At 51.8% G+C, this 65,983-nt stretch overlaps 1 protein-coding gene across 4 annotated transcripts; it reads right to left on the reverse strand.

Annotated features, from left to right (window-relative positions):
* Positions 1 to 25,952: 25,952 nt before the first annotated feature.
* Positions 25,953 to 53,644, reverse strand: RBBP6 (RB binding protein 6, ubiquitin ligase). 4 transcript variants are annotated; one of them, XM_084216721.1, is made up of 18 exons: positions 53,446 to 53,644; positions 48,281 to 48,380; positions 46,369 to 46,407; positions 45,693 to 45,729; positions 41,057 to 41,101; positions 38,594 to 38,682; positions 38,378 to 38,474; positions 37,700 to 37,839; positions 36,657 to 36,829; positions 35,710 to 35,813; positions 34,902 to 35,266; positions 33,981 to 34,074; positions 33,822 to 33,900; positions 33,687 to 33,732; positions 32,200 to 32,562; positions 31,753 to 31,854; positions 28,612 to 30,357; positions 25,953 to 27,932 (listed from the first exon to the last, which is right to left on the reverse strand). In XM_084216721.1, exons 1-18 carry the CDS (start codon positions 53,609 to 53,611, stop codon positions 26,333 to 26,335), a joined length of 5,385 nt encoding a protein of 1,794 aa, XP_084072847.1. In that variant the 5' UTR covers positions 53,612 to 53,644; the 3' UTR covers positions 25,953 to 26,332. The 4 variants fall into 4 exon arrangements, with proteins under 4 accessions (XP_084072847.1, XP_084072848.1, XP_084072849.1 ...); XM_084216722.1 differs by lacking the exon at positions 46,369 to 46,407; XM_084216723.1 differs by lacking the exon at positions 31,753 to 31,854.
* Between the last annotated feature and the right edge of the window lie 12,339 nt (positions 53,645 to 65,983).

The following is a 65,983-nucleotide window of genomic DNA, read 5'->3' on the forward strand; positions in this document are numbered from 1 at the left end:
GCTCGTGGCCCCACAATGCTCCCTCCTCACGCTGGCACTGCTGTCCTGCCCTGGTGGGAGTTTGCACGGCTCTGCAGCACTCTGGTCACACATGGCGTTAGAAACCAGAAATCATGGGAGCAGCTCCTCAAGGGCAAACAGGGGCCTGCACTCAGGCAGCTGCCAGGGCTGGACCTGTGCAGTTACACTTTCACCACTCGGCAAACATGCCCTCCTGGGCACTGATCCCCAAATATCCTCTCCCAGCAACAGCAGCCACCACCTGCACCCTGCCAGCTGGGCACACACACACGTCCTCCCGTCGCCACATCCCCATTCACTTTTTAATTAGGATTTTCCTATCATCAGAGCAAGGGAATGAACTGCAGGAGGCAGAGAAATGCACTGCCTGAAAACAGTTAAAGAGGAGCTGGCGCCATTTCAGCGTTCCCATCCCCTCCGCCCTTCCCCTTCAGCTGCAGTTTGCTCTCAAGGCAAAGGAAGCCGACATGTTAGAAAATAGTTTCTGCCTCATGTCTGGGGAAAACAGAGCTGGGGCTGTCTGAGGAGAAGCTCGGGCCTGGGGACGTGGAGAATTTGCCATCAATAACTCGCAGCCGCTTGCTCCATTCAGCATCGTCACACTGAGCGGAGCCGCTGCCACCACAAAACAGATTGTTTTCAAAATTGCTCTTGACTTAAATAATCTAAATGAGCTGATTTGACAGACAAGGGAAAACAGTCTCCTTGTCAATGTGGTGGCTCTGTGTTCCTCTGCAAGGAGGCTCCTTTCTTTTTCATTGTAGACGCTTTATTTAAGGATTTAAAAATAGCCCAGGCAACGGCAAGAGGTGGCAACATAAAGGTACTGAACAGGCGGCACTTCCTGATAAAACAATTCTTGCTCCAGAGCCTGTCAGTGCAGTCAGCCGGGCTGTGTGTTAGAGCGAACATCTGGGGCTCTGAGGATCCTTAATTAGGAGAAAAACCCACAAATTACATAACTGGAAGTTGGTAGCAGAAAGTGTTGGGCTTGCCTTCCAATCAGCCCTGAAAGCAGCTGGAAACAGATCTGGAAAGGAGGAGCAGCACCCCGCGCTGAGGCTGGGGCTTGCACAGTAGGATTTGTGTCACAGGCTGCAGCAGCAGCAAACAGCCGTGGGGTCTGTGCCCGGGAGAACATTCCCTGCCTTTCCTCTGGGCCCCGTGCCTTGGCAGCACTCAGAGCAGGGCAGAGCAGGCACTTGGGGTTATTAAATGAGGATTTAATCCTGCCCTTTAAATCAGCAAAAAAATTATCAAAGATGAAGGATTTCCCTGTGTTTTAAAGCCAGTCCAACTTGCATTCCCTGAGCTGCCTGTGGGCAGGCTGCCAACTGCAAAATGGAATCGCTGAGCCTGGATTTCGCTCTGCATCCAGCCAATTACGGCAGCCTCGCGTCCCCGTGCTCGGGAGTGGTGCAGTACAAGAGACTGACAAGATCCAATCTTTATTTATTTACCAGGGCTGCATTGCACTTCCAAAGGGAATCACAGTGCTGGGCTTACTGCAGCCCTCCCCAGCTCCCGTGCTCCGCACTGCTCAGGTGCCAGTGAGCATGGCCCAGTCCAAACCCCTGGGGGGGCTGCTGGGGGTGGCCCCAGCCCCAAAGGTTCCCCTCGAGATGCTGCCACAGCAGTGGGTCCAGCCCTGGGGCATCACCTGCCCTGTGGGTGGCTCGGCCAATTTGCCCACGTGAGGTCTGCTGGCTCTGCACGTGCTGGACTCCCTTCCGCAGCCATGGCTCTTTCTAGCTTGTTTCTAGGTTTCTACTAATCAAAAATACAATTTCAAAAAATAGTGGGACATTTTTGGGGAGCCCACAGAGCTACAAACCACCAGCCAGAAGATAGAGATGATGCGTGCAGGTAGAAGTGTTTCCTCTCCTGTTTGCGCCCCCCAGTCTCAGCTGTTTGCGATGGCCTCACGCAAACACTGCTGTTCACAGAGGAAACAGCTTCCCCTGCCTTCAGTCCAGCCACCCCCACGGCAGAGCTCACCCGTCCTCCGGGACTGATGTCGGCTGGTGAATTGGTGAGAGAGACGTGAGCCGCTTCTCCAGAGGAAATGCCAACGCCCCGGGAGAGGAGCGGGAGCGCCCGGAGCCCGGGAGGGGCCGGTTCCGAGGGGCTGGGCTCGGACTGCGGCCGGACAGAGCCCACCGGCCCCGGGATGCACTCCCTGCTCCGGGCCGGGCAGCGCCCACCGGCCCCGGGCTGCACCCCCTGCTCCGTGCCCTGTCCTGCACCGAGTCCGACAGCACCGAGCTCTTCCGAATCAATGCTCACCAATCGCCTCACCCACACCTGCCCTTTCTCAGCACAGAGCCACATCCACAGATTTCACCTGTTTCCTTTGCACTTCTCACTGAAACGGCACAAACAATCCCTGCTCTGTCGCAGACCAGCTCTTTTTGTGCCAGCAATATGCTCGGGTTTAGGCTTCAGAGAGCGATCAGTCTGCTGCGTTTCCTAATTACGGAGAATAAAATGGGGCCAGGACACACTTTATCGAGCAGCACCACAGACCACAGCAAGAGCTCTGGCACTTTTTACCTCCTGGGACTGTCTCCAGGTGGGGAAGTGTCCTCGTGCAAAGTCATGTCAGTGCTGCCAGGGTGGCTCCTCCGGCCACTGTCGTGCCTGAGCCACAGCTGGCACCTGCCCTGCTCTTTCTGTGGGACCCTGAACTCCTGAGCTCCTCATTCTCCCATTGCCCCAGCACTCCCTGAGCTCCCAGTTCTCCCAGTGGTCCCAGTTGCAGGCACGGTAGTGGTTACATCTCACCACAACCATGCAGTGAATCACTGAGGAGAGTGTCTGAGGTCGAGCACTATGAGACGTCCTTCCAGTGAGACCCTGGAGACCAGCTCCTCATGCCCACCCTGGCTGCAGCCCTGCTTGGCACCCTCAGCCTGAGTGATGTGGCCCAAGGCTGAAGGGATTCCAGTCCCACCTCCCCCCAGAGCAGCAGGGCAGGACAAACTGCCGGATGAACCGCCCTCAGCTGCTGCCCCAGGACGGGCTGCCCAGCTCCTGCTGCCCTCCCAGACGCCTGTTCCAGGGGACAGCTTCTCCTGGAGACTCTTGTTCTGGCCAAGGCCGACACACAGCTGCTGCTTCTGCCCTTAATGAAGTATTCCCTGTTCTCCTGCTCTCCTCTCATCTTCTCCTGCCTCACTCCATGCTCTGAGGGTTGTAGGGATGTCCTGGGGAGCACCAGGGCCTCAGCAATGGCGCTTCACAGCCCCCCTTTTTTGTCCCCTCCTGGCTGTGTCCCTGTGCCCTGGGGAAGATCCACAGGGACCCGAGTGCCTGCAAATCAGAGTCCCCACAAACCCTCAATAATACACCTGTGGATGCATGCACAGCTGAGCAGATGTGTAACCCCATCCCTTCTTCAGAGCCTTGAACTCCCTGGGAGGATGGATATTACAATTAATGGATTGCACCGTCCAGCAAGCCGGCTCTGCCCTGCCTCTGGCACGGCTGGCAGTCACAGAGGAGACAGCCAGCGAGCTGAGCAGGATCCCAGCTTTGTGCTTCCAGCTCACTCCAAGCACTTTCCTCTGCCGGGGGCTGGATTCTCGACTCCTATCTCGGTTCAGCAGGTCTGGCTGCCCCGAGCCTCGAGGACAGGGCTGTGCTGAAAACGGCACATCTGACCGTGCGAGGAGGTGTCAGCTGTGCTGGGGAGGGGGACAGGAGGAAAACGCCTGCCCTCGCTTGCTCCTGCCCGTCCTGCTGCCCTCTGCCAGGCGCTGTGGCCACACCGGCTCCGCTGAGGCAGCGCGGCTGGGGGAGGAGGAGGGCGAGGAAACGCAGCGTTCTCACCCGGATTGAATCCCATGGATTTCTGAGCAGCTAGCGCACCGATAAAACAAAGGCTGCTTTGAAATGGATGCCTGGCCTGGCCGGCTGCCAGCGCCAGGCGGGAGACAAAGGCTGGGAGCACAAATGCAGCGCTGGAAGCGGCGAGCCGAGGATGCTCTGCGGCAGGGAGAGCGCGTCGCCATGGAGACACGGCGGCCGGAGCGGGGAGGAAAGCGCCGCGCCGGGAGGGACGGGAGCCCCGGGAGCCACGGGAGCCCTGGAGCTGAGAGGCACTGCAGGGCGAGCGCCCTGAGCCCTGCAGAGGGGCTGGGCCGGGAGCTGCCTCTGTGTCACCCAGGCCTGGGACCTGACCTGACGAGCGGCATGAATGGCATCTGCCAAGCAGCCAGTGAAAATGGGGAGGGGATCCATGGAGGAATTCTCTTTACCCCTATTTCATCGATGCAAAAGCTGTCTGGGGGAAATATTGTGAGAATGAGTTCATGCAAGGGGCACAAACCCCTGGGCTGGGCTGGGCAGTGGCACAGAGCGAAGCATTCCACACATCCCCAGGGTCACAGACCGCCTGCAGAAGGGTGTGACAGCCCTGTGCAGAGCTGTGTCCTGCAAGGCTGCTGGTGGTGAGCACGATTTGTGTGCCTGATGGTGGGGCAGGGTCATTTACCCTCAGGGAGCAGGAGCTGCTCCTGGGCCCTGTCCCAGGGCTCTCCGGTCCTGCCAGGACGCAGCTGAGGCAGCAGCCAGGGAACTCCTGGGCTGCCCAGCGTGGGCTGGAAGGACGCCCTGCCCTCACCTCGCCCTGCCCACGGCCCACCTCAGGCAGGAGCTCGTGCCAGGGCAGTCTGCTGCGGCGAGGGGCATGGCAGGGCCAGCCTGAGCTCACAGGCAGCTCCATGGCAGCAGCCACCACCAGAGCCCCCCTGACAGCTGTGTCCCGGGCAGGACTGAGCCCTGCATGGCACCACACCCTGTGCAGACCCCTGGGGACGCCCCTCCACCTCTGGAAGGGAGCAGGAGAATCTGTCCCACATGCCTTCCATACAGCCCAAAGCCCCTGTGGCTGTGCAGAGCACAGAGGGAGGGGGAAGCAAACCCTCATTTCTTAAGCCAAGGGAGACACTCAGGTGCTGCCACAGTGAGGGCTGTGCAAACAGCCAGAAAGACAGATTAGACACAGCAGAGCTCACTGTCAGCACACACAAATAACGAATGCAGGCTAAGAATCCCTAGGGAGGCACTTTTCTAATAAGTGACATTTAGATCTAGAGCTTTAACAACTCGTCCCAAGCCATCACATTCTGAGTTAGGGAACGGGAACCCATAACCTGCCCCCTCAGCTCTGGGGAGGGTCAGGGAGGCAGAAATACAGCTGTAAGGAAGGTGATGGGGACATTTTCTGTGCTGCAGATTGACCACCAGAATTCCTTGTCGGCTTTACCGCTGATAAAAATCACCAGTGAGTTTCCTGTTTTCACTGCTGAACTGTGACTGCTCCCCCAGCCAGCCCCACGCTCTGTCGGATCCTGCCCCACGGGCTCTGCAGCACAGGGAGGAGCAGGAACAAAACCCAGCAAAGTGTCTGCACAGCAGAGCTGTACTGAAACCCTCCTGGCGGGCTGGCATCCTCAGGGGGGTGTTTTTCCATGAAAGTTAAGCCCTGCTTCCTCTGCTGAGTGCTGGGGGTCCCCACCCATTCCAGGGGGTGGCTGTGGCAGCCACAGAGCCCTGTCCCCACCAAATCAATTACCCAACACCTGCTCCTGCCCTCCCAGCAGCAGCTTGTGATCAGCCATCCCTGGGTCTCACTTGTTCTTGTGAGCAACTAAAACTTAATTTATCTTATTTTAATTAAAGCCAAAAAAATGCAGTAGCCTTTGATTTCTCTCTTTGCTTTGCAGGGGGAAAAAAAACCCAGAAGGATAAAGGGAGAGGCAAGAGAGAAAAGGCTTTGAGACAAACACACACCAGCTCTGTTGGCTTTTATTTTATGTGTAGCCCTTTCCTTAAAAGAAATAATTACGTTTCAAAACCTCCTTTCCCCGTTCTGAGCACTGCCTCTTTCCACATTAATGCTATTTGCATGCGCCATCTCCTCCCACCCTTCAATAATTTAAACCTTCATTTTTTATTCACTCAGTTGTCAGATTCATTTACATATCATATCTCTATATTTAACACTGACTTAGCTCCCCTGGTTTTTTAACAGGAAATAGATTTCCCTTCTAATTTAGCCCCGTCTGGGGCAGGGCTGGCTGGGGGTGCAGTGGGGTTGGAGGGGTGCTGAGGTCCTTTGGTGGCTGCAGCAGTGCTTGCAGGGGCTCAGCAGCCCCATGGCCAAGCCCTCACCTCCATCAGCTGCAGGGAGCTCGGAGTGTGGCCTCCCCTTCTCCTCCTCCTCCTCCTCCCACGCCCATGGAGAGAGCTCAGCCCCGTTCCCTGCCGTGGCCAGGGGAGCACGCTGGCAGGGGATGGCTCCAGGCTTCCCCTCCAGTCCTTGCTGTGATTTGCCAGCCCTGCCTGCACTACCAGAGCCAGGCAAAGGGTGAGAGTGCTGTCAGCCCTGGCTGTGGGGCTGCAGCCCCTCTGGGCTGGGGTGTCCTGTGCACAGGTGTCCCTCAGCCCCCTCTGCCCTAAACCTGCTCAGGAACCGAGGGAAATCACCCAGCAAAGCTTCAGCTGACGCTGGAGCCGCTCCACACAGCAGCACCTGGCCCCTCCGTGTGTCAGGGGCTGTGCCAGGCAGGGTCAGCCCCTCCTGAGCCCTGGGAGCGGCTCTGCCCAGCAGCCACCAGAGCGAGGGGACAGCAGGGACACGGAGTGCGGCTGCAGGACAGCAGGGCCTGAGAGCAGGCGTGCAGCAGCTGCAGGACAGCAGGGCCTGAGAGCAGGCGTGCAGCAGCTGCAGGACAGCAGGGCCTGAGAGCAGGCGTGCAGCTGCTGCAGGACAGCAGGGTCTGAGAGCAGGCGTGCAGCTGCTGCAGGACAGCAGGGTCTGAGAGCAGGCGTGCAGCAGCTGCAGGACAGCAGGGCCTGAGAGCAGGCGTGCAGCAGCTGCAGGACAGCAGGGCCTGAGAGCAGGCGTGCAGCTGCTGCAGGACAGCAGGGTCTGAGAGCAGGCGTGCAGCTGCTGCAGGACAGCAGGGCCTGAGAGCAGGCATGCAGCAGCGCCTGGCAGCGTGTGCAGGGAGCAGCTGCAAACACCCCTGCAGCACCGGGCTGGAGGAGCTTGTGCCAGTGTCTGCCCTGTCCCACGGTGCTCGCTGTGGGAGTGAAGGGTTACAGAGCGCCACACGGGTGGGCTTGAGGCCCAGGGAAAAGAAATGGCATGAAAGGCAATGTGGGTGAGAGAATGTGGAGCAGAGAGGGGTACATCACAGGGCCAGGCACTGAGGAGGGGCTCAGATCCCCCCCTCTCGTTTTCCACATTACTAGAAAAAGCAGTGAACTGATCTCAGACAAATGAGCCCTCTGGACCCAATTGTTCAAGTTAATGAGCTCCTCTTGCAGCACTTTCCCTGCACGGAGACTCCCAGCACCTTCTCTTCGCCGCAGTTCCTAACGAGCAGAGCCCCCCCGTGCACCCCAATGACCCACCCTGAGGAGGGGGCGACCCCCGGGGGCAGGCACAGAGCCCGGAGCCCCGGCCCTGCCCCAGGGACCGGCAGCAGCCTCAGCCGGAGCCGCCCCGGTCCTCCCCCGTCCGGGGAGGGGTTTGCCCGGGAGGGGGGAGCTCTGCCGGGGATGCTCCAGGGCCGAGTGATGGTTTTAAAGCCCCGAGGGGTTGGTGGCAGCTGCCCCCTGGGTGGGCACCGATGGCTCATCTGGCACATTCTCAGCCAGCCCAGCACATTTTGCCTCTCCCAGTCTGCCAGCATCACCCTCCAGCTGAACTGGAGTTTGCCAGGTTCAAAATAAACTCTTGCTTCAGGAGGAAATCGCCTTCCTTGCTCCCAGGAACACGTTTGCAGTCCTGGATGGAGATTTCCGAGGGGTTTTAGTGCCCCGTTAGAATTGTCCCTCTCACCTGTCCTTGCCCGGTGGGAGGGGCAGCAGGACGGGCTCCGGCACCAGCTCCCCACTATAATGCTTAAATTAACAGGGAAGTTTTGGTAAATTGAAGAATAATTTTCTCTTGGGAACCGATCATTAAATTACAGCATACTAATGAAAATTTACAGCATCTGGAGAGAGGGTGGAGGGAGGGGCAGGGGGAGCGGTTTGTCGGTGTTTTCCCTTTTTTTCCTGGCTGCAGCCAGAAGCGGGAGCTGCCACGGCCCTGCCAGAGGAGACGGACACATCCAGGGGGTTTGGAGGATGGCACCGAGCATGGGGGAAGGTGCAGGGAGGCCAGAGCTGCCCCTGAGACCCCGAGAGGGGCGGCGGCAGGGGATGAGCCCCTCCATCTCCCGGCTGCCCGGCTCTGGGGGGCTCTGCGGGCAGAGGGGGTCGCTGCCCCCCGTGCCCCTCTCCCCGCTCCATCGCCCTGGCAACGCCGCGCTGCAGCCGCCGGGCTGGGCAGGGAGCAGCTCGGCCGTGTTTTCCCAGCCCAACGCAATTTCCTCAGAGCCGTGAGGCTCAACAGCTCCGGGAGGGCAGAGGGGGAGCTGCCTTTGGGGAGGGGGCGCTGCGCAGGGCTGTGTCTGGGGTGCTCGGAGTGAGGAAATGCAGATTTTTTTATTGCTTTGACCGTACCTAATTTAAATATTCAAACTGCTCTGGAATTCATTGCATTATACATGAATTTCCCAGGCATCATTTTTGTAAATCTTGAAAGGCATTAATGTTTTTTTCACTCCCTTCAAAACCTTGGCTAACTCTAAATTTATTTGGTTTTAAATTTTTAGAAATCCAGATCAATCGTGTCCAAAATCACCTTGAGGATGTCACCTACACTGCTGGGTGATCCCGGTGTTAGTGAGGGACACGTGGTGATGCGTCAGTGTTTTGTGGCAGTGTTTGGGTCAGCCCGGCAGGGTGAGAGATCCCTGAGCTCCCTCCCACGAGCCTTTCCCGGCCCTATAAAGCTCTCTGGGGAGCCAGCAAGAGGCTGCAAGGGAAGCAGGGACCCGTGCAGCCCTGTCTGCCACCTCTCCCTAGTTAGCTCACTCCTCATTATCCTTCCCTACCCTTTTAATTTCTCTCTAAACTCAACCAGCTATTGCTGTTCAAACTGAAATAATTAATTGGAACAAAATTGCCACTGTAGGAGAAAAGAATGATTAAACCCATCCAGCGGACAATGGGGCAATCACAGCCTAAGCAGCTAATTACAGGGATGCGGGATAATAACAGAGCCCTGGGCAAGCTGTGGGGCTGGATGAGCCGGAGGAGGCTCTGGGCTCCGCTCAGCTCCAGGGTTAGCGCCTGCTCCGGAGCGGAGACGGGAGTGGAAGGCCCTTGGGGAGGAATTCCCCCGGCGGGCTCGGGCAGCAGGAGCGCGGGGCGCAGACCCCGCACGGCCCCCTACATCCCCCCACAGACCCCACAGACCCCACACAGATCCCACAGCCCCTTCACTGCCCCGCACAGCCCCTCACTGCCCTGAGACACTGCGGCTGCACTACACACGGGTGGGCACACAGTGTCCCTGTAGCACACACGGGTGGGCACACAGGGTCCCTGTAGCACACACGGGTGGGCACACAGGGTCCCTGTAGCACACACGGGTGGGCACACAGTGTCTCTGTAGCACACACGGGTGGGCACACAGGGTCCCTGTAGCACACACGGGTGGGCACACAGTGTCTCTGTAGCACACACAGGTGGGCACACAGTGTCCCTGTAGCACACACGGGTGGGCACACAGGGTCCCTGTAGCACACACGGGTGGGCACACAGGGTCCCTGTAGCACACACGGGTGGGCACACAGTGTCTCTGTAGCACACACAGGTGGGCACACAGTGTCCCTGTAGCACACACAGGTGGGCACACAGTGTCCCTGTAGCACGCACAGGTGGGCACACAGGGTCCCTGTAGCACACACAGTGTCCCTGTAGCACACACAGGTGGGCACACACAGTCCCTGCAGCAAACACAGGGCTCCGTGTGCCACAGCTGTGTACAGTCCGTGTACAGCCACCCTGGCTCCTTCCCTGCCCTCCCCGCACACATTAAAGCAACATTTAACTCCCGGTCAGGGGCCTGGGATTTTCCTTAATAAAGACATTTTTCATCTCCCCAGCTCGGCGAGGGCGAGCTCGCGGCGGTGTGAAATTGGCAGCGGTCACGGTGTGCACGGTGCTTCCCCAGGTAGGGCACAGGGAGCTCCTGCTGCCCAGAGCACATAAATCTCAGACAGCTCGGCGTCTCTGCAGCAGCAGCTCCTTTTCTGAGGGACTTTTGACTGTGGCTGGAGCTTCTAGCAGCTCAAAGGGCTGCTGGATGCACTCAGAGGGGTTCTGATGCTGGGGAAGCCAGGACTGCCCCTCAGCCCTTGTTCTGCTCTTCCTGCCACAGGGATAACTTGGTGATGGGGAAATTGCAGCTCAGGGTCTGTGAGAGCAGTGGGAGGACAGGGCAGCTCCCACCACCAACACAGTGGTTTGTGTGACTGCCAGGCCTAAGTGGCGTGGAAGACACAAACCGTCAAAATCACACTCATGACAAGGGGGGGAAAACGGCCAGAGCAAACCCAGGGCACATGCAAGCACAGAGCAACCATGTGGAAGAGTGAGCAGCTGCCTTACTGTTCCCAGTCTTCTGGCACCGCAGGGTGGGACACTCGTCCTGGCACTTAGAGAGGGACAGCTCTTCTCTGACCTTTATGGAGACAAAAGACAGAGAGGGTTCAGCTCCCCTGCAGGCGGGAGCAGCGCTCTGGGGGCCGGGGCAGGGACAAGGACGGGATCATCCCCCCTGGAAACCCAGCAGAGCTGGGCTCTGCAGGCAGCCCCACGTCTGCCAGGCTCTGGGGATGCTGGGCTGGGACCCCACGCTGCCCAGGCCCTGCTGCCGGCTATGGCACAGGGAGGACAGAGGTGAGAGGCTGAAGCCCTGACACTGAGTAAATGTGCCTGGCAAGCTGAGGAGGCTTTTGCCAAAAACAAAGGTTTTCTATGAATATTTTCACATCTGCAAACGCTGTGCTCTGTCTCCACCCTGCAGACTGACAGCAGTTATCAGGATCCCACCTGGGACGGGGTCCAGCCCTCCTGTGCCCCTGTGGGTGCTGCACCCTGGGTGAGGCACCACGCTCAGCACAGGGCAGACTCTGCACTCTGAGCTTGTCAAAGAAAATGGGATGAGTTACAGGAACACCTTTGTGGATCCACTTTTCAGAAGTTCAGTGAGAACAGACGAGTCTCTGCAATGTAAGTGTAATCCACCCCTGCAGTGCTAAACACGAGGTGCAGGCTGGCATCCTGTGGTCCCTCTGGCATTGCCCATTCCCCTGGACCAGCTGCCCAGCCAGAGGCAGCTCCCTGCAGCTCCCTGGCGTGCAAAATGCAACGTCAGGAATTGTATCTCCCCTTGAATGCTCTCAAGAGAAGGACTGAGACCAACTGCAGGTCTTGCTGCCTGCTCCCCTTCCAGCCACCTCCACCTGAGAACAAACAGCCACGGCACAGGCCCGCAGCCCCGCCGTGCACAGCCCAATTAATCACGCTGCTCAGGAAAATGTATTGGCATAATTAATAACACAAGGCATCTCTATTGGCCTCTGCAGAGCAGCAAATCACGAGGCAGCAACACTTGGACGTGTTGACCTGGGTATCATAAATAATCCATCAAACCATCCCTGCCCGCTCGGGTCTGGGGAGACACGGGAGATACAAAAAAGATAATTAAACAAAAGCAAGATGGACTGTACTGGTGCCCCATTAATCACTCCCAATGCTGTGGGGATGGGACTCCCAGTTTTGCCCTTTTCTCACAGGTTTTGGTATGTTATGGGCCTGGAAGGGGATGCTCTTCAGAGAGGTCCCCAGACACCTTAATGACATTCCAGAGATCCTCAGAGAAATTCCAGTGACTTTCTCTTTCATTGCTATTGTCAGCTGGTGAGAGACTGACGTGTGTTCAGTGGGAACCCTTCGAGGGGCAGGATCAGGTGAGGGATGAGGATGCAGCTGGCTATTAAATGAAACTGGATTTAGCATCCCATTAGGGAGATTTGGCAGCAGCAAGGAAAAGGTTTGCTGAAAGAGACAAAAATATTTTCAGTGGAGAAAGGGAATCCTCTGGTCAAAACAAAACAAAACAAAACAAAACAAAACAAAACAAATGAGTTTGTTTTACTCAGCTGTGAGGGCGAAGAGGCTTCGAGGGAGCTCAGGAGCTGGGCCCCAAGGCTGTACCTGGGCTTAGGGGCTTCCGTTGAAGCTTCACCTACTAAATTAGTTTAATCATGTCTGTCATTAGTCATCTTTGTTGAGTCCTCATTTGGAGGCCATTTAAAGGGGATTAGAGGAAATCTCTGCTCTTTATTCCCCTACAGTAGTGATTAACTCTCTGGACTCACACAGCATTTTCATATTGATGGAAATGAACTCATAACCACAAAATCCAATGCCTCCACCATGGAGCAGGACTCAGAGCCTGTGCTGGGGGAGGAATTGCTGGGATGACACCTGGGTTGCTCATCGGTACCCAGGGCTGAGGATGAGAGGCTGGGAGGAGCCGCAGGGCAGTTCAGCCCTCCAAATGCAGTTCAGCACTGCTGCTGGGTAAGGTCTGGCACCTTGGGAGGGGAGCACCAGGTTCCTGGAAAAAGTTTAATTCAGGATAGACCTGGCTGCAGGTACTCCAAAATAATCAAACTCCTCCAAAATACACAGAGGAAAGCTTTGGCTGGAGATGCAATTGCTGTTGTTCCAACAAGTGGGAAGTCCTGTAGAGGAATCCTCTCCCCGAGGAGCGACTCGGCTCCCCAGAGGCGCCCGCCGGCACGCAGGGCACTGAATAAACATTTCCTAATCCAAACCAATTCAAAACCACCTGTTGGGCCGTGCCCGCAGCTGGCGCTCCCCAGGGCGCTCCGTGCCGGGCGGGCCGGCTCCGCTCGCTGCCAGCACCACCCTTTCCTGCCTGGCGAAGCCAGCCCGGCCCTGCCCGCACCGGAGCGACCCCGGAGCCCGGCATCCCTGACCTGAGCCTGCCGCATCCCTCCTGCCTCCCCCGCCATCCGAACAAACGCCGCTGTCACACACAGCGCAGTAACATCCTTTACAGAACCGCTGCCGGCAGGTGCCTTCGCCCTTGGGCCGCTCGCCAGGACGCCCCAGGCAGGACCCGCCGGTCCCAGCGGAGCTGCGGCGGCATCCCCGGCGGCACGGCAATCCCGGCGGCACGGCAATCCCGGGGCACGGCAATCCCGGCGGCACGGCAATCCCGGGGCACGGCAATCCCGGGGCACGGCAATCCCGGGGCACGGCAATCCCGGCGGCACGGCGATGCCTCCCTCCTGCACACAGAACGCGGCGGCAGCCCGGAGCACAGAGGGACCCTTGTTCCGAAAGCTCATTCATCTTTCCCGGAGCCTTTGGGTTAATTGGAAAGGTTACTCACCCGTCAGCGCCCAGGGATCCCGACGGGAGCGCTCCTCCTGCGCGCCGCAGCCTTGGCGGGGAGGAGAGAGGAGAAATGAGAGCGGCGGGAGCGCAGCGCGCCCGCACCTCTGCCCGGGGCCGGGAGCACCCCGGGGCCCGGCCGGACCCGCCGCACCGAGAGACCCCCGGCGTCTCCCCCCGTGCCGGGCCCGGCACTGACCTGGCCGGGGCTCCGCTCCCGCGGCGGGCGCAGCGCGGGCCGCGGGCCGCACGGTGCGGGGCTCGGCCCCCGGCAGCCCCCGGCGCCCCGCGCCGTCCGCCATCGCCCTCGCCATCGCCGTCCCGCCGCTGCGGCCGCTCACGGAACGAATCCTAAATCAAAACGACGCCCGTGCGGCGCTGGAGCCGCTTCCTCGGCTTGGGCACGGCTCCGGATTTGGTTTTAGCATCTACTGAGCCAAGTCCTCGGTGCATTCTGTGCTAAATAACTAAGGTTAATTTGATTTGATGCACCGCTTCATTACCATAAACAGCTCACAGTGTGTCAGTCCTCTGTAATTATGGTTCCTTACAGCCGGCATCTTGCTCATTTTCCATCAGCGCTGGAGCTTCCCTGTGATCCCCTCCCAGCCAAGCCCTCCTGCCTGAACTCCCCCCAACAGTAATTAGGTGTCATTTATTCTGCAGTTGACAGTTACACTCATTTGCAAAAATAGGGGCAAGGATATAAAATTTACTTTTCACGGCAGCCACACTTGCCTCTGGTGGCTGGGACGAAGCTGTGCGTGCAGGGGGCCGGCGGAGAGAGGGGATGCTCCGAGGGGAAGGTGCTCTGCCTAGGGTGTGCCACGGCAGGGAGCCCCAGCAGCGACGGGTCAGGCTCAGCAGTGCCCAGAGAGAGGCAGAGGGCAAGATGTGATGCCAGTCACTGCCCAGGAGGGATTTCTGCCCCTGCTTCTGCTGCCAGGGAGGGAACTGCTCTGCCACCACCACCAGCACGAGAGCGGGTGCAGATCACAGCCCAGACAGAGCAAACTGAACTCACAAAGCCACCGGTCCCCACCTTGGCCCCTTGGGCACCCGTGCCTTTGCCAAGGTGGGCACTGCCACCCTCCTCCTCCTTAGCTGCATCTTCCCGTGGGAGTGCAGGAACAGCTGGGACAGGGATGAGGACGGGCACTCCAGGCTGTCCCTGTGCTGCTGGAGCAGGGACTGGGGCTGCCCATGCTGATCTGTCCTCCAGGACTGTTTCCTCATCGTCTCCCACTTAGTTCCATCCTTGGGCTGGAGGTGCCACGCTGGAGACATTTGCCATCAATTTTGATTGACAAATGTCTCCAGTGTTTGGAATGTCCCTTATCTGCAGCTACAGAAACAGGGCCATGCTGGCCCATCCCACAGCAAAGCAGCTGCTGGGACAAATCCCCCGCTCCATGTGTTCAGAACCGAACGCTGCTGCAACCCGGGACAAACCTGGGAACTGACCAGGGAGCAGCAGAGAGGAATCCAGAAGCATCCCACGGCGGCTGCGGGTAGGGCTGCAGAGGCCACGACCAGCCTGGCACACGATGGCAAAGAGCCCAAAGGACACAGCAGCACGCTGCCCTGCTCCCTGCCAGCCCTGCAGAGCGACACAGCGCAGGGTGAGGATGGCCAGGACAGGAGGGGAATACCCACTATGGAGGAGGAATACCTGGTAAGTGACAGGAACACCCAGTGTGCCCCAGGAGCAGCCAAAACCTGAGCAGAATAGCCAGCACACCAGAAGAACACCCAACGCAGAAGCAGGACAGCCAGTACACAGATGAATCCACCAGGACATCTGCCTGGAAGAGCTGCTGGTGGCTGTGGACCTGACCCTGGGGGTTCCTGTGAAGCCCCCAGGCAGGTCACCCTCCCCTGCTGCCCTGGCACTGCTGAGGTTCCCACCCAGCTGAGCCCCCAGCAGGACACTCGACACACAGGCTCTGCTCCCCACAGAGCAAACACAGAGCTCAGGGGTGCCCTGCTCCCCACAGAGCAAACACAGAGCTCAGGGGTGCCCTGCTCCCCACAGAGCAAACACAGAGCTCAGGGGTGCCCTGCTCCCCACAGAGCAAACAGCTCAGCCGTGCCAGTCACACTCCCTGAGCATTTCTGGCCCTTTAACTGCAATATCCCTGAGCTGGAGCGATGGTGTTTGCGCAGACAGCGGCTCTGCTGCGGCCCTGGGCTCTGACAATATAAAATAGACATTGTTAAAAGCCACTTAAACCTTTCCATGGGAGGATTGTGGACCTCTGGAGCAGAGCCCAGGGGACAGCCCTTTATTGCCATTGTGACCAGGTCAGTTTCTCCAGAACCCAGCAAATTATTTATGGGCTGGTTGCCTGTTAAAACATTAACACATCCATCACCTTGCTGCTGATCCTGCTCCCGCCTTCACAGCACTCTGTTGGGCTTGGGAATTTCCTGGCAGTTGACTTGCTCCAAAGCTGCTTTGGAAGCAAATCCCTACGCCCAGCTCTCACTGTGTCAGAGTTACAGCAGGACCTGCCAGCTTCTCCAAAATCCCCGAGACTATTTTCCCTTCTGGTTCTGTTTCTGCTCCTGTCGCTTTGTTGCACGGTGCAAATAAAGGCGCAATTTGGGTCTTCAGTTTGCAGAAATACCTTAGAGCAGTAAAAATCAAATTTAGCCATCACCATGGAATCTGACCTGCCCTTTAAGCGAGTGCTGGCAGGGGGAGTGGGGATGAGCCAGCCCAGCCTCTCCTCTGAAAGTGACAAAGCGTCGGATCTGGAGGACAAATGGGCTGTTAGGGCTGTGGGCACCCCGTGGTGACAATCCAGCAGGGAGAGGCAGATAGCGCTTCCCGGGAGGTGGGGGCATTTATTTCTGTCTGTCAAGACACAGGAAAGATGGAGAGCATACAAGGACTGGGAATTAGTGTCTTGATCTACTGCATTTACTCTGGTCCCTGTTTCCAATGCCTTTGGCTACTCATTTTGCTGCATCTGATATTTTATTATCCTGTATTTTATGACATTTCCAGATACTTATTAAATCAAAAGGGAGAGCTCTGCTTTGTGTGCTGAGGATCCCAGAGACTCGGTGGAGGGGCTGGGGGTGCCTGGAGAGAGGTGTCTGGACCCAGCTGTGCCCTGGCTGGTGAGAGGGGAGCGGGCGCCCCAGCCCTGCCCATTTGGGTGAGAGAAGCAGGGGAAGGAATAAAACCACGGTCCAAGGAGAGCTGGGCAGACAGAAAACCACGGTCCAAGGAGAGCTGGGCAGACCCTGGCAGCTCACCCCAGCCCTCTTGCCCAGCCCCTCTGGCTGGGGACCCATCCATCCCTGTCCCACGCCGGGTCAAAGGCTGCAGGAGCCCTCCCCAGCGCCAGCTGCTGCCCCTCTGTGATGCACAGAGAGCTGCTGCAGAGGGGGAAGGAGGAGCCGCTCTCTGTGCCCACTGGGACAGCTCAGGAGGCAGCTGCTGTGGGTCCCTGTGAGGACACAGCTTTAGCAGAATGGGCTGTGCCGAACCTGGCAGTCCCTCGCGGTCCATCTTGCTGAGGCAGGAGCCAGGGTGAGGCTGCCTCCCGGGGGCTCCTTCCCCTGCTGGTGGCAGGGACAGCCTGCTCATCCCAGCCCGTCCCCTCCGGCCTCCCTGGGCTGCATGCAGCAAGCTTGGTATTTGCTGGGGGTCTTAATTACCGGTCATTTGTTCACAGCCTCTGATGAACTCGTTCTGAATTCTCTGAGCTGTCCATGGGGGCTCCCCTCTGCTTCCTTGACTCTAGCTTTAGCAAGGGCTGGGAAACTCAGGGTCCTGGAGAGCACTCCTGGTGTCCTGCAGAGCTCAGCTCTCGTCTTTGAAGGTTAATGTTGGCAGCACGTGCAGATCTGGGGCAAACTCAGAAGCAGAAGTGGCTGTGGGAGCCACACAGCACAAGGTCCATGGGGATGGAGCACTGGGGAGAGCTGCAGAGGGACAGTCAGGAGGCTCCCGTGGGAAGATTTTGAAGAAAGATCTGGTTCCTGGTCCTGGAGGAAGGTCCTGGTGGAAGGTCCCTGGTGGTGGCACCCAGCTGGCTGCTGGAGGGTGGCTGCCCCCTCTCTTCGCATCAGGAATCTCCCCAGCTCTGCGGCTCCCAGTCCCTTAGGAGAGATCAGAACATGAACTGCCCTGGAAGAAGCAAGAGGGGCTGGAGGAGAAGCACCTGAGGGCAGCCCTGGAGCTCGTGATCCTCAGGGAGCAGTGGGAGCAGAGCACAGGGTGGCAGGGCTGGGCCCAGCGCTGTCGGCCCCAGAGCCGGGAGGGAGTGATGGCAGTGAGGAGGAGGAGGAGGGGAGGAAATCTCCCTGCCTGGGGTGGCTCTGGCTTGAGGAGCTGCTGCAGCGGGACGTGGCTGTCCCCCTGCCTGCCCCCCAGCTGGTGCCTGCCAGGAGCTGTGCCCGGGGCTGCAGGTGAGACCCCACGGGCTGGAGGTGCCCCACGGGGCTGCACAGCAGGCGGGGATGCCGAGCTGGCACTGGGGCTTCCAGCACATCCTCTCCCTCATACTTACCTCACCCCTACCACAGGGCAGCTTTCACAGGAGCAGGTTTTGACGGGAGCAGAATTCCTGCCCTGAAACTATTACAGAGCCAATTAAACCCAATAAAAATCCAGAATGTGAGCAAAGTGCTGCGGGGGAGCGAGCGGGGGCTGGCTGGTGAGCTCAGGGACAGCCGCCTGCCAGGCAGAGACAATCTGTGCGAGCAGCAGGGAAAATCATCCTCCAGCAGCGCCACCGCCGTCCCTCCGATGGAATTAAACGGGAGCCGGATTTGGGAGCGGCAGCGAACGCGAGAGCAGGGCAGGGCGGACTCTGGTGCCAATTAAAAGCCTGTGGATCTCATTCCCCCAGACGGCAAATCCCGACTCCAACCACGAGCCCGTGTTTGCCCGAGCCGCCGCCGAGCGTCCCAGGCGTCCGGCCGGAGCCCGGGGAGCCGGCAGCCGCATCCCGCAGCACCCAGAAATGCCTTTGTCTGCCGCTCCAGCGAGATCCTCAGAGATGCCTCCGCAGCACAAGGCTCCCCTCAGCGGCACTAAGGGCACGCAGTGGCCCAGGAACGCTCCGAGTGTTAGTTACGGGTTCGGCAGCTCCTATCGGTGTCAGCCCCAAAGAGCTTTTGTGAATAATTAGTTCAAGGACAGAAAATACGAAATTTCTACCGGCGGCTGAGCCTGCGGCGGGTGCGGGCGGTGCGCGGGGCCGGTCACTGCCCGCCGTGCCCGGGGCGCTCTGCCCCGCTCCTCGTCCCTGCTGACAGCGGGAACAAAGGCCGAGGCGGCGGCACAGGGCAGTAATTCATCCCCAGCCCGGCACGCAGCTGCCCTGTCCCAGCCGCGATTCAGCCGGCCTCTGTTCCCACGGTCTCCAGGGAGATGGCGATGGACCTGCATCCTAATGATGGGCAGCGCCCGCAGCTCCCTCCGGCCCCGGGCCCGCGGAGTCAGCCCCACTCCCACGGCAGCCACCGGGGAGAGCGGGTGGCCCCACTCCGGGGGGGATCAGCAGGGCATCGCCGGGGACATCGCTGGCGAGCGACAAGGCACCGGGTGAGCCCTGAAACAAAACCTGCACGGTCCGAGAGCTGCCGCTTCCAGGCTGGCAGCCCGGCATCATCGCGGAGCGCCCGCACCGAGCGCCCTCGGAAGCCGAGAAAAGGGACCCCGACCCCCCCGGACAGGACACGCCACGGTGTGAGCCCCGGCACGGGGCAGAGGAGGCGGCGGAGCGCCCTGACCCCCGCCCCGAGGGGCCCTTTGGAGCACCAGGACGCTGCGGACGGACGCTCGGACATCGGCCGGAGAAGCCGCCCCGCCCTCACGCCTGACCCGGCGCCGCTGCGGGGGCGCGAGGAGCCGCGCGTGCCCCGCATGCTAATGACATGCTAATGACATGCTAATGAAGCGGGCGGCAGCGGCGGTTGATCGCTGGAAGGATCCGCTCGCTCGCTCACCGAACGGGGAGCCGTGCTGCCGGCCGAGGGCAGGGCCTGGCGCGGCTCCGCCACGCCGGGCAGGTGAAGGCGGGAGACAAACCTGCCGAGAGTTTTGTATTTAATTTCTTTTTTGTGCCCACGTAGCATTTAGGGTCGCATGCTGCCGCGAGCACCGGTGGCACCGTGACGTGCGGGGGTCAGGGCTCACGTGAGGAGCAAACCTGATGAAGTGCCACCACGACCCGTTTTGCGTCGGCCCTAAAAAGCTTAGTTGTAAAAACCTAATTTATAAAGGGGTTAATGAAATAATTAATTTTCGAATCAAGCTTCTAACATTGAGGACCAAATAATTTCAAAGGGAGGGGGGCAGGAGAGCGAGGGATGGCAATGAAGTGCCGAGATTTTGATGAATATTTAATACGCCCTCCACGCTCCTCAGCAGCTCCCGCGCTTGGAGCGGCGCCAGCACCGTCTGAATCCGTCCTTTGTTAATAACCAAATCCACACCGCTCTTGTGGGGTGGTGTTTGCGCCTCAGTCAAGCTGGAATCTGTCACAGCAGGTCGGGAGGGACTCAGTGAGCACCCGCCCATCCCCACGGCCGCACAAGGCTCCGGGCTGGGGTCCACCCTGCCTTCCCTATAGAACCCTGCTATATCTACATGCACACACTTACATTTAAGAATGTCTATGTATGTCTTGTTTTCCCAGCCCGAAACAGCTGAGGATCCTTCCAAAAGCTCGTTCCTGACATATCAGGAGCAGAATTTTGCATTATTTCTTAATTTCAAGCAGAAAATAGCAAGGCACGTGCATTTCTGCAATTTCACAAACAAGTATCTCCCCCCTCCCCTCCTGACCGACCTTCCCTGGGTGAGCAGGATTGTCATAACGTCCCGGGGGCAGGCAGGGCACGGGGACGTGACATTCGGTACAAGGACAGGGTTACAAACCTGCCACGGCCCCACCGGGCATCAACGGGCTGTAATTCCACCGCAGCTCTGCCTCTGCACACTGATGTACAGATCAGGGAGACACAGAGGAACATCTTCCCTCCGGAAATCCAGCAGCGCGGCAGAATCAGAGCCCCCGGCCCTGCGGAGAGGGTCGGGGGTACCTGCCAGCCCTCCTCACTCACAATTAGTTTAGCTAATTGAGCAGCAGCTCCAGCCCAGCTCCCCGCGCTGCTCTGCATTCCGCCTGGGCCGGGCGCTCATCGGCATTCCCGGCACACGGAGCGGGGACAGGCTGCCTGCTGCTCCAGCTCCCGGGAGCCGCCGTGAGGAACAAACACCTCCCCGGCCACAGGCCGGGGGCAAGGGGGACAGAGAGCCGATGCCAGCAGCATCCTGCTCTGGAGAGGCAAAAGGGGAGGAAAACTACCGCGATGAGGCGACCTGCAGCTCTGGGTGCCCGTGGGCCGGCTCCACAGCGCCAGCCTGGCCGAGTGCCCAGCCCCAAGGATGGGGGGTCACGGCTGCTGCCCCCACCCCAGATCACTTCGATCCCCCCAAACCAGCATGGGGGTGCCCGTGGGAGTGACCCCAGCCCCTGAACTCCTGACAGACCTGGACCTCAAACTGAAAATTTTCCATTTCTTGTGCCAGACACTCAGCCTGGCTGCCTTCGTGTGGGACCAAGACCACCTTTATAATCAGACTTCAAGCGCCTCTTACCTGTTCCTCTCTGCTCCCAAGACCCCTGGTTACATTTTCCTGGGCATGATTTGCCAATTCTTCCATTACCTACACGGGAACACAGCACAGGTGCACTTGGAGGGTCTCTCCTTGCTCTGCAGCCTGCAGGGCTCATGGGGAGCAGAGCCCCCAGCCCCAGTGGCTGCCCTTGGGCTCAGATAGACAGACCCCCTTGCCCCTGGTGTCCAAAGCCAGGCTGGATGAGGCTTGGAGCACCCTGTTCTAGTAGAAGGTGTCCCTGCTCATGGCAGGGGACTGGAACTGAGTGGTCTGTAAGGTTTCTTCCAACCCCAACTGGTTTGTGATTCTCTGATCCCCTGCCAGGCCCTACAAGAATTAGCAATGCTAATGGAATGGATTTCACTGAATCTCCCTAAACTAGAAAGATTTAGAAGCCAAGCAGTTTTGCACTTACCCTCTAGAGCAGCTCTGACATGGAGGTTCCCTTTCCCTCTCTTGGCCAATGTCATGTGCTATGACAGAAGAAGTGACACAGTGAGATCCCTCTGAGGGACAGGGATGTGCCCTGCACAGAGCTGGGTCCTGGCACCAGGTGCACACAGCATCCATCTGCCTGTCCAGGACCCCCATCCCCACGGCCCCACTCTCCCCAGTGTCAGTCACTGGAGCTGGGCACATGGAGACCCACTGTATCTAATTAAAGCATTTATCCTGTTAATTACTGATAATCACGCATTTTCCTCTCTAGTCCAGGCTCCAGCAAAGCTTGTGCTGAGGACAGCAAAGCAAAATGCTTTGTTTCCAGTAATTTTTTTTAAAATGAAAAAGCTCAATTTGTCTTAACACGACACCAACAGGCAGCAGAGCATTCCTGGGCTCTAGCCTTCTCTCCCCAGCCACCCCTGCAGTCACAGACGAGGACATTCAATTATCCAGCAGAACATGTCCCAGAGGCATCCAGATAATTGCAAACATAAGTACAAAATCTGCCACTAATTATTAAAGAAATGCCAAATAAGGAAACCACGGGACGGAAAAGTTGCTGCTGGTGCAGAGACGGCCCCCACATGCTGTAAGGGCAGCGTGTCCCTAGGGTGTCTCTGTCCTGGTGGGACCCTCAGACCCTGCAGGGCAGGGGGGAGCCCTGAGCCCATCCTGGGCCCTTGCTTCCAAGAAAAGGCTGCTCCACTGTGACAGCAGTCCTCTGGCCAGAGAGAGCAGCACACAACTTCCCCAGGCATTGTGCTGGGAAAGGCTGTGAGGAGAGCAGAGAAAAGAATGAGAAACAATTCTTATCTTCACTTGCTGCACCTGTTATTGTGGACATGTGGAATGTGTTATGGAGGTTTGTTTACCAAAGGGTGGTTTCTTAATTGACCAATGGTGATGGTGTTTGGATCCAAGGACCAATTAGGTCCACCTGTATCATAGCTGTCTACAAAAGCAATGGGTTTTTATTAAGTGTAGTATAATAAAGTGATTGATCAGCCTTCTGAGACTCATGGAGTCAATGCTAATTATTACCTGGCTGGGGGCCTGCGATGACATTCCATTGCCTAACACAGTGCCCCAGGCTCAACACCCCCAGCTCTCCCAAACTGTTCTATGGGATTTAACCGTGATCAAAAACATAAAAAAAGAAGACAATAAATGCACAAGAACCAGCTCCAGAGGTGGATTGGGACTGAGGCTTCACCACTGTTGGTTGGTGCTGTCAGCATTCACCAATTGCTTCCATCCCTGGCGTTCAGCTCCCTTTTCTCCCCAGATTTCCAAGCCCAGCTGATCGTCCTGCCCACGGCTCAGATGCTCTTTGGATCCCTTCTCCCTCTGCCTCACAAACTTCTTGAGGAGCTGGGCTTTGCCTGGCTGCAAGAGGGTCACAGCCAAGCCCTTCAGCCCTGCCAGGCCCCACAGGTGATGTTGGAGGTGTATTTGGAAACACCCCCACAGCTCCTGTGTGCCTCCCTGTGCCCAGAGGGTCACCCCTGGCGCAGGGTGCTCTCCTGGCCAGGGCAGGAGGATGCTCCACACACTGCTGTGTGAGGGGCTGGGAAGGCAGCCCACATCTGAGGGCTCCTGGAGGGAAAGCAGCTTCTCCCTAACAGCATTTTGGCAAAACCAGTGATATTTAAACACAGCAGTTTATTCAAAGTAAATAATAATTAAATAAACCAAATTAAAATCAGGAATGCTCCAAAATATTCTCAGAAGCTTCTGAGCACTTAGCTCCTCATGGGAGGAGCATGGGCTTATTTCTGGGATGGAGGGCTTGGTGGGCTGGGACTGTGGCCAGTAACCACCAGGCAGTGGTGGGGTGGGGTGGGATGGGATGGGGGTGCCTCTGCATCCTCCCCTCCTCAGGCTTCTGGTGTCAGCCCAGCTCATCTTCCCAGTGCAGTTTGCTCCTGGTCCTCAGGGTCAAGGACACGTAACAGCAGACGAACAGGGCCAGGGCCACAGCCCAGCCCTGGCTCCCAGCTTTTGGGCTGCCCCATGCCCGTGGGGCAGAGCAGAGCTGCCCTTGCCCCCATCCCTGCCCTGTGCCCTGGGTTAGAAACAGCCTGAATAGATGTACAGGACTGGGATCCCCAAATCCTGTGAGTCCAGACCCGAGCACATCCTCTCCTGGCCGGCTGTGGGGACAGGGGACACAGAGCACCCCAGCCCCGAGGCACAGCTCAGCAGCAGGATGTGTGTCAAACAGGACTTAATTATATCTCCAGGGTGACTTCTCCCCCACGTCCTCATTTCCCTGCATCCTTAGAACAGTGTGGAGTGTTCCACGAGCTCAGGCCTCCCGTGCTGGGCAAGGCTCTCTCCTTCCATCAGCACCATCCCAACAGTGACAAACCCAACGAAAACGCTCTTTTTGAGAGCATCCTCAGGAAGCCCGGGATTCTGGAGAGCTGCCAGCTGTCCTCGGGGCAGGGCTGCGGGGAGGGAGTTCCCACCTCGGTCTCTGCTTCGGTTCTCAGCTGGCAAGAGCATCGCTGAAGGCCGCTGGCTGGGGAACCACAAATGTCACCCACGTTTGCACACATATTTATGTTTCCCTGTGAAACATCATGATATGTCTGTGCTGCTGGCAACGCTCAAAACCAAACAAAGCAAAACAAAGCAAAACAAAGCAAAGCAAAACATCCCCTCTCTGGCAGCTCCCTGCTCAAGGAGCTGGGGGCGATGCCAAGGCTGCCGAGGCAGGGCTGACCCGCGTGGTCCCTTGGGGGGCACCGAGGGCACGGGCTGGCCCCAGCAGCCCCCAGGAGGCCGGTGCCCCTCACACCCTCGTCCGTGGCGCTGCTGTGCCCGGCCAGATCACTCGGTGGTCGCCGGCCTCGTGTCACCAGCCCAGCGCCAGCGAGCCCGACAAATAACTGTTTGCAGCTATCATTAGCTGAAAACAAGGCGAATCTGCATATGCTTAGTCTTAATTAGGCAGCTTGGCAAGGAGCCCTCGCTCGCTGCTACCAAACAGCCATTTCGCTCACAAAAGGGTGACGGCAGCCCCGGCGTGTGCACACGTACACGCAAACACACGGAGCGGATGGACAAACGCCGGCGAAGCCTCGTCCCGTCCCGGCCCCTCGGAGGGTGATGGGGCGGAGGGTGCCCGGCCCGACCTGCCCCAGCCACGTCCCAGCCCGGGACGCGCGGCAGCCATAGCGGAGCTACGGAAAGGAAACCCGAGGAATTTCGCCCCCCAATGCCCCATCGCTAATTACTCAACTCTCATTTACCTCTGAAAGGCACGGGCGTTGGCAGAGCTCGCGGGGGCATTTCCACGGCGGACGAGGAGGAGGAGGAGAGCCGGTTTGGGGGGCCCGCCGGGGCGGGCTCTGGCACAGGCTGGCGCGGAGATCAGAGCCGGGAATTGGCGAGCGAAGCCCTCGCTCGTGGGAAGGAAAGCGGGTCACGGGCTCGGCAGCGACGCTGTCCCCTCGTGCCCGGCGCTGACGTCAGCCCGGCGAGCGGGGCAGCCCCGGGCCGGCGCTGCCCGGGCTCCGCACGGCTCCTTCCTCTCACCGCCATCCTCCTCCTCCGGAGCCCTCCCGCCGCCGCCCGGGGGAGCCCGGCGGGCGCTGCTCCATTGCCGTGCGCACCGACACAGCCGCGTCGGGCCTGCCGAGGTGCCGCCGCTCGCCCCGGGGCACCGCGGTTCGCTCGGCACCCGCGCTGCTCAGAGCACGATCCTGCCTTTCCAGGCTTCCCTGTCCGGCCCCTTCTGAGCCCCACACATCACAGAGGGGTCAGGGCTGTCAGGTGTCACTGCCATGTCCAACACCGACCTAACAGCTCTGTTTAAAACATCAACACCTGGTGAGCAGCATTGGGAGAGAAAATGCAAATTACAGGGAGTTTAACCCTGTGTGCAAACGTGTGCTGCCAGATTCTGGACTGGTTTTGGCTGGAAGGGACCTCAATGACCACAGAGCTCCAACCCCAATGAACAACAGCCTTCCAAACAAACCAGAACAAAGCAGCCACGTGGCAACTTCGTGTGTGACCTCACCTGAAGAAGCCAGTGCCAGCGTGGAGGGGGGCTGCAGCTTTGGGGCCATATCCCAGGTTCTACCCTACAAACCCCAAGCTCCTTGGCACACAGAGCAGCACACACCACCCCCAGCACCTCCTCACCCTCCACCAGGGCAGGTCCTGCCAGTTTTCCCAAAATTAAACCCCTTTGTAAGTTATTTTTCCCACACAATAGTTCCCACCAAGCCTTTTCTCTGGCACTACTGTTAGAATCCTGGAATGGTTTGGGTGGAAGGACCATAAAGCTCACCCAGTCCCACCTCTCTGCCATAGGCAAGGACACCTTCCACTACACTAGGCTGCTCCAAGCCCTGACCAACCTGGCCTTGGACACTTCCAGGAATGGGAAGGCTCGGGATGCTCTCTGCTCATGTGCAACTACCACTGGAAATCTCACATTGGGTCATTTATTGAAAACTTTTTTTATTGTAATCAAAAAGTGACATAACAGGGCTGTAATGTATTCTGCATTTTATCCGCTGGTATTTGGTAACTGGTACCAGCTGCTTCTGCCAGGCAATTAAAAAAAACCCGAATGTGAAAATCTTCACAGTACAGTAAACTCCACCCAAAATAATTAACGGTGGTTAAAAAGAAGATGCCCCAGCAAAACCTTTCATGTTACATGGTCACAACTCACAATTCTGTACAAAATGTTCACTTTTATAAAGCTCTGATGTAAAAATCAAATAATCAAGCAGCAATATTTTAAGTGCAGCACAGGGTCTTTCATGTCATTATTTACAACGCTTGAAGTCGTTTACATTTTAACAAAGATCATACAGATGACTTAGTAATTAAGTCATTTTTTCATTATCTGTCGGTTTATGTCGTGACAGATTTCACTTTTTGGTCGTCTTTCTCTTTATCTTTGCTCTTCTTCGATTTTTTCTTCTTGTGTTTGTGTTTTTGGCTCTTTTCCAATTCTGTCTCATTTCCCATGTGTTTCTTATGCTTCTTATGTTTCTTGTGCTTCTTGTGCTTCTTCTTCTCTTTCTTCTTTTTCTTTTTCTTGCTGTCCTGACTCTCCCCTGAGCTGGCACTGCTGCTGTGACTCCGTGTCTGGCTCTCGGAGGGGCTGTGGCTGCGGCTGCGGCTGATGCTGGGGCTGCTCTGGCTCTGGCTCCTGCCCACCTCTGGCTGCTCGGTGGGAGCCGGGGCCGCCGCCTCCTCTTTCACCTTATCCACAGCCTTTTCCTTCGCCTCTTTGGGCGTTTTCCCTGCAGCCTCCTCGTCCTTTGCAGACACGTTGCTCTCGCTGTCGCTCTCGTTGTAGTCTGGCACGAAGGCGGCCTCGTCGGTCTCGCGGGTGAGGTCGGACGAGAGGCGCGCGGCGCTGCTCACCGGCGGCTTTGGCTTCGCCGCGCCTTTATCGCTCTGACCCGCCACCACGTTCTCCTTCTCCACTTTAACTTCTGGCGAGTCCTGTTTCACTGGTGGCTTAATTCCACCTGGCTCTTTCTCCTTGTTGCTCTTGACTTCTGGGACATGCTTCTCCTTCTCTTTCTCCTTCTCTTTCTCCTTCTCTTTGCCCGGGTTTTTATCCGGGGGTTTGTGTTCCTCAGCAGGGCGCTTGGGCTCGTGCACAGCTTTGTGCTCAGCAGGCTTGCGCTCCCGCGGGGGGCTGTAGCTGCTCCGTTTGGCCTCCACAGGGCCCTTCTTGGGTGGCTCCACACGCTCCTCTCTTGGTTTGCTCTTCTGCACTGCCGTGGAGTCTCTGATCCGCGATGGGGAGTCTTTCCTCCGTGCTGATTCACTCTTCTCATCTCTGCGCTTGGAACTCGAGTGCTCCCTGCTGCCATCATGGTCAGACTTCTTGTCTCGGTTGGGAGTGAAGTCCTTTGCAGTGGAGCCACGGCCACTGTCATGCTTCTCTGAAGATCTACCATCTTTAGAAGACTGAGATGCAGTTTTTCCATTTCCTTGCTCAGCTGCGCGTTCTGAGTGCTCTTTTTCTGGCTGAACACTGCTCTTCCTCTTCTCAGAACTGTCCTTGTCTGACAAAGAATGATCCCGGTCTTTGGTTTTACCTTTTTCACTCGACACGGAACTTTTTGAACTCTTGGCATCGTGTTGGGTGCTTTCATAACTTGCCTCTTTTGCAGCTTTCTGTATTTTCTCCAGAGGCTCTGTCTCCTTTTCAGTGTGTTTGAGGGGGTTGGGTGCCTTTGCACTCACAGGTTTGATAACACTGGTGGGTTTTCCTACAGTTGGGGGCATCTGGGTGGTGGATTTGATGTCTTCCTCTTCAGACTCAAAGTCATCTTTATCCCACTTGGACTGAGGGACCTGGATCATGATAATGACATCCTCAGCAGGGGCTGTTATGTCGTTGTTATACTCCTCCAGAGTCTTAATGACAGTTCGTTTGGTGTCTGGCTTCTCCTCAGGCTTCCTGACAGGGCTTCCCCCAGTGGAACTCGTGCTGGGAGGAAAAACACGGACATTAGTAATGGGATGCACATACGGCCAGCTTTGGAAACATTTTATAAATTGGCTTGTGTTTCAATTCTAAATTCTCAGCATTTTCCTCAAGGATGTTCAATTAAGGGAACAGACAAGAGAAAGGCTGAGTCCACTGGCTGAGATTATGAGCAATCAATTAATTTAGTATCTTGCTACTATATATTTAATTAAGAAAGACACAAGATTATCAGATTGGGGACTGTCTGATCTGGTAATTCCTTCATGTCCTATTTCTCCCAAAGGCAGATAAATTAGATATCCATTCTTCTTTCAACATGAAAGCAAGCAATTATGGAAAGGTACAGACAGGCAAAGTTTCATCCTTATGCCCCAGTTCTTCCTTAGAAAAATGGACATTTTAAAAGATTTTTATATTACCAAGACACTATCTTAAGTCTTCAACAAATATCTTAATTGTTTTGTGTTTGCATCACCAATGAATGAACCCAACCAGCTTCCTGGGCAGTACAAACTGCTCGCTTTCCTTAACAACAGGTAAGTTTGACCCAAGTATAGTCTCATAAGGAAGATCATGGATTATTCCCTTGTTTAGCACAAATTCAGCTGTTCCTTTCCTTAAGCACCATAAAGAATTGGAGGGGGGGGGAGGAAGAAAGAAAGAAAAGGAACTGAAGTACCTGGTATAATCCACAAGAGTCGAGCTAGCGCCATCAGCTGCCGTCACTTTCCTCCTTGCTTTTCCCTTTGTCTTTTCTGCTTTAACTTTGCTGCTGCTGGGCTCAGGCTTCTCCATAGCTTCTTTTCCAGGTGGCACGTTTTCTCCACTCACAATCTTTTTTCCAGTTTCTCGGTTAAGTTTAATCTTTTTGGACGGGTTGTTAAGAAAAGCAGCTTTATCCTTTTCTGGGGTCCGCTCTCCTTTCTCTCCTTCAGACTCGGCCTTCCCCTTGGGCGATGTTTTCAACTCTGCATTTTCAGGTTTATAGGCCTTTGCAGAAGTGGCCTCATGTTCTTTATCAGCCTTTTCTTCTGCTTTTCTTTTCCTTTTCTCAAGTTTGGCATCAGAAAGCTTGCTTTTCTCAGCAGGTTTCTTTGACTTCTCCTCCTTGCTGGAGGGCTTCTCTGCCTTGGCTTCTTTAGGATGTTCTTTTTTTGCCTTCTCCTCCTTGGCTGGTCTGGTTTCTGGGTGGTCCTTTGTCACTTTGGGATGAGCCTTCCGTGGTGTACCAAGAGCCTTCTCATCCTTCTGAGAGGAAGAGGTTTTAACACTGTCTGTCTTTGGCAGCTCTTCCTTGACTTTTTTCACAGGAGGTTCCGTTCGAGGAGATTTTTCACGATCAGGGTCCACCTTTTCCTGGGAAGCTTTAGCTGGTTTTGCTATGCTGTCTTTCTTTGGAGCAGCCGCCACTTCTACTTTCCGCTTTGTTTTCTCAACCTTTGCTTTTGGCTTATCTTTCTCTTTTTTCTCCTTTTCAGACACTGGTTTGAAAGCAATGGAATCTGCTTCCATGGGCTCATCCCTTACAGGGGTGGCATCATCCCTGCTTGGCAGCATGAATAGAGAGTCTGTTTTAGCATCTTCTGTTGGAACTGGCTCTCTTGGTTTTCTTGCCCCTTCTAACAGCTCAACGTTGGGAAATCCTTCATTCTCATCCCCTTTTCTTCTCTTCCGGTGTTTTTTATGTTTATTGCCTTTGCCATCGCCCAGTGGATTTTCCACCTCCTTCTCTTTTGATTTTGCAGGATCTTTGATGCCATGGCTCTCTCTACCAGGCTTTTCAGGGTAGTTTCCAGCTACATTACGATTCCTGTGGCTCTGCCCAGCAGGATACTCCTCCCTCCGTCCCCGAGTGTAAGGTGAATTCTCTCGTCTGGTCCCAGGCGGGCCAAACCGTTCTGGAGAGAAGTTCTCTCTGTTCACCGGAGGCCGTGGCTGAGCGCCCACGGCATAGCCCTTGTAAAACTTCTCGTACCACTCTCTGTAGTTCCTCTCCCACTCTCTGTATCTCTCCTTCTCAAAGGGGTCTCTGAAGTCCACCGAGCGGCCATAGTAAGCCTTCATGTCGTACGGGGGCACCTCTCGGTAGCGGTTGAAGTACTCGCGCTCGGCCTCGCCCTGCGGGACCGTCCGTTTGGTGGGGGACTGGCCCCGGAACACCGGAGACCTGGAGCGGGAGTGGTAGCGCCGGTACGGGGGCGAGCGGGAGCGGGAGCGGTGATAGCCGTGCGAGCGGGAGCGGGAGCGGTAGTTCCGGCTCTTCCCTTTGCCTCGTCTCTGATAGGGCGGCGACCGCGAGTAGGAGCGGGAGTGGGAGCGGCTGAAGGAGCGCGAGTAGGAGCGGGAGCGCGACGAACCTGAGCGTGACTTGGAGTAGGTGTATGAGCTTCTAGAGTAAGACGAAGCGCTATAGGGAGACTTGGACCTTAAAAAAACACAACAGAAAAACCAGATGAAGTTAATTCCAAACAGTCTTTCTCCTCAAATCTTTTCCTCCCACATTTATTTTTTCTTTCCTCTCCACATGCTTATGTCAAAGCTTCTTTCAGCTGCTGACATAAAGCTACTGCAAATTGAAGAACTTGATAACACGTAAAAGTTTCTGCTCACAAGACAGAACAGCTGCTGCTTTGTTAGTGTCAGAACACACAGAAGGGTCAGTCTACTTCCACTCACTCTATCACATGAGCTACCAGAGCTACGGACAGATTTCAGGTGGTTACACTGGCCTCTACTGGTACGGGAACACGCACATTTGTCACTACTCAGCAACCACATGCAGTGCAAATCATTTTTGTTGCAGTAAGATGAAAAAAGAGCAAATCTGAGTGGCCACAGTGCAGAATCACACCGAGAAAACACCACGTAGCCTGAAGACAGCAAAGCCCAATGTTAAAATGCCAGCTCAGTCTATTAACTGCACCCTTTTTTGGAATCTGGACAGGATGCACAATCCTAATACTGCAAAGGACCTACAGACAGGCCTGTGGAATCCACACTGCCAGGCAGGTGTCCCAAAAATGCCCTGCACATCCCTCCAGCTCTAACCAAGGCAAGTGACCGCATTGCAAGAAAAATCCCATCTAAAAGCTTCTAACCTCAGTCTCTAGTCACATGCCCCTGTGCCATGACTCTGAGAAAGCTCCTGACAGCACTGCTAGCAACTACTCCTGCCCAAGGGATTTTTGGGGACAGAAAACAGCAGCTACCCTCAGGTTTTTCTTCGACTGTTTTTTAATGAATCATTTCACATGATTCATATGTTCATTAGCATCATTCCTCCTCTCCAAGTCCCTCACCAATTTCAGATTTCCTTACAAATAAGTCTGAGCTTTTAATTCCCAAGAAAAATTTAACAATGTCACCCAACAAGTGAAAGCCCCCAGTCTGCAGTCCAGGTTCAAACATCTCATGTATCCACATGAGATGGACAAAAGCAGAAATGAGGACGATTTCTCTCACCTATCTCCTCCAAACTGCTTGGACTGCTCGGTTACAATCAGAATAGCGAGATGCTGAAAATCCAGCCCTTACAGCTATTCTGTTCCTGGCCTCCTCAGGGCTGTCAGGCAGTGAAGGATACCACTGCAGAGATACCTTAGCGAGACAGATGCTTAGCGCTCCTTAGTGCCTGCTGCCCAATGCTAATTCAGTCACCTGCAATCTCTGCCACACTGGAGCCAATAACTTGCATATGACACTCCTGTCACTGCTCATCCCTCAATCATCCAATCCATCTAACGACAGGGAGGTGGAGTGGAACTCCTCCTGATTCCTCTAGACAATCTGCTTCTCCATTACGGACATGTAAAGCAGTTACCTGGAAAACGAACGCCTACGCTCCTTTTGAATCTTTTTATATTCCATCAATTCCTTAGCAAAATCATTTGTAAACTCATCAAGTTTGGACTTTTTCTTTTCCCTGTTAAAATAAGTTTGACCTTTATTACAATTATAGTTGGACTTTATTACAAAAGACATCAAGAAACAAAACATGGCCAATATGAGAAAATGTTTACTGCATGCAATGCAAAAGGTGAACATCCTATTTAAGCAAAAACAGTTCCTACAAGTTTTAGGAAAAGTTCTAGAATTACATTTGTCTTGGTTTAGCTTTGCATATTTACCATCTGCGATGAAAAAGTATATTGGAAGAAACACTATGTCACTTTTGCTAGGTCAGATGCACTTTAGTGTAACCGCAGTCCAATACGCTCCCCCGATACAGACACGAAAACAAGGCAACGTTAGCGAGCCAAATACTTACTCCTCTTTAAGCCTCCGTTGCTCTCTGTAAAACTCCTCCCTAGAGAGAGGAGGTGCTTGTGTCGTTGGGATGGTGTTTGAATGAGCCGCTGGCACTGCTGTTGGGACCCAAGCTGATGACATGTTTGCAGGAGCTGGGGGATATCCGGGAGGGGGGACAGTGTACCCAGCGGATGGAGGCTGCCCAGGTGGAAACTGAGGAGGAAACTGTGGTGGTGGTACCCCCGGAGGAAGAGGAAGAGCATGGGGTGGTGGAGGATACAAGGGAGGTGGAGGCACAGGCACAAAGACTGGTGCTGATGCTGGCAGTGATGGGGCCTGAGTCCTTTGGGCACGGTCACTGTGCGGGCGTCCTCGATTTGAACTTTAAAGAAACCCAAAAACACGTGTCACTGTTTGTCACAGCCTGCCCTGAGCGTACAGAGGAAAGCGAAGCGGCAGCACGGCGGGAGCACTCCTGGTTCTCACTGGTCTCCGGCTTTCTGTTCACTCGACACTACACTCAGTCCTGGAGCCTCGTACTTGCCTTGCACATCCTCGCCCCAGCAGCTCCCTCAGCCTTCTCTCCTTACACTCAGCTTTGGGACTGCGGGCGAGGCTGCCATGAGACCCCCATCTCCCACGAGCCAAGCACCCACTGCTCCTCTGCCCCTCCTGGACACACCTTGAGCTCTGCACTCCCGGGCTTCCGAGCACTGCGCAGGAATTAACTCACCTCTCAGAACTCTCCTAACCTCTCCCACATTTGTTTCCTGAGCTCCTGCCTCACGATGCATTGGCCTGTTTTTGTCCCTGAATTGTTTTTTTCTTGTTTACTGGATTTGAGATTTTAGATAATTTGGGGGACGGATGCTGGATTTTGTTTTGATTTATCTTTCAGACTTTATAAAAACAATGACCCTTACAACCTGGCCGTAACAAATCTCTAATGAATGAAGGACTAATTTGACGCTGAGATAACAGATAAACAGGCTCCTCTCTCTAATGAGAAAAAGCAGCTTGGCACTTTGAGATGACTAAACTGCAGAAATACAAAACTGTCATAAAAATAACAGCCTCTAATTTTTCAATAATTTGCTCAATCAGTATCAACTAAGTTGTTAAAGAAAGAATGTTGGAGGGTGATTTCTACTGGGAAATCAATTTTTTCAGCCCTATTCAGTCAGCAATCAAAAGGGTGCATTTCCATTTGATCTTTTAATTACATTTAATTTTTATATGTAATTTAGGCTTCCCAAAAAGTGTTCATTATTCAGAATCTTCTTTTCAATTATGAACTGGAGTTTTATTTTTTCAGTAATCTTACTGTAAGCACAGGTCCTCTTTGTTAAAGTTAATTTAAATGAAGCCACTTGAAAATTAATTACCACTTGAATTCTCCACAACTATTATTTCATTATAAATCAGCTGTTGTCTAACTGAAGTATTACGGATTAATTTACAACCAGTTACAACTAGTAATACATTCAATTTCTGTTGAATACTTACAGCTCCCAGCCTGGCCTGCGAAGTGCACCAGCTCTCATTGGATGACCTTTTGCAGTGGGGACAGGAAAAAAAAATCCCAGTAAGTTTATCTGAAGACAACTTTTTGGATGAAATTCCAAAGTTCTAGTTTCTTACCAGTTGTAGGTATTGATTGTCCTTGAGGGCCCAGAAGACTTGGTATTGCTGGCTGTCTCAGTACAGGAACCTGATAGCCCTTGGGAATAAATGCAAACAATCACAAAACAAGCTCTACCAGAATATAAGAATCATTGTATGTATTGAAATAAAATTTACCTTCTCCTCCAACAAACTGCTGATTGACAAAGGGGAAGATTTGGAAAGCTCAGCAGCTGTCATCAGAGCAGGAGGCAAAACAGCATCGGCATCACTACAAAAACAACACATTTTTATTATTGAAACACTGCTTTGAAGTGAAATATAATACATATTTTTAAATATAAAGATGAGAAAAGGCTGATTTCACTAAATAAAAAGAATATTTTAAAATAATCACCAGATTTACACCTGTGAAATTGGCAGGCTCCAGAGGAAGCACTGCTGAGGAGTCTGTTTGGATGTTGGCATTTAGAGAGGAAGCTCTCTGGAAAAGTATTTGATTAAGCAGCACTTGAAAGGATGAGAATCCATATAACCTGTGCACTGAACCTCAGCTTTGGAAGATGCAAGAACTGAAATTCCATTTGAAAATGTTTCTGTGCTCCTTTGAATCGTGATTCTTGTACTGATGGCACAGCTGAGCCTGGCAGCCCCCTGGACACACTGGTTCTGCGCATCCAAGGCAGCAGGATTAAAGAATGTAACCCTAAACACTGGTAACAAATTTTTACATGAAAATATTATTTCCTCAGTAATAAAGAGAAATTAATGAGACACTAAGGTCCAATGGAAATAAATGGCTATTCTAGTAATGGCTGGCCACTTCAAATCAAAACCAGCCTCTCCTTCAGGGTAAACCTGTGCTGAATGACTGGTAGGGGAACCAAACAGAAATACTGCCAAGAAAATTCTTGCATGAGGTACATGTTCTACTTACTGAAGTGTCCTCATTCCAACTGAAAACAGAACCACAACTTCCACAATGACCTGCAGCTGTCACTAATGATATGTAGGGTGCTAGCTGCAAAGCTCAAAAAAAAATCTAACCTAAGCATTTTGATTTCTTTTGTATTGCTGTTGATCTCCAGACCTCCTTACCGAAAAGGTCCATCTGGCTTCTCCCCACGGAGAGAGAGGGACACCGCTGGAGGGAGATCGGAGACAACCACAGAAGACGGATTGACCGGCAGCCCAGCTGCCATGGACGGCCCGGGGCCCAGGGAGGAGAGGGCGGAGCGGGAGGCCAGCGAGGCCAGCGGGATCATGAGCGGGTCCTGCTGCCGGGCCATGGCCGGCCGCATCAGCGGCTGCAGGGTGCGCGTGATCGTCTGCCGCATCAGGGGCGGCGGCGGCGGCGGCGGCGGTGGCAGCTGCTGCTGCTGCTGTTGCTGCTGCTGCTGCTGCTGCTGAATCTTACGGAGCCTTTTTGTGTAACCGGTTTCATTTTTGAAGTTGTTGACAGCCTAGAGGTAGGGAAACATGTTTGAAAAGGTGATAATAAACTTCAGTAGACATATGAACAAAAGCATTTCTACAGGAAAATCACTGTGTGTTCCTGTAAGTGCTATTAATCCTACACCAACTAACACATAGCTATGAACACATCCCATGGAACTCTGGTATCAATGACTGGTACCTCAGAGTCTCTGCATTAAAAGTACTTTGTTGTTAACACTCAATTTGAAAGTGAGGACATCCCATTAAACACAAGTGTGTCCTGAATTTGGCAGATTGTCTCTAATGAGCAGTAGGCTTCTGTAAAAACAGATAATGTATTTAAAAGGAAAACTTAGCTTTGTTGAGTTCAGTCTTGCTTAAGGAGATCTAAATTAATATTTTCATCCCTTTCAGCTCTTAACAAATAGATTTTCTTAACAAAGAGTTCAGGCTAAAGTCACCACATTACCTGGCGCAGAAACTTGTTGGCAATTAAAGCATCAGGAGAAACATCTGTCTGATGGCAGGTAGGGCATGTGTGTTCCTCGGACTCCAGCAGTGCTGTTCTAATACCTGGGAATAATTAGAATATTTAAGTAGTTTATAGCCAAACTAAAAAAACTTTCTTGGTTCTCAATAATTACAAAAACAAGCATATGATTAATGGTGAAATATGGCCTTAAACAGAAAGCATGAAGCTGTTCATGTTCTATAGTGGAAAAAAACGGCAGAGGAACAGGTTGCCCAGAGAAGCTGTGGCATCCCTGGAAGTGTTCAAGACCAGTCTGGATGGGGCTTGGAGCAAGCTGGTCTAGTGGAAGGCCAACTCAAACTGTTCTGAAATTCTACAATTTCTAGCATACAGCAGAGAGTCAATATTTCACTGTGGTAATATGTAAAGATGCAGAGCAGACTGGCATGTGACAGCTTAATTGGTCTTTTTTCCACTCTAGTACAGCAAAAAGTCATTCCATGTTAATGAATAAAACACATTTCAAAAAACCATGAGGCTTGATTTCTGAAGGTTTTAACCAGCTCTAGGGAAGCACGTGGATGAAATGCCTCAATATCAGTTCTTTGTAGTCTGCAGTAAGTGCCCAAGGTTGGAGACATAATTCTGTGTAAGGGAAAGGGCTGTGAACAAAATAAATGCATTCTACATCTCATACTGCAACCACCTGCACTGATATGCACTTCCCTCATCCTCTTCTGCAGGTAGAGAGGATTTAACTAGAAACTTAAGGAGGGAAAAAAGCTTTCTGCCTTTTTTCCACCATCTACACAAGAAGAGTCTTTCCCTGCTCATGACATGCTGAAGTATTCAACAGAACTAACACAGCAATTTCCTTATCTCCTACTTCTGCTCTCAGATCAAATTTGATATCTGGAATTAACAAATTTGGCAGTAACACTTACATTCATCACAGTAACTGTTTCCACAGCAGGGAATAACAACCGCATCCGTCATTATATCCTTACAAATGAGACACAACAGCTCATCTGGAATAGGATCATCTTCTTCTGAGGAGGAGGATGGCTCCTCAGGTAGGAAGGGGGGCTTCTCCTTCTTTCCTATAGCATAAGCTTCCCTGAAAGTAGAGTGAGGAAAGCAAAAGAAAGAAGTTAAAGGGAAAACTCTTCCAAGCTTTGAATTTTATCAAAAAAAAAGGTAATATGTGGTTTTCTTCTCCCTCTCCACTGGCCTTCCTAAACACAGCTGTTTAGTCTGAACTACTTTTCCATAGCCCTAATACAAGAAGAGGGAGGAAGGAATTCTCCTGCAGAACTACCCAGTTCATTGGATCAACTAAGAAATCAGTTCAGACTAGAAAAACATTTGACAGCTCACATCAGGTGACATGAATCCAAGCTCTCCTTTGCCAGAGGCTAAATGTAAATTGGAGGCTCAGGATAAAGCTGGTCTCCCAGTAATGACATTTTCCAACTGAAAGAAGTCTGTGTTACAGCTTCCAAAAAAGGACATCCAGGTGAGAAAACCAGAAGGGCTACCAAGAGTATTTTAGAACAGCCACTGTGCTCAGCACATACAAGTGTTTTCCTAGTTTATGGCAACAGGAAAACTTAAGCCTGCTTCACATCTGAGGGAGGGAGTCACAGTCCAACAGCTGCTTTATTACATTTTACATGAAACCTTTGAAAGACAAACTAGAATCAAAAGGAGCTCTGAGAGAGAACAACCCCAATGACAAATGCTGCTGGAATGTTCTGCAGAAAGAGTCTCAGCATACCCCACGTTTAACCAGCTCCCAGGGGTGGGAGCAGCAGGACCCACACTTTAATGTTAGGCAGCAGCATGGACTTTAAAGCTGAGATCCAGTGCCAGTGCTTCCTCCCCACAACTCCAGGCGCTGGCCAATGTGGCTGCACTGCCACTCGCGCATCTCCGCAAGGTTTCTCCCATTCCCTTTTGGGATCAGTCCAACCAATCCCATACTTACGCATCTATGGTTGGAATTGCATATTTCCCAGTGTTGGTCAGCATGGCACCCTTTGTGTTGGGGTCCTTCACCTCCATCATAAAACTTCTTGGAATTCCTGTGCTTTTTTTAATTCTGGGAACAGACTCGAAATTTTTGTCCTGTTGAGAAAGGCAGACGTATCTCAAGAACCACACTGAAAATGAGATTTCAGTGACTACTTTAAGCACAAAAACCTTTAACCCTCTCCTCTTACCTAGGGTAAGGGTTGTTGGACTAAAATACTCTTTTCCCTAAATGAACGCAGCCAGGGTGTTCCAGAGGCTGGAACAATGTTTTGAACTCACTGACATTCTTTGGCTTAACTACAGGTTCCTTAAGGGTGAAATCCCTCAAACTGGCTCCTCCTCCAAAGGGCAATTCAGAGGGAGCTGGACTCAGGGCTTGGAGAAACTTGTTTTGAGATATATCAAGCACAGGGGTTCATAGAAAAAAGTCTATGGGAATATTTAGTGCCTCTGACCTAGCAAAAAGAAAATTTTACAATTCCAGGTTTTTCTTAAATCCAAAGTGTTTTGCAACACTGCCACGTAACCTCCGTATTTTGCACCAAAAGACACAATTCTTACTGTGAGTATTCACGTTTGTTATGTAACTCTACAGAAAAAAATGAAAAACTGAGCACCCCCCAAGTCTTACCCCATTCGTTGGACAGTTCTTTATGTAGTGCCCAGGTTTGCCACAGCGAAAACAGGTGTAGGAGGGTGGAGGTGGCCCCACGGGTTTCTTCATGTAACTGCAAGTTTTTGGGGAAAAAAGGAAAAGAGATTCATGGGTCTCCCTTGTTTAAAACAAACCATCTCTACAATTTTTACATCAACTTCAAAGAAAAAGTTTCAAGTTAGCAACACTTACTTGACTGGATCATATTCATGGCCAGACTGTGTCATCATAGCTTTTATTTTATCCTCCTCGGAAGCATTGGCTTCAGCCAGATTGGCAGTCTGTGCAACAGGTAATTATTTGACACACACATTAGAAACACATTTAAGCCCACGCAGCCCAAGACAACACCACGCATCCAATCCTGTAAAGAGCAGCACTACACTAAGCTGAGCTTGCATGAGAGCAGCTGCTTATATCAAATAGATTTGTGCTGAAGATGGTCTGGGGAGTCCTTATGCCATGACATGATGTTTATGTGCCTGAGAACCTACTAGAAAAGAGCACTCTTGGGCACTCAAACCTTAGGCTCTGTTTGTACCTTACAGCAAGACTTGTGTAACCAATCCAATTTCCTTCAGATGACTGAAGCTATGTGTAGATAAACAACAATATCCAGCATTTTTACACTGATTTTTAAGCTCCAGACTATATTCATGAGAAGCATTCCACTGGACAAGGAATTAAGATGGATACAAGCAGCATTATTTACATTTTGTAGCATTAAAAGGACACAGAACTGCAGAGGTGGGGAAGTTAGGTTTGTTTACTGAAACTCAGCTTCAGACACACAAGTATTAAAAGGACCAAAGGATTTTACAATCCCTCAGCAAGGCAAAATTCTTTTCAGCAGAGATTTGCCCAGCAGAAGCTGCAGGCAATGCAAACTGCACGCTCCCCCTCCTAACTTCTTCCTGTGAAGTGATTTAAATACAGTGAAGACCATCTCAGTTTTTTCCAATTGACTATGTCCTTTTAACACACAAATTGTAATATAAACCTTCTGCACAACTAGACCTTCAAATTACTGAAGTTAGCTGATTTTTAAGTCATATTTGTTCAAATGTTTTTATTACACACTAGTCCAGATACAAGCAGGGTCTAAGGGAGTGACTGTAAATGACTTGGGCCTTCAAGCACCTATCACTCAGCTCAAGCACTCATGGTTTGGTTTTGTATGCATTCATTCACAAAAGCAACCAACTAGTTTCAACATTTTATTAAATGGTTGTTTCATATACACAGTTTCTCCACAGTAACAGAATCCGGATCGCCAACTATGAAATCATTTCCATTAACAGTTACAGAAAGCTTTACAGATAATACTTGACTAATTTGTTTGAACCCAAACGGTTTACAAAACACATCCAAAAGCCACAAAACATTAGTAGGAATAGACCAAAATTCAAATATGGCATTTCATACATAGTAATAATCACCAGAGAACTGTTAACACATTGCCTCCGTGCTGAGCCGGGCTGCACTAGAGCCATTAGAGGGAGTAACAGTGCTGAGCCACTTGGTGTCATCTTCCTGCGTTTTGCTGAACTACTTAAATATCCTCAAAAGCTTAAATGTGTACCCCCACCCCTTGGACAGCTTTGCACACTTTAGAGTAAAACTTCACATGAGGTTACAGACCCAAGGACACATTTAGGGACAGCACTAATGGGGACCAATTCTTTGGGTGGCTACCTTCCAAACTAGAGATATTTATAGATAATGGGGCTTTTTTCAGCCAAATGTATACAACTTAATTTCTGTAGTGAAGAGGGGAAAAGTTACCAGTGGGAAGAGATTTCTTTTTATTAGAAATGAACTCCAGCCTTTATCTTGATGACAAAGAACTAGCTGCTCTGCCTCAGGCCCTGCCTACTCTACTGCCTGTAGCTTCAGGGACTGGTGGTTGAGCACTCGGCTGTCCACAGTGCAGTCACTAGTGCTTTCCCAGACAAATTACACATTGGTGAGCAAAAATGCAAGCAGTTCCCGAGCAAAACATGTCATTACAACAGTTTCAAAAGGTCACAGCTGCTCAGATGCCACACATACACATTGGTATATTCCTATAAACAATGAGGTACATTTACACAATTTACACAGTCTGCGTTCAAACAAATTAGATCGGGTTGTCCACTGTATAGATCCCAAAATTTATGGAATTGTGCAGCATTCAGAGAATGGGTCTGTAACTATGACTAGGGATTCAAAAATAGCCATGCAATTGTCCATGGTACAGAACCGCTTCTCTTGTGGCTGGTCACACCCCCCCGGAATGTCCGTAACTTACAGCCAATTAAATTCTTCTGTACAAACTGGGTTAGTTTCCAACGCAAAATTAATGAAACGTATGAAAAACGGTAAAACAGCTTCTGAAGAGCTTCTTCTTTGTGTCTTGAGGATGAGTAATACTGCAACATTATGCTGAGGCTGATAAGGTACTCCCCTTCTATCTTCCCAAACTGGGAACTACTCTTTACAGGATAGTATCAAAATATACACACATTTTAAAGTTAAAAGAAATACTTTAAATTAATAAAAATTAAAGGGGGCTTTCAATTACAACAGTTATTCACCTATAGAACACAGTATCAATTTAAAAATAGGAAGCAAACACTTTTTAAGTATTTGACAAGAATATATATATATATATACCTTAGTAAGCTGGGCCAGAGAAATAGATGCAGAAGAGTCATCAATCTGTTCACAAAAAATTAAACACATATTCAAGTTCTACAGTCAAAACACAACAATAGTTAACCTCTACTATAGTCTGAATGCCTGCACTACATCCCCCTGAGTGTCACCCAAAGGAAACCCCAACCCCGTGTAATTTGTGTTTATGCAAAACAAAGTCCAAATCTATGATGGCTTAAGAGTATCTACGTGCTTATGAGAAGAAATTAAAATAACCAACCCCACTGGAGATCTACTTATTGCTCAGAATATCTCAGAGAGGAACCTCTTTCCAAAGGGTAATGGGAAGCTGTCAATTTTCAGCTAAAAGGGATTTAAAAAAATATTTAATTGAGGAAGAAGTATCACTCCAGGTAACATAGTATTAGTGTAGTTTGCAAATGAATCAGTGAATGTTTCATCATTTCTATATGCACACAGTGATGATTCTGTGAACCCACATCTGCCTGTCAGGATGAAGGCCATCCCCAGCAGCCCCAAAACACACACTCTACCCCTCCTGTCAGTACCCAAATAAAAGCCAATCTAGAATAGCAGCCACAACCTGCCATCTGGAGAAAAACCAACTGATTAAATAATTTAAATAAAAGTGTTCGTAATGACAGAGTAGACTATAAAAATTGAAAAACTGATTTCTTGTATGTTACTAAACCATAGGCCCTACCACCCAAATCAGTGAGAATTTAGATGATTCCTTGCAATCAGACCAAACCTGATCTTTAATAGCAGCCCAGTGCTAAATGAACAAAGGAAAGTGCAAAGCATACTCTTCATGATAAACACATGGATTCAGAGCACAAGCCTGGAATTTTTGTCTCTAGTTTTCTCCTCCCAGCTGCCTATGGAACAGCTCTCAGGAATGACATCCTCAGGCTAGAAGCCAGACAACTACTGCTGAAGAGCAGTTTTGCCACAAGTAAAAAGGTTAACTCAATCTAGTTCCTTCTGCAACATATTGAATTTTATCATGCCATAAACAGAGCTTGAGCCAGCACAACAGCACCGAATGATACCTGAATCACTGCTTATTACATCTAACTTGCTCAAAAACGTAGAATAAAATTTCACAATGTGAACTGAACAGCTCTCCAAGAAGTTACTAAACAGGTCAGCAAAGAGATTAAAATCTTTCCTTTAGAAAGGTCCCATCCTTTACTACCTAATGTAGCAGAGAATTTGAAGGAACAGTTTTAGCAGACTGGGAAAAAGTATTTCCACGCACAAGATGATTCCTCACACCACTAAGTTGTTCCTGTTCTGTGTTTTCAGGAAAGTACACACAGCATTTCTGCATTACTGACTAAAGAGCTCTTGATGCCTTGATACTAAAAGTCCTCTTCTTTGAAGAGGAACACAGAGATCTAGACAAAAAGACCTTCATTCCACTGCAAGTTGTACCACAGGATTCATCTCTCCTTCCTTCCAGAATGCTTTGTACCTAGTTCTGTTCAAAAGGAGGTCTGCACAAGCATTTTGAAGCTTCATGCTCCATATGCTGCTCTTTTACACATGAAAAAGCAGACCAGTGTTCTCTCAGGGCAAGCACAGCTACAATTTTGTGGTTTTTAGAAAAAAACCAAGAAATTAGGAAAGCTCTAGCATTAAATGGTCTAGTATTGACCAGGAACTGAAACACAAACAGTTCATAAACTATTAATTCTTCCCTCTATTTTTTCAGGAAGCTGCTATTATACAGCCTGCAGACAACAGACTGATTTCTTAAAGGAGGTGATTGATACTCAACAGTTGCCAGAAGCAGCAAACAGATAGTTAATGTACTCATCAGTGCATTTGTCCACGGCCATCCTTCAACCATCCTATATTTTTTTCAACTTTTCTCCTTTTAGACTTCTACTGAACTATTTCCTGGCAGTCCCTCAAAAAGGTCAAGTAGCAACAACATCTTCATGAATTTGCAGGCAACCCTAAGATAACACTGCAGAAATATTGTAAAAAAACCTAAAACACAACCCAGAAAAAGCAAGCCCCAAACCCTAAACTCAACAGCTGGTGTTGTAACTCTCATGTCCTGCAGCAGACTGAATAGAAACTAACAGGAAGCCAAGTGGGCAAGAGGACAGAAAAGAGGAGGAAAAGGCTGATCTCACTGCTGGAGTGCTACACTGAAATGACAGGGCTTTCCCCAAAGCCAGGCTTGGCTACACAGAAGGTCAGCCAGGGAGGCTACAGCTGTGCCCCTGGTGCTCACCCCATGAGCTGTGAGCACAGCTCAGCCTGTTACAGCCCTACAGCCCCCAAGGAGCCCCGGACACCAAGACACCGACCCTACAGCAGAAAGGCCCCACACCCTGGCTTTGGCTAGGCCAAGGCTGGGATGGCAGCTGCCACAACAGTATGACAAAGAACAAGTGCTAAAAAGGAGCTTTTGTGCATCCATTAAAAAAAGAAAACTGATTTTAACTTTGCAGCTTTACTCTCCATCAGTAACTGACATGATTCCTAGTGATTTACTCCAACTGCACAAGACCCAGCTTCTGCTCTGAAATACATGCAGAAATATTTGTGTTAAAAAAAAAAAAAAAAAGGCAAACAATCCCCCCACACCAAGACCTGAATTAACTTTAAGAATAAACTCTTTGTGTTTCTAGCCCCAGAAGCTGCTGAGGCTGCAGGGCTTTTCCAGTGAGAGAGGGCCTGTACAGAGGGATGCACAGCTTCCACCCTCCCAGACAGGGGACAGTCAGAGCACACCAGGGAATGGCTTTGCTTTTCCTTTCCTGCTGTTAGTTCTCACTCACACTGTTTTCCCTCCCACTCTGGGATTTCTCCTTTTTTCTTTTTGACACATCTACGTTAGCTTATGGTAAGATGCTACTGAGCAATGTAATACAGACATGCCAGGGAACACACGAGGCTAAAAGAATGTTAACTTTATTTATGAACATGTGGTTTGTGTTTATACACATGCTAGTAAACAAAAAGAAAAAGAACTGTTTTCAAGAAATAAAAACCCATCTGAATTAGATCAAATACTATAAACGTGGTTTACATAAATGCATTACATTAACTACTAGGGTCACTGGGCCAGTGCAACTAACTCCAACTCACAATGAGAGGCATTCATCTCCAAAAGGAATTGCAATCAATCAGCAACAGAATTATGGATGTTACATTTAGTGGTTTTGGACCTACACACAGTAAGTTTGCAATTTGAAGTTGATTGTTTCCATGGGAACCAGAGGCTGCATTCTTCCCAGAACACAGCCCCAGAGTTCAGGAATTTCTAGATTAAGTTATCTTAATAGCTGATCAAGTGATCAGAACCAATGATCCAGGGTTAGTGTAATGCCTCACACCAGTCTAGTGAAGGAGAAGCAGTTATATTTAAAATAAAGATAAAAAATAAACCCCACCAAATAGTACTTTGATACTCTAAGGACTATTGGAAAAGCACAGTTGCACAGAGTACTGACCCAAGTGGCACACCAAGTTCTAGCCCATCACCAGGCACGGGTTTCCGCGTGGGATTATACGTTAGCAGCAGTACAAGTGTTTGCAAATCTGAAGGAAAATGCTGCCCCTTTTCCAAATGTGAATTCCAAGTGGTGGTATACTAAAGAAAGGCTTAACCTTTGGGAATTACAGCAGCAGACAGCCCTGGAGTCACCCAGACCCAAAAATGTGCTGCAGGCAGAAGTTAAGAAAAGTGACAGGGATTTCACTCCCAAATGCCCCAGGCTCTAACTTGGTGCCAAAATTTGTGTTACATATTGTCATTGCAGACAAACTGTTGAACTAAACTGCTTTACCAGATAAAGGGGAGAGATCAAATGCAGAACTTTAGAATACCACTCTGTGTAGCAGCGATATTGAAATTCACGTCAGGCTATTAAAGACATTTCTGTACTCAGGAGGGCCCAAACAATATCACTTCAATTACACAGTTTCAGGAACAAATACCCAAATATTTAAGGACATAAGAAGGAATCATTTAGCTGCACAGAACTGTCCTGAAAACATCTGGGATATGCTGGGTTTGGTATTTGTTTGAACCCCCAAGTCAAAAGTAAGGAGCAGCACCAAGTTTCACAATAATGATTTCTCAGTGGTTTTTGATAACATTTTCAAAAACCATTAGGCAAAAAAAAGGTATTTAAAAACAAAAGCTAAGTGATACAATGTGAAAATGGCAAAAAATACACTCCAAACAGTTTTTATTGCAAGAAACAAAAAGCACACAACAACCTATACAAACATACATATCACTAGCTATAGACAGACAGATGTAGAACATGGCACCATGTTCACTGTGCAAACCTCGAGCCTACAGGATCTGGAAACGATCATACATTATCTGTACAACACAGAGTCATACAGGAGAGATTCTGGCATATTCAATATGAAATACAATGCATTACTAGGCACAAATACCAATATTCACATTAGAACTCTGCAAACGATGGCATTACCCAGTTTTTACTATGCTGAATCAAATACAATGTATTTACAACATACACTAGGTTTTACTGGAAAATATATTAAGTTAGCGTTTGGCAAATTAATAAAAGGCTGCATTGTTTAGAACTAAGTGCAGTGTGTAGGAAAAAAAGTGTGAGATTGTGTTTTTACATACTGCTTTTGATGTTCCACTCACTGGCTCACTTCGACTTCTAGAAGAAGAAATAAAGGTGATCAGAATTTAAAACAAATCACTTGTACCCGACACAAACACTCCAGAACCTGAACATCACATTATGCTCCAATACTCTAGTGAACATAGACATTTATTTGTAACATAAACTGTTCTCTCTTGGTACATTTGGTGCAACTAAAAAACTCCCCAAAATCACATTTCTACATTGTCACAAATTACTCAAGACTTACAGATCTAGAACACAACAGTGCAAGAGGAAGTCATGAGACATTTTGTCTCTGCTCACTAAGTATCAAATCCATGAAGTCTGTACTAGAATTCTGTGTTCTTAAATAATCAATCACCAAAGCATGGGGCAGCTTTGGCCAACAGGTACATCCCTGGTAAGGCACACACGTACCAGGTACGGGGCTTCAGTTTCTGTGAAAGAACAGTGATAATCTACAAGTGCAAGTTTGCTCAAGTGAAAAACAGAGTTACGTGACAAAGGGGCAACATAACAGTGTCAGCAGCACTGAACAGTGCTAGAACAGTGTTTCTTTGTGGAAGCCCAAGCACTGTGTTCAGAGATCTACTATATTTAGCCATCAAAGTGCCAAAATATTAAACATGTTACATATGCTATATTGACTAAAAGTAGTAGTAGAAATGTCACCTGAAAGTAGTTTCTAGGATTTTGTGCGATTTAGGAGTCCTGTGACAAAAAAAAAGGTCTTAATTACCAGAATTTGCTATAAGATAATCTTGAATACGTTACAATATTTTAGGAAATATGTATTACATTTGAAAACTTGCTGAAATTCCACATACTTGGTGGTCTGGACCTGCATGCTCCTCACCATGAACCACACATGCAGCCACTGAGCTAACAAACAATCCACGCATCATCCAAAGAGTCCCATGAGCAGAAGCAATGCAAAGGCTGCTGGGGAATTCACATGCCAATGGAGAGGCTCAGCTTCCTGCCACTGCTGAACACCTCCAGCCTCCCAATTATACCTCCTGAAGGTGAGGAGGTACACGGAAATACTTTGGATTACCACACAATAGTTGCTTCAGCCATTTACTGCAAGGTGAGTAATGCCTTTCTGAAGGCCTCTCACCGTTCCAGCAGACATTCCCCATCCCCAAACATGAACCACCCCGCCAGCGGTTTCTGCAGTGTTTCCAGCTGGGGAACAGAAGGCTCATCTGCCTGGTTAATTTTCAACTCTACCACAGCAGTGCTATTCTTTGCTGATCCCCCCACACCAGTACTGACAGAATCTTTGATGCCAGCTTTGATTCTCTGGAGTGCTTTACAGCACCAGGTGAGGTGCACTGGCAGGACAGCACTCAGCTGAAATGAGCCCCAAAGCAAGGCTGTGTTTACAAGCACAAAGCTGTGGGGGCAGAATCCCGAGCGAGAGCCGGGAAGCACTGCACCAACTCCTGCAGTAACATGGCCCAAGGTTACATGCAGAGCCACATCCATTCGGGGTTTTTTGCTTGCAAATGGTTCATGGGTACCAGGATGTTGCTGTATTGTTTGTTCAAGACACACTGTAACTCCTCAGGGTACTTTCCTGAGAACCAACATTAGAAAGACATGGCAAAACCACAAGCTAATAATATCTCTTGCTGGTGGTGAAGAGGCACAGCGTTAAGGTTGAAAAACGTGCCCATTCCGACAGAGCTGATGTAGCTATCAGAGATCAGGACTGTACGAAAACATCAATGCAGTCAAAATACTGGAGTCAGGACTGCATTTGAGTATCTGTGATTTTAATCAATACTGAGGACAGAGAATCAGGTGTAAACCTCAGAAATACAGAACTAAAACATGGAGCATAGATCCCAGCTCGGGTACAGACAGACTCAGAAAGGTAACCAGCACATTTGGTAATGTGCTAAACGGCTTCTGAGATTTGACTTTGGACAGGATTAACTGTTTATTCATGGTACTTGCACAAAAGCCAGTACCCTTTAGGGTATGGTTCTTTATCTCTTGCCTCAAACAGATTCTGTGTGTTTAGGAAACACACAGGAATCACTTAGGAATGAAACTCCTTGTTTGCAAGATTCACCAGCTGGCAACCCTTGTTCTCTCCTCTACAACTACTATATACCCCCCACCCCATGTCTGAGGCAGAAAAATACTTGTCATATCCTGCCCCACCTCCCCCAAATGCAGGTGACAGTCCAACACCCAGAATCAAACTCTTTCATTTGAGACGTGAACAAATGCTAAGTTCATAAATGTGTACCTGTCTTTGTTAAAAAGGCAGACACATATTATAAGGAATCTCCCCATGAAGAGGAAAAGGAATCACAAAAAATTTGAATCTCCAAAAAATAAACTCCAAACCAAGCTCAACAGAATCATCTCCAAAGTTACCACTGCTGGTGTCTGAACAATAAAATCTAAGTCTCGTTTGGGACAGACACATTGAAAGCTACCCCATGACAACAAACACCAGCAGCAGTTTTAACAAGCAAGTTCCAACCCCAGTGACTCTGCAAGTGCTGTCAATAAAAAGGTGGGCACACTGACCCCTCCCAAACAAGAGAATGCTTGCTGTACTTACATAACGTATGTTTTGCTGGTAGCCTTAACTCCTCCAATGGGGATTCTCCTCACAATCACCGATGAGTTCTTGGGAATCAGAGCACTATCATCAGTGTATTCTGGAAACAACAACAATACAGAAAAAGCATTAGTCGATTTGTAAGAATGTATTTAATATGTAATTACAGAGCACTTTTGAGAATCCCTTTACAGATCTAAAAGCAAAATTTTATACATAACATCAAGCTTTCATCCTCTCAACACACCAGCAGCACCTGTCAAGGAATCTTCAGGTTTGATTATCAAGCACATGCAGCAAAATCATTTTCAGTTTTTAAAGTTAGTTTGAATGCCAGGAGCAAAACGGTTTCAAATGACACTAAAGCAGAGTATGATAATGCATGAGGTTTTTCCCTGATCTGTTTTAAGTTGGTTTTGCTTCTGTCTGGCTACAAAACCAAGAGATCTCTGGAGAAAAACAAACCAAAGCTGAGCCTCACCGGCATAAAGCAGATTGTAAAGTCTGTGAGTACTTGTCCTGAACAAACCAGGCACCAGCTAAAGCAGGGGAACTCTGCAGCACTCTTAACATGCTTTCAAGCTTGTTAAGTACACCTGACTCCCCTCTGCTACCCTACTCAGGCCTGACAGAACAGCAGAGCCACCAGCTCTGTGCTTGGAGCTGCACCATCCCCAACCAGGCTGGGCAGCTGCTAAGGGCCTGACAGAGAAATGCAACTGAAACTGACAGCACTGGAGTTTGGAGCACAAAAACTTGGGGGTTTCTGAGCCTACTTTCACAAGTAGGACAGAAGTGGCTCAAACTAAAGTGGTAGCTCCTCCCTTAAGCTCACTATGCAGTCTGAATTAACCAAGGGGACACAAGTTCTTTCCACTCACTCTCTGTAGAGGAGAGAGACTCAAACAAAATGACTTCTCAAGTCTTGAAAAGCCTTTGGAAAACAGCATGCGCCTGGAGCCATCCTTGCTCTGCCTGGGCCTGTACTGTGATGGTTGTCTGAAAAGAAGAAAAGCCCCCTGACCTTTTACATAAGGCCCAAACAAAAATCCAATTCTCAGACACACTTTGAATAAACTTAAAATGCAAAGCCTGCTCCATAAGAATGGTTTTTATATGGAACTTACACAGGCTGTATATGACTAAATATTGTACAGCACCATGAGAAGTCCTTCCCTGTGATGCGCCTGCAGTGTTAGTTATTCCAATCCCTTACCCTTGCAGACTGAATCAGAGCACTGGTCTGAAACCCAGTGCTGTTATGTATCTAGTCAAGCTTTGTCAGGATGAGTTTGCTCAGCGATCACACATAAAATACAAGTATCTCACAATATATGCTCAATTTTTCAGTATATTATTCCTACAGGCAGGAACCTCCCTTAGACCAAAACATACCTGGCAGAAGACATCACTTCAACCATGAAATTAAAGTTTTACTTCTATTTCCAACTAACAGAACATTTCTTCAGAAAACTGAGAAATCATTTAGCTGAAACTAATTCCTGATCGTCCCCCCAGGGAACTAAACAGCGAGACTCCTCTGGACTGCAGAGCAGTTTAAAACTGTGAGTGAAAGGACTAGCAGTGACAGAAACAGCAGCTCCTACAGAAGCCACATCCTGACACAAGCCCTGGAGCTCTGCTCCTCACACAGCCACCTGTCAAAGAGGCCACATCAGGACTTTCTGATGGAGAAGGAGCTCAGGCAGTGCTAAGGCCGAGACAAACACGTGGAAGATGGTGCCAGCTGCAGTTCTAGAAGCCCAGAGCAGCTGTTTCTACTTGTGCCTGTCACGGTCTCCCCATGACTCCACACCTCAAGGTGAGCAGTGAGGCCAACTGCACACAGCTACTGCTCACACGTGTCCAAGCAGAGCTCCAACAGAAACGCTCCAAGCTGGAGGCAGCAGCATTGTTCATTCCCACTCCCATATAGCACAAACTTGTTTTACCACCAGTGATGGCCAGGAAGTGGCTACTGGAATTTCTCAATCTGAGCTGAGATTAAGAGTACCCAACTAACCCAAAATGCCTGTAAAAACAAAGAAAGATCTGGATATTAAAGCTTAGAGCAGAAGAGACACAACAGTCTAAAACTTGCTGTTTATCCTACAAGAAAATAGTAGCTTGAAAGAGTCGAGATAAAGAAGTATTTCAAGGCATGAATGGAGGCAAACTAGTTAGTTAGTCAGCTGACTGCTGCCTCACACTGACACAGAAATCTGACATCAACTACTGCATTAGTGTCCACAGCCTTCTTACAGCAATGTGCAAAGAGCTCAGATTTGCTGGCAAGCTTACGCTGCTTCACATTGAATGAGCAATTTAAAACCCCCACTTTTTAATTTATCTATTATAAGAATTTCTGCTAGGCTTAATAATTTGTGTTTATGTATGCTATGAACAACTTACTGACAAAAGTTCCCACGTTATTTTCTGGCCTGCTTTCATCCATGGTTTCATCTGCCAGCATTGCCCAAGCAGCTCTGAGCACTCTGAGATGTTTTTACTCAGGTGGATACAGAACTCACCAGGAGTCTTTGGAAAGCAAGCCAAGGTGTGCCAGGGCAGGAAAAAGCAGCTAAGCAGCTGCTGGGGGGAGGATGCGCAGGTAAGAGCTGCAATGCCTGCCAACATGTCGGGCTGTCCCCACCAGAACACAGGGAATTCCCTGGAACACATTTTCTCCCTAGACAGGATTTAAGTCTGTTCTCATCATCACCACTTGCTCACTTTGGGACAAGCCACTGCTGTAGCTGGCTATGAAAGCAGCCTTGAAACTTCCAGAGTAACAGACAGGGCCACTCGTGTTGGATTTTGTGCTTCCCCAAGAACAGGAATCCCTGATCTGGAACAAGCCGGCTCAGGAGGTCAAACAGCCCAGGGAATCTCCACGGCACTGTTTCCACACAGCACTGTGCCCCACAAGAGCCCCTGCCCTGCTCTGAAGGGATGAGTCGATCAAATCCACCCAACTCCCAATCATTAATCGCATTACACCACCTGCCCCTGCTTTAAGGCCCTCTGGGCTCTGGTGTGGTGTCAGCTGAAGTGGTGGGGCACTATTCTGCCTCAAAACCATTCAGCCACCCCACATCAGTTCAGAGCAAACTTTTGGGTTTATTTTCTTTGTATTTTCCCCTGTAAGTATGGCACATTTTCCAAGTGTTCTGTTTCAGAATGTCACAGCACAGGAAGAGCACTCAAGAAACCTCAGTTGCGGAGCTTGCAGCTCTTCCACAATATTCTAGGAACACTGTTATAGAAGTCAAGTTAAAAAAATCCAGATCCAATGAAATGGAGGCAAGTTAAAAGCACCAAAGCACCAATCTCGAGCACAGGCTTAAGAGAATATGCCTTGATAGCAGGTATGGAATAGGAACCCCCTACATAAAACAGGTCCCACCCACTCACTTTGCATTCCCAGAATCTTACAGTCCATCAGATCCTTTTTTCCCACTGATATTTAAAATCCTGTGTACTTTTGGCCTATATTAGCAGTTCTCCTATTACTAGCTTTCCATTAGGAAAAGTAACAGCTCCAGAACTGTAAAAGCTTCCAGGATCTTGGACCAATCTGAATATGCAGTGCATCTCCACTCCTGGGTCACTTTGTTCTTTCCAAAGATCATTTTAACATTTACTCAGGACTCCTGAATAGACAAAGTTACAAAAACCCAATACTTATGTCCACACAGAAGAATTCCTAACATCCCACTTACGTAGAATATCCCAGTCTAGTTGTTATTTTAATTTCTGCAGGTTAATTTAAGCATTTACATCTGATTAATAAAAACTGAGATTCACATTTATGCATATGAACCAATGATTTGACAGACATAGATTTTGAAAATACATTGTCCAGCTATGCTCTGCAAACCACAGAGGGATTTTTGCCTTTTCACATGGAAAACACCCTTAGGAAAGCTTCAATAAGCACCTGTATCACTAATATAGAATTTAAAATGATATATTTTATAGTTATAGATTTATAATTTGATACTCATTTTGCAGAGGTTAAAGTGCAACAAAACCTGCCTAGAGGACCCAGGACAATTCTTTTTTAACTTCATCTTGAGGCCACACCAGCTTCTAGCGAGGCAAACCCCTTTCCATCCCTGGACTCTGGTTACACATGAAAACAAAGTAACACCCTGGTAAATCTCGCACTATGGATGCTGCAGTAATACTTTATGAGGGGACATTTACAAGCATCTTTCTTCTCTTACAACTTTTAAAGAAAAGAACTACTGACACACAGAACCACGGTGGGGGTAAAGAAAAAGGTTTAACGTTGCACGAATGAAAATACAATTCTTTTTATTTCTTAAAAGTCACACTCCGAAGTCTTTCATCATATTCAAACTTATCAGGATGGCAGATTACCAAACTGAAGCATCATAGTAACACAAGCCCATATTCACACCACAGAATCAAATACTATTTATTAGTATGACTTCCCGAAGAACATTTCTTACATAGATTCACTGCAAATGTTCTGCCATAAAACTTCAGGACTGCCCTGATACAGCAAACACTAAATGCCGTGAAGGAAAAAAAAAAAAAAAATTAGACAAGAATGATGAAATGATGCTCAGCAACTACGGCGTCTTTTGTTTGGAAAACTTACATTAACAGGAATTCCCCAGAGTAATTTTGCTAGACAGAAGGCTGATTGTGCGAGAGGCTTTAAGGGTCTGCAGAGATATTAACTCAGTAATACACTCGATACAAATTGTTGCTTCTAAGCAATTACTGCAAGGGGCACTTGCTTTCAATGAAAGGCGTTAAAAAAACCAGCAAAGCACCTTCCAATGAAGGGGGGGGCAAAGAGAAATTGACGACAAAATTCAGTTATCAAACACACTTTTCTTCTCTCATTCAAATGAGCCGTGCGCTATACTCCTTGTGATAACCTTCACATTCCTCTGCCAGATTTCAAAGAAAGCTGGCAGGTTTGTTAGGGTTACCCATCCTGCCCCCCACCTCCCCCATTTTACCTACAACTCCAGGAAAGCCAAACTTTTGCAGCACCGCCGCACACGAACCCGTGCTCCGCACGCAGAACTGCTCGGACGGCGCTGTGAGAGCAGCAGCTACAAAGGAACAGCTCCGAGCCCCGAGCAGCCACCGCTCCATCACCGCTGCCCCCGAACCCCACGCACCTTCTTTGGTCTGCGCGTTGGTGATCTGCAGGTCGCAGTCGGCCGCCTTCAGCTTCTCCCGGCCCATGATCTGGCGCTTGAGGTCGCTCAGGGAGATGTGCAGCCCGTCGAAGGTGACCGTGTCATAGTTGAGCTTGGAGGAGAACTTGTAATGCACGCACGACATGGCGGGGCGCGGGCGGCGCCCGCTCTGGCGCGGCGGGGCCGCGGGGGTCGGGCAGGGCCCGCGGGGGCCGGGGCGGCGGCGCTGGGGCGGCGAGCGGCGCTCAGAGCCCGCGGCGCTGCGCCATGGCCGGGCCGCGGCCTCAGGGCTCGGGGCTGGGCAGGCCTCAGGTCTCCATCGTGGTGAGCCCGCGGCCCCCGCCCCGCAACGACCGCGGCCCTCGGCAAGCGCGGCGCGCCCGCCCGACTCCTGCTCTCGGCCCCGCTCGACCCGGGCCGGGCCCCGCTCGGTTCGGGCTCGGCTCGGGCTCGGCCGCGCTTGGTCTGGGCTCGACTAGGACTCGGCCCCGCTCGGTTCGGGTTCGGGCTCGGGCCCGCTCGGCCCGGCGCCGCCCCGCTCGCGTCAGGATCGGCCGCGCTCGGTCCCGCTCGGCCCGGTTCGGCCCCGCGCGGCCCCGATGGCGGCTCCCGCGGCCGCCCCTGCCCTCAGCGCTGCGCCGAGGGGTTTCCCGGCCGACACCGCACGGGCCGCGCGAGCATGCGCAGATGGAGCGCGTCCACCACGCCGCACGTGACCCAGTGCCGCGCGTGACACGAGGTCACGTGGGCGCGGCGGCCCCGCCCTCCCCGTCGCGAGCGCCCCCTAGCGGAGCGCGTGGCCTGCTGCCCTCATGAACGCGCGGGAAGGGAAGGGACGGGACTGAGGCGAATATTGACTTTAGAGCCCAAAAGAGTCACGCACCGGCTCTGGGCTTCCCGTCGCCATCGTGCCCTGCTTTGGTGAATATGGACTTTAGAGCCCGAAAGAGTCAAGGACCGGGACTCAGGTGAATATTGACTTTAGAGCCCAAAAGAGTCACGCACCGGCTCTGGGCTTCCCGTCACCATCGTGCCCTGCTTCAGCCCTGCCTCTTGCGACATAGGCACTGCTGTCATGTTCAACCCGCCTGTTGAAACTTGCTAACAGCTGTCTTGCGCTTTACAAATATTTACTTTCTAGTTCACAAATCTCTACGCAGGAAACCTTTTGCCCACCAGCTGCCTCATGGCTGTCTCAAGGAAATCTACCCAAAGACAACTTAGTTCTTAAAATAAAAATAGCAAAGCCTTGGAATAAACTCTTCTCATGTAAGGTTTTAGTCTAAGCTTGTGATCCCTGATCGCTGTGGGGAATTGGGCTTCTGTGTCCAGCAGAACCCGCCTGGGACACGTCAGCACAAAGGGCCTGACCCGGCTGATCTCAGCCTGGGCTGTGGGGTATGGCTGCGGCTGGGGACACGGACAGGGGCTGGGGACACGGACAGGGGCTGGGGACACGGACAGGGGCTGGGGACACGGACAGGGGCTGGGACACGGACAGGGGCTGGGACATGGACAGGGGACACGGGCAGGGGCTGGGGACACGGACAGGGGCTGGGACACGGACAGGGGCTGGGACACGGACAGGGGCTGGGGACACGGACAGGGGCTGGGGACAGGGACAGGGGACACGGACAGGGGCTGGGGACATGGACAGGGGCTGGGGACACGGACAGGGGCTGGGGACAGGGACAGGGGACATGGACAGGGGCTGGGGACACGGACAGGGGCTGGGGACATGGACAGGGGCTGGGACATGGACAAGGGCTGGGGACACGGACAGGGGCTGGGGACAGGGACAGGGGACATGGACAGGGGCTGGGGACACGGACAAGGGCTGGGACACGGACAGGGGACACGGACAGGGGCTGGGGACACAGACAGGGACTGGGACATGGACAAGGGCTGGGACATGGACAAGGGCTGGGGACACGGACAGGGGCTGGGACACGGACAGGGGACACGGACAGGGGCTGGGGACACGGACAGGGGCTGGGACACGGACAGGGGCTGGGACATGGACAAGGGCTGGGGACACGGACAGGGGCTGGGGACATGGACAGGGGCTGGGGACACGGACAGGGGACACGGACAGGGGCTGGGGACACGGACAGGGGCTGGGACACGGACAGGGGCTGGGACACGGACAGGGGACACGGACAGGGGCTGGGGACACGGACAGGGGCTGGGACACGGACAGGGGCTGGGGACATGGACAGGGGCTGGGACACGGACAGGGGACACGGACAGGGGCTGGGACACGGCCAGACAGGCTGGACCGGGTTTGGAGCATTCTGGGACAGTGCGGTGTGTGGCAGTGCCCTTGGCAGGAGAAGGATGTCCTTTAAGGTCCCTTCCCACCCAAACCATCTCCAGGATATGTCATCTTCCATGACTCCAGGATGTGTCACCAGCTCCTGGTTCAGGGAATGCTGCCGTGCCCTGGACAAACCTGCCAGAGCCAAAGGAAAGGCCTGATGTGCCTGTTCCAGGCTGTTTCCTGTACGCGGCAGAAATGCTCATGCCACATCAAGTGTCCTCAGCCACCCACATTCACAACTTTAAAAAACAAAACGTGAACTTCCTGATGAGGCAAGGAACTACCCTGTGGCTTTTGGAGGGGCTGGGTTACTCTGAAAGCCAGTAAACACTAGAGCAGTGTTGAAGCTTGGTGGTCTCTCCACACCTGTGGGCACTTGGGCTGTTCTTGTAGCCTTAAATTAGTTCTGAAACTCTGAACTCTTTCACTTCAAATACACTGAGCAGTAAACTGTTCTCTAAGTTCTGCAAAACAACATAAAATGTGTTGGCACTTTTTAGGTCATGCTCAGACATTAGTTTAAAAAAAGAGCAATAAACAGAAACTATTTACTGTAACATGGAGTTTCAGTGTGTACCATGATGGATTATTGGGAGCTGTGTGGGAACTTCATCTCATTTAGTACTTTGCTAATTTATAAGCAGTTTTATCTGAGCACAGTTCTGCTGCTCAGAGCACCTTCAGCTGAGCTTTGGTCTTTGCTGCTTTAATTCTCAAATACACAACTGCTTGAATTCTAGAATCATAGAATAATAGGATGGTTTGGTTGGGAAAGGACGTTAAAACTCATCCTTTCCCACCCCTGCCATGGTAGGGACACCTCCCACTGTCCCAGGCTGCTCCAGCCCTGTCCCGCCTGGCCTTGGGCACTGCCAGGGATCCAGGGGCAGCCACAGCTGCTCTGGGCACCCTGTGCCAGGGCCTGCCCAATCTCACAGGGATCAATTCCATCCCAAAATCCCATCCATCCCTGCCCTCTGGCCATCTAAGGCTGTGACATTCCTTCTCAAGCCTTGGACTGAGGCTCACACAGAATTGTCCCTGTTGTACAACTGGAGTGTACAAAGAGGAACAAACAAAACTTCAAAGCTGAGCAGGACAAATCAGGTCTGGCACCTTCCCAGCCATACGGGCAGGTCTCCTGGACGAGAAGGCTGACAAGGTGGCAGGGTGTGGAATTGTATTTCCTTCTCCAGTTTGTTCTGTCAGCAGCAATGACTCCATTTGTTTTCATTCTGTGACTTCAGCTGCAAGCTCTGCAAGAGGAAAGGAACTCACCTTGCCCTGAGCACTCGGGGCTTGGGTGACCCAAGGTCCCAGCCCAGCTCAGGAGCTGCTGAGGCTGAGCCCACGGGGCCAGTTCTGCTGGAACATCCACACTGCTCCCTCAGCCCCAGCCCAGCGTCATCACCCCACCCCGGTGCTGGGGGCAGGCACTGGCTAAAGCCAAGCTTTACTTAAGAGTGACTGATGGCTTCCCAGAGTTCCTACCAGCCTGCAATCAATCCATGAATATTTGCCAGCTCCCTGAGGCTCAAGGGACTCAGAATTGAGGGAAACTGAAAGAGTTGTGCAGGACCACTGAAACAACTCCAGAAAGCTGCTTTGAGGTCATAGGTAAGGAACAAACAAGGAAGCAAACAAGCAAACCCAGTCTGTAATTACCCAGAGTCCAGGGAGCTGCTCCTCCTTGGCTTTGCTTACACCCTCCAGCACACCACTGACCTTGCTCACCTGTGTGGGCTGCTGGAAGGTGCTGACCCCGTTTTCAGAGGGTCCCAACCCTGGACAGCCCCACTGCAGCCTGACTTTAATACCCTCTGGACCAGGGAGAAGATTTACCCAACCAATGAGTCGGAAAGAAGATGAGAGCTCGTTCCTCATCACAGAATGAATCAGGAGCAGTATAAACTCCTTCCTGCGTGAACAGCACAAGAGTTACTATCAGAGTAAAAGGAACTCTTCCATGATAATCAGAGTTTATTTACTCAGGAAGCCCTAAAGGCCATCCAGAGAGCTCCAGCAGGGTCCCCAAGGAGCCCGTGCCAGAACAGGGCTGCTCCCACCTGGGGATCCTGGCTCCAGCATCGCACAGTGAACCCATCCTCTTGGGGCCAGTGCCCTCCATGGCTGGTGGCCCCAAATTAGAGCAAGATCTCCTCTGCAGAGGGCTTTCCTTTGGTCCCACCCCCAAAGGATGCCGGAGATGAGCTCGGGTCTGGTCTGGCACTGCCCACGGAGCCCTGTGCTCTGGCAGGGAGGGCTGGGAGCAGAGCCCGCAGCATCCCCTGTCCTGCCGCTCCTTGTGCCCGAATTGTGGGCACAGAGGGGGATTACGCTGCTGGTGGGCACGTCTCGCCTTCCTCCCGGCAATCCAGAGGCTCTGGGAAGAGTCGGCTCCTTATCTCGCCGTCACCGGCACTGCCGGGCATCACCTCCCAACTTGATCGCCCTCGGTGTGGCAGCACCAGGGTGACCTTGCTGCTTGAATTTCGAGTCACTAATTAAGCTGCTCGGCGAAAGAAAAGAGAAAATTAACTGACCATTGCTATCTCGGGAGAGAAGGAGCCCGACGCAATTTGCTTTTATTTAGCTTTGTTTTGTTTTGTTTTTTTTCCAGGAAAGCGAACCCGCCGCCCCCGTCCCCGCCTGCCACTAGAGGTCATTTGAGCACCGGGATAGGGACCGGCGGCGGCTCCTGCCATGGCAGGGACACCTCCCACTGTCCCAGGCTGCTCCAAGCCCTGTCCAGCCTGGCCTTGGACACTGCCAGGGATCCAGGGGCAGCCACAGCTGCTCTGGGCACCCTGTGCCAGGGCCTGCCCACCCTCCCAGGGAGGAATTTTTTCCGAATATCTAATCTAAGAGTTTGGAGCCATTCCCCCTTGTCACATAAAAAGTCCTTTTCTGCTCTCTTGGAGTCCCTTTAGGCACAGAAAGGGCCTCTGAGGCTTCCTCAGAGCCTTCTCTTCTCCAGGCTGAACAACCTTACAGCTGAAAAAAAGCTCTGGCTCCTGTTTTGGGTGGTTGTTTCTGTTCAGAAGGGTAGGAAATGTCCAGTCATGGACATACAGCTCAGTCATGTCCAGTAGAAAATCAGCAGTGGTTCATGCCCAGCACAGCTCCGTGGCTGGTCCCAGAATCCTGGCTCAAGCAGCCCCAGAGGCTCCCACGGGCACCAAGCAGCCAGGGCTGTCTGAGCCCTCTTCAGAGAGCAAACACCTCTGGGTACCACTGGGCACCACTGATCGGGCACTGGGCAGCTCCTGCACTGGTCCCAGTGCCTGCAGCTCCTGTGGCAGCACCAGCATGTCCACCCCTGTCAGCACTCTCACCCCTTCTGCCCAAGCTCCTTGCCTTCAACCTTTCTTGCTTCTGGAACCTCTGCCCTCTGTGCAGCCTCTTGTCTGCATCCATCCACTCACACACATCAAAGCAGCCCCAGCTTCCCTCCTCATTCTCAACTCCTCAATAGGTTTCAAACCAGTATTAATTAGAGGGATCAAAGGGCCCTTCTCTCTGTGCCCTGGAGCCCTCCCTTCCCAGCCAGGTTGGCTGCACACAGCAGCTATCACCGGCTGCAGATGCCGAGGATCAGCAGAGGGAGGGCCAAAGCCGAGCACTGCTCCTCTGCAGCTCCCTGCCTGGCTGCACTAATCGCTCAGCAGACGCTGCTGAGTTTGTGGAATTGGCTGGTGATGGGACCATGCTTGACTTTATCCCTGGATCCTGTCTGTCTTTGAGTCATCTTGGTTGTGAGTCACACAGCCGTTAATCCCTTGGAGATAAGGGCCTCATCCAGCTCTCTCCACGCAGGTACTGCTGCCTGCTCTTCAAACCAGGAATAAATCCGTGTGAGCTGAGGTTGTGGTGGGAGCACTCCAGGACATGCCTGTGGGGTGTACCAGCTCCGTGCCACCTTGGGAGCTGGCCTCCCCAGAGCCAGGGCTCTCAGCCACTCCTGCTCAGCAGCCCTGGGGGCTCCTGCCTTTCCAGAACTATTCACCACATTGCCTGTTCCTCCAAGGCCCTGGGATCTCCTCCCTTCCCCAGCACAACTCTGCATCCCCAGCACCAGGACCAGCAGGACCCACCTGTGCCTGGTACAGCTCCCTCAGCAAGGGTGAGCTGAAATCCAGCATCGTTCCTGTCCTTCATTCTAACACCTTCCATGCGTCTGTCAGTACATTGTTCCTACTTTAATTTCTCCCTTTGTTAAAATGTGTTTTATTCCAGCTTAAATCTCTCTCAGTTACACAGCTGCTTGTGCCATCCATCACCAATTTCCCACGTGGCAACTGGAGACCACAATTGAGTGATCTTTAACCCCCTCGACTCACCTCTTTAATCTTTCAACCCATGGCAGATTTCCAGCCCTCAAGCAGCTCTCAGAGCTCCTGCCAGGACTCTGCAGCTTCTCAGCCTTGCTGGGAGCAGAGACACCAGCACTGCCCCCAGGATGTTACTGGGCTGGCTGGTGCTGTGCAGGGAATACTTCCTCTCTGAGAATTGCTTTGGCATTTCCCTGTGGATACCCAGGGATGAACCACATCACTGCACTGGGCTCGTGTGTGCTGGTACCTACACTGTCCCTCGAGCCTGTCCAGTGTTCCCCATCTCTGGGATGTGCCCCCCTTTGCTCCTGCTCTTTCCTGGCCGTGCCCTCACCCTCTGCTGCACCCACTGCCATCATCAGCCTGCAAGGCAGGGCCCACCGTGGGTCTGAAGGGCATCAACCCCTGGGAAACCCTCTTTGATTCCCACTTTTTTATTTTCTTCTTGTACCTGCAGTGATTCATGAAGCCTCTGCTGTTTCCAGAAGCAGCATCCCTGTTCCCAAGCTCACCTAAGCCCCAGGAGCAGGAGGAAAGGCCCATCCTCTCCTGCAATGAGGCACAGGTGAGCGCTGGGTGCTGCCTGCCCTGATCCAGCCCACCTACACTCCCACAGAACCCGCCCTGGCAGTGAGCTCAGCCCCCAGCAGCTCTGCTCTGCTTTTCCAGCTTCTCCACCCACCCACAGGTGGGAAACCCTGCCGTGCTGGCCTCACCCGTGTCACCAGGGGTGATGTTCTCCTCCTCTGTTGTTCTCCCCAGCTCAGGGAGTGGAAGCCACATTTGTATGCAGAGTTTGAGAGCAATTAAATTGAATTCTAATTATTGTATATCGCAAATTAGCAATTTCTACCATGCTAATATTAATTGCTAACATGACGATAAGGCATATCAGGCAGTCAGGATGAAGCAGGAGTTTGCTTGCTCTGAGAGATGTGTGAAAGCAGAAATTGCTGCAGACATGGATATCTCACAGCAGGGAGAGGTTCTTGGGCTGGGACACTGAGGTTTGGATTCAGGCTCCAGCCTTGCCAGGGCTGGAGCTCAGAGCAGGCTGGAACTGCCAGTGCTCAGCTCGGCCTCCTCAGGAAGGGCCAGAGGGCACCTGAGCCACAGGGCAGGTGTGATGCAGACGTGCCTGCTCCCTCCTCCCCAGCTCAGGGAGTTTGGGTGTACCTTGTTGCATTTGTGGAAAATTCAATTTAAAAAGCCAATGACTGGTTGGGTCTTGAGACAGCTCCCTAATATCTACCTGGAGCTGTTCTCCCAATACCCTTGGGATGTTCCTCCTCTGGAGAGGGGGAGGTAGTAAGAAGGGGTAGAACACCCAATGCTGTCATGTTTATCCCATTCCATGAAGTTTCCATAGTGACCTTCACCTCTGCCAGGCTGGAATCATGACAAGAACCACACTGGGGCTGTGGGGATGGGCAAGGACATCCAGCTCCAGCTGAGCCCTGGGACTGACACTGTGCTTTGGCAGGACCTGCTCTGAGCTTGTCATAGGTGCTGTGGCAGGTGCTGGCTGTGAGAAGTCCTCACCCTGTCAGAGCCAACAGGTACAACATCCTTACATCACACGGGAAATCCGAGGAGATCAAAGCACGCTGTGGATAAGCGCTTCCCCTGGGAGAGCTAATCAAGGACACAACAACCCCTGCAGCTGTGAATGAACCCCGACAGAGCCTGGAGTGGCACTGAGCTGGTGACTTTCAAGGAAGCCCCTCCTGAGGAGATTTGCTGCAGGTCCCTCAGTGCCCTTGGCAGTGGCTGGGCTTGTGGGGGCTGCCAGGAGGGAAGCCAGGAGTGCAGGGAGGTCCCTGGTGGCTGGGATAAGTCCTCAGCACGGTTCTGTGCCGGGAGGGAGCAGCGAGGCTGGCGGCAGATGGAGAGGGCTGTGGGGCTGGGAAGGCTGGTGGCACACAAGCAGAGCTGGGTGAGGCTCAGCAGGCACAGGAAGAGCAGCGATCATCCCCCAGGAGGGGAATTTCCCATCACTCATCCCCCTGGGACTGGCATTCCCCGAGGAGCTTGTCCCAAGCAGGCTCTGCTCACCTGCAACTATAGTGATTTAATATCAATGAGGTAATTTTGTCCCAAGGGTTATTTATCTGTCTATTGAAAAACCCCAGCCCTGTATGAGTCACCGGGCTGCACTACAGCCCTGTGATGAATTACACTTGGACACATGCTAAATGACATTTACCAATAAATTTATGCAGATTTCTCCTGTAATCCTTCTCCTCATCAGAAGTAGTAATGCTTTCTCTAATGCAAATGCACTGCGAGAGCCTCACCACATCAAACGGGAGCTGGGCTGAGTAGTTCAGAATGCAGAACGATCATCTTCCTTGTGCTCATGAATAACCATTTCCTACAGATGAATATTCAGCAAAGCCCTGGCAGAGCCTGGCAGCTCCTGCCCGAGCCCCCTCCGAGGCCTGTCCCAGTGCCCCTGCCCAGCAGCTCTGGCCAGCCCTGCAGGAAGATTGATTTCACACTCCTTGATTTCACTCCTGTCCCTCTGTGCTTCAAGCCCCAGATCTCATGGGCTCCACTAAGGAGCTCGGAGTGGGTGCAGAGCAGTGCTAGACTGGCAGCTTTGTGGGTGCTGTGCTGAGCTCTCCTCTCCATCCAGACCTTTCCATACCATGACCACAGCCTCTCCTGGCATCCTCAGCCCAGGCTGTGGGCTCCACGTGGGCCCCATTGTGGGTTCACACCATTGTTGAGACCAGGAGGGTCCAGCACCCGGCTCACCCCATGGCACTCGCTCTTTGGCACCCGCCCACGCTCTTGACCAACACTTCACTGGCACAGGGTGCCCAGAGCAGCTGTGGCTGCCCCTGGATCCCTGGCAGTGCCCAAGGCCGGGCTGGACGGGGCTTGGGGCACCCTGGGACAGTAGATGATGTCCCTGCCATGACAGGGGGTGAAATGACATGGTCTTTAAGGTCCCCTGCAACCCAAACCGGTTTAGGATTCGCTGATCCTTTTTCTGAAGACCCTGCAAAAACCCGGCAGCATCTGCTCCTTCGGCTCCCAGTACAATCCTGTGCTCCTTGCTGTGTTATGTGCAAGGCTCCAGGTTCTCAGCTGCTGCTCTGGAGAGGGCAGGGGACAGGCTGGGACACCAGGACAGGTCTGCTGGGTGACTCCCCAGCACTTACCCCATAATGCCCCAGGCTGGGCACAGCAGGGATCACTGAACACCCCCGGGGTGCTGGAGTGGGGATGCTGAAGGTGTAGAGCCCTCAGCAACCTCTGATCGGTGGGGTTTACATTTTTGTTCATTTTAAAGATTATTACATTCTGAGCAGTGATGATCCAAGCTAACAAACTGCCTGCCACTTTGTGGCTTGGCAGGAAAAGTCGTGGGCTTTTTCCTTCAGTCCAAAACACAGACAATATGGAAATAAATGATTTCTTTCACAGTTGTTTAATATAATTTTCTCTGTTCTGGGTTTTGTGCCCTGGCATCCTGGCAGTCTCAGTTAACCCAGGGCAGGGGCAGCTCCAGCACTCCAGAGGGTTCCCTGCCAGCTGGATCAGCAGGGAGGAATGGGAGAAGAGCCAGGAGAGGCTGCAGCTGAGGCTGCTGAAGGGGCTGGCTGGGAGAGGGGCAGCTGTGCAGGGCACCCACTCTAGCTCAGCTGAGAAAAACTGCCCCAAAGGCTTCTTTTGGAGCCCAACAGCACCGGCTGCAGGGTTTCCATGACCTGGGAGGTTAAAAGGCACTTTTAAAAGGCACCTATTAACCAAGGTGAGAGCCTCTGGGACACACTCTGAGAGTGATTTATGGCTTCTCCACTCACACAGAGCCAGCTCAATGCCCTTCTTCTAGTTCTATTTATTTTTCTTCTTATCACTGTGAAATAAATATGAAGAGGATCTAAATTCAGACTCTCAACCCAGACTTTGCTGCTGCAGGACCAACAAAGGGGAAGCTTGGGGTTGTGATTGTACAACTTCCAAATCAGGAGATGTTTTTATAACACCTGCTCTGCACGGGAAGTTCCTACCGGCTGTAACTGGAGGGAAAACAAGCTTGGAAACGCACAAAAACACCCCTAGAGGACTGGGGGGTGCTGGGGAAAGCAGCAGCCCAAGTGGTTGTGCCTGGCAGTGATGTTGCCAAGCATCACCAGGGGAGGAGCTCCATCCACTGCTGCCCTCCTGCATCCCCTGGGCACAGTGCCTGGGTGGAGGCTTTTGTTCTGCAAAGATTGTGGGGCTGCTCCAGGTGTGCTGGACATAGCTCCCCACAACCCGGTGCCCAGCACTGCCTGGAGCTCAGCTCCCATCTGTCCTGTGCCAGCCTCAGCTGTGCCACTGCTGCTTCACTGCGATTTCTGAAGGTTCAGGCTATGAAATCCTGCCCTTGGTGTAAACATTTTCATTACGAGTTTCCGGGACTTCTTTCGTAAGATAAACACATTTTAATTGCAAATTGCTTCTGCTGTCTTTACCCACCCCCCAACACTGCCAGCAGCTGCTGGATTTAATATTTAATGAAACTGCCTCTGGGCTGGATGCAGCAGTGGGGCTGGGGGACACTGGAGCACTCTAAGAGGGCCTGGAGGGAGGCACGGGGACAGCCTGGGGCAAAGTTCCTAGGCCGTGCAAAGCCACCACACCTGGGGGTGACCCTGGCCCCACGACCTTGTGCTTGGAGCACAGCAGCTGTGACATGTGCCCCTGCCAAAAGGGACAGAGTCACCTGCGGTGAGCGTACCCCATCCAGCAGGGAGGGTTCAGGGGGGCTCCGGGCACTTTCTGGGCTTGGCCCCCGTGGCAGAGGGTCCTGCCATGGCCACCTGCCCATCATTTCCCATCGGCCACATCGCGGTGGCACAGCCACGAGCGCAGGCTCCGTGTCCCCCGTGCCACCGCTGCCCGTCCCCAGAGCCACCCCGTGACAAGGAAATGCCATTAGCCGTTCATGTGGCATCTCACGTGCCACCACCTGTAGGTCAGGTCTCTGGGCACGAGGCATCACGTGTTAGCCCTGCAGCACTGAGCCACCAGAGCGGTGCCAGCAGCTCCTGCGGGACTGGGGGCTTTGTCACCTGGGTGGTGGCTGTGTGGCTTTTCCAGTGACACCCTGGCTGAGGCCAGAGCTGGCAGAGCTCAGGGAACACCTGCACGGGGCCCCCTCAGTGCTGCGCCATGGGGGACTCGGGGTGGCCCCAGGACCGTGTTCTGGCACGTGTGTTCAGCTGCCACGCCCCAGCCTGAGTGGCACTGCACGTGCTGCCCTTCCCAGGCACGGCTGTCACCTCAGCTGTCACCTCGGCTGTCACTGCAGGTCCTGGGGAACCAGCTCTGCCCAGGCTGTGGGGTCTGGCTCCAGCACAGGGACTGTGATCAGCCTCACACAGGCCCTTGGTGTGTTTGAAACCCGTGCTGCACCACCAGAATCTCACACAGGGAACCAACTGAGAGCTCCCACTGCTCTGCCTTTTATTCCTTCACTTTTTTCCCCCCTTTTCTCTCTTCACATCTTCCTTTGAAACCCAAACTTCCTGCAGTTTGAAATGGACAATCAGGCCGCCCCGGCAGCTGCAGCCCAAGAGCTTCAGCTCTTGGCAGGAGGATCAGAACTACAAAACTATTTCTTTGAGGCAAATTATGCATTCATCCAGCTCATTTGAAACAAAATATGATTTGCAATTTAACTTTCCATAATGAGCTCCTGCTATTATACCGTTTCCATAATGGCTGGTTTCATTGGAACAGATTGTTGGTGCACATGGTTTACAAAACATTTTCAATGCAAGCCCCGTTTTTTCTTATTTTAAATAGCAACAGCTGCTAAGCATGATAATTATTGTATTTCATCAAAATAAACTTACCAAGTTGC

Source organism: Fringilla coelebs (assembly GCF_963513975.1).
Source record: "Fringilla coelebs genome assembly, chromosome: 16".
Taxonomy (NCBI): Eukaryota; Metazoa; Chordata; class Aves; order Passeriformes; family Fringillidae; genus Fringilla; species Fringilla coelebs.

Excerpts from the sequence above, each read along its gene's own strand:
- RBBP6 (XM_084216721.1), bottom strand. The coding sequence starts at position 53,611 with ATGTCGTGCGTGCATTACAAGTTCTCCTCCAAGCTCAACTATGACACG. Across the intron at positions 41,102-45,692 it reads TGAGTGGAACATCAAAAGCA|ATTGATGACTCTTCTGCATC; the intron begins GTATGTAAAAAC and ends TTTTGTGAACAG. Across the intron at positions 32,563-33,686 it reads CGCAGGCCAGGCTGGGAGCT|TTCAAATCGAGGACGCCCGC; the intron begins GTAAGTATTCAA and ends GTTTCTTTAAAG.